The sequence below is a fragment of the Medicago sativa genome, chromosome 6 (assembly GCF_051527215.1).
Source record: "Medicago sativa cultivar Bolivia chromosome 6, Bolivia_mono, whole genome shotgun sequence".
NCBI classification, from domain to species: Eukaryota; Viridiplantae; Streptophyta; class Magnoliopsida; order Fabales; family Fabaceae; genus Medicago; species Medicago sativa.
Genome location: NC_140754.1, coordinates 10973608 through 11028567, shown reverse-complemented (window position 1 = coordinate 11028567; position 54960 = coordinate 10973608). Strand labels below are relative to the sequence as shown.

The following is a 54960-nucleotide window of genomic DNA, read 5'->3' as shown; positions in this document are numbered from 1 at the left end:
TGAATTTCAACATTATTCATAAATCAATTTAAATGCGGTCAAACATGCCCCACATCCATACCAATAAACATGCTCCACATCTCTACAGGTAGCACATCGAATGAACCTATCTTACGAGCAAAATTATTCAAACAATTTTCACTGCTAATACGGAGAAGGCTGCCACATCCCAAAAGATTAACTGAGCTTTTATGCACGTCGTCACAGTTGAATTTAACCCAACCCTCTCGAAGTCTCTTTCAACCAATGTAAATAGTGTCAGTAGGTTGAGGTCATCCAGTCGTGTGTGTTTGTTCGTAGTTATCAATCTCCATAGCCATCTTAAAAATCACATCAAAGGATTCTTACAGAACAACCTTAAGATAAAACAATGAATAAAAAAATAAATCATCACGTATATTTTTCTTATTTTTTTTAAACTGTATGTCTTTTGCTTTTTCTATAAACAAAGCCTCAATGTTTTTTGAAATATCAAAAAAAAAAAAAAAGGTTTAAATGTTGATTGAAATCATAGTAATAGTAACCATTGGCCAATGCACACCATTTTCCAAAGGGTTGCTTGAAAAAGTAGGACTTGTTTAACAGGTATGGGAATCGTATTAAGTTTTACGTCAATAGTTCATAGAAAATGTAAAGAGGAGTCAAATCACTTGAGGAAAATTTAGAAAAACTAAAAAAATAAATATTAAAAATGATATAAAGATTAATGAGTTGAAGAAATACATAGTTTTTCTATAGAATATTATGGTATTGTTTGACTTCTGTAGCCGACCCAATTTGGTGGGATAATAGAAATACATAGTTTTTCTATAGAATATTATGGTATTGTTTGACTTATGTAGCCGATCCAATTTGGTGGGATAATGTTTGATTGTTGTTGTATTTTTTTTTTTGTCAAATAGCTTAATTAACAATTAGAATCTCATTAATTAAGAGGAAAAAATTGTAATGTCCTTACAGAATAAATATTGGCACCTCAATATTGGGGACTCTAGGGCATAGTTGTTTTACTAAATTATGTCTTGGCAAAAAAAAGGGTTAATTATGTTTTTGGTCCCTACAAAATTGCGACCTTGTAAGTTTAGTCCTTACTTAATTTTAATAGCATTTTTAATCCCTACAAAAAATTTCTGCACTCAATATTAGTCCTTACTCAATCCAAATTTGTTTAATTTATGCTTAAACTCTTAAGTTTTTCAACAATTTTTTACATGCGTGTTAAGAACGTTGTTAAAAGGTCATCCGAAAAAAATATCGCAAAAATTTGATTTCTACGTCCATATTTTTGTTACTTATATCTTAAACTTTTGTCGTTTTAAAAAATTCAAATTTAATTTATTTCATGTTAAAAAATTATAGATTTTAGTAAATGAACCTTTCATAGTGTTCTAAACTTGTATAAAAAGAATCGTTAAAAAATTTAAGAGTTTAAGGATAATTAAACAAAATTTATTTTAGCAGGGACTAAAATTATAAGTAAATTTTTTTTGTAGGGATTAAAAAAGCTATTAAAATTAAGTAAGGACTAAACTTAGAAGGTCGCAATTTTATATGGACCAAAAACATATTTAACAAAAAAAATGACATTGTTTACTACGCAAGCAATACATTACTGTTCACCAGGAGTACATTACATGATCCATCCATCACCATTACACACCATTTTCCAAAGTGTTATTTACAGATATTTTGTATAAACAAATGAATTCTCCTTATATAATTTTTTGTCACAGACTCAAGTTACGTGTCAATTTATGACAGGCTATGATGCACAGTACCAGGTGACGGATTGATTGAAATCTTTGTACTTCTTTGGAGGACACGTGTCGAGCTTTAACAGCTGAAATAGACAGGGGCCGTTGGATTTGCCTTGTTGACTGTGCATCAGACGCGTGCCATGGAAAGCAAATTTAGGGTTACTGTACAGTGAAATGGGACAGCAAAAACTTGGTTTCAAGCACTGACAAATAATGTCCAATCATTATTATTACAAAGTAAATTACTTGTTAGGAAAATAACGTGTGCTAAACTTAGGGAAAAAAAATGGAAGTCAAGTTAGCACCAAATTGAAGATGCTTTGTAGCTAATTTTATGGATATATGTTCTTTTTTGCCAAAACATTACCCAACTTATGAATTCAACTATTAGAGTATTTAAATAGTGTATGATTGAGTTCAAATGGATATTTCTATGAGAGAATGTATGATTTGATTTGTTTAAGAGAATTAAGAGAGATTTTAAGAAGTTAGATATAGAAAAAAAGTGACATATTTTCCTCAAATAGTTTGCAGAAAAGTAAAAAATGAGAACATAAAATGATTGGCTCTATGCGGTTCACTCCTTTATATAAGAGATGCGGGAGGTCGTCATGTTATTTCTAAAACTATGTGGTTCACTCCTTTATGTTTTGTTGATATTGGGGAAGTTTTGGGACTTTATCATGCAATTTGGTGGATAGACAACCTACATCTCATAAATGTTGATTTTGATGTGGATACGAAAAAAAGTAGTTGATTACTTTAATAAAGGAGGGGGAGATATCAGCGAATTTGGTCTCATTATGGATAGTAGTACCCAATATGGTTCTCATTTAACAAACTCTTATGTTGAGTTTATAGAAGGCAAGCGAATGAAATTGTCCATGAATTAGCTAAGGCAGCCACATCTTTACCTAGCTTCCGTATCTTTAATGAAAGTCCGACATGTATTACTGATTTGATTAATAATGAAATGCTATAAGTTTCGTTTTCTAAAGAAAAAAAACTTAGAGTAGTATATGCAATGAAACTAAACAAAAGAGAGTGACGACCAAGTGAGATGCGTTTTTTTCATTAAAAAACGAGATAAATCTTATATCATGTGCAACTTTTTGTATCATTAAATTGATAAGTTCCATCACGTTCAATGATACAATTTTTACATCGAATTTTTATCTTTTTCATATCAATTATGGTCGAAACAGGTCAAATTGATCAACAAAGACGTACAACCTAGCTTACTTTAGCTACAAACTAGTGCAGATTCTTTTTTTCAAATAAAAAAGTTATTTTTTTAAAAATGTTTATTTAACTAAAATTATCATATTGGTAATTTGGTATTGATAAAAAAAACTTTTTAGACTTATAAGACCAACTTAGTTAAGTAAATATGCATAATTTTATTAGTAATAAATATTATTATATTAGATTGTGTACTTTTTTGTATTAAGTTATAAATTTGCCTATTTAGATGTCTTATTCTAACTAAAATAAAAATATGATATACTCCCATTAGTCTGTTACTCAATTGACCTATTTAAAAATAAGTCATATTACTTATTTAAATAAATTAATATTAAAATAGATTTTTCAATATAACATTCCAGATCGACTATCAAAAAGATCAGACTCATGTTTACAGATACATCTATAACATACTAGACGTCTACCATAACTTTTTTTAATCAGATCAAACTTGAATCTTGCAAAGATTAACTCAGGTCCAGGGCCGTTCCTATGAAATAGGAGGCTCGGTTCTATTTTTAAAATTGGCCCTAGTAAAATCAAAACGCAATTCTTTTTGTGTAGCTAAGCTTCATTAAAAAATCAGAATCAGAAGAACTTTAAACACGAAACAAAAGAAAACAAAATAAAATTAAGTGAAAGAAATGTGAAATTTACCTAACGGTGTCGTTTGGAATGTCACTCCTACATCGTAGGAAAGGGAAAAACGAATGGTTTATGCGAAAAAGAAATAATTGTTGTGATTCTTTCAATGGGGGTGGGTATTATAATTTTTTTTGAGGTCCATAGTTTTTAGAGGTTCGGTTCGGTAGCGCTTCTTGCACTCCCCAAGGTCCGGCCCGGCTCAGGTCAACCTATTTTTACCACTATTTCAAGCCATATTACCCAACACTCTCTTCACCATATTTCCACCACCAGACCAATAATGAAGAGTTCCATTTGGCAACCTATATGCTTATTTTGATCAGATGCTTGTAATCTCCCATAAAGTGCAAGTTTCTATCTTTGCATAGTTGCTACCACACCAGTAGCTAATAGGGAATCACTAGGACTACATATTCTACATCAAACAGCAGCATCTTCTACTCCACCTTACCATTATGGCCTAACAAACTACCACAAAGGTCGGTTTCTTAGGTCCACACCCCATTTTCTAAAATATATTTAGCCAAATTAAATCATACAAAAGCATAATTGTACCACGTGGGGGTCTTGCATTACTTTCCATATTGGACAATCTCTTTAATACATACATGGAGTATGTTTCTATGTGTGACATACAGGACAAATGGTTATTCTCCTTTCCAAATTACCTGTAATATTGAAGTGGTAAATAATTAATCTTTCATGTACAACTTGTCATTTAAGTCAAAAAAATGTACAATTTATCACATAAATATTTGGATTCATTTGTGGAAGATTAAAATAAATTTAACAGTATAAATAATTTCGAAATGTTAAGATGTTTTGGAGAGTTAATCTTATTTTTGTCCATGAATTATGATTTAAAGCTGTGATTTAAAGTTGAATTTAATTCATCACAAATAATCATAACTAGTACTCCAAAAACAAAGGAAAATGTTTTATTTCATAATAACATATAAAGCTAGCCATGATTGGTGGTAATATTTTGATAGTGTAAAACTTCTTATAAGTTATACCAACGATGTGTTGCTGACCTTAATCTCTTTATTTTATGTAAATGTGTCCATATTTACTTTCAAACTAAAAGTAAATTGATAAAATTATTTCACATTATAGTATAGCCGAATAAGTTAATTAGAGTGTTTGTTTAAGACTTTGAAGAGAAAAAACTCAATACCTTATTTTAAAAGTCAAGTTTTTGGCGTTGGTTTGAGACATCAGAATGTGTATCTCAAATTCGACTTTCTTCAACTTTTTTTGATGAAGCCTGCTTTCTTCAACTAACAAAATAAAAAGTAAATTTTCTGATAATTTTTACAAATTGTTTTGAACTGTTTTTTAAAAAAGTTTGTAACTGTATATGCCTTTCAAAATAAAAGTATTTTTTTATAATTGTAACCAGAATTAAAATTAAGTTCAACATTACATAAAATTTCTAAAAAACCAAAGAATTTTGCTTTCCACCCAGCACATTTTGCTCGCACCCTGCAGCCATGCCAAAATTGCCCTTGCGCATGTTAACTCACGCTGCGCAAGTTAACTCACGCTACGCGAGTTAATTCATGCAATGTTCCTGTTTTCAAACAAAACCCATCAGTCCGAACTCCAACCACCATTTTCTTTCCCTCCACCTTCAAAAACCCAAAAAGTGCGATTTTTTGGGTCAAAATCATCATCCCAAATCATTGCAAATCGTCAGGAAGCAAGTTTCTACGCTCATCAAGCATCAAATATCAGGTATTGTACCATCTAAACTCATCTCATTTTGCTAGTTTTTGAGCTTGGTTCGTCTGGTTTTCGTAGGCACTAGGGCTAGGTAATTTGGATATTTGTGGCCAATATGTAACTAATATTATATATATTAAATGAAATGAATTATTTTTTTGGTGGATGGTTATGTCACACCAATTATTGCTTGCACTACTTACTTTGTCTCTAATTATTCAACTATTTATTTTATCTCATATTTGTTTTTCATTATATTTTTGTGAAGTTTGTGAGGTGAAACATGTCTGAAGATGCACAAGATCCGGTTAAACTTGAAGTCCGTTATTTAGATGTGAAAAAGAGGGCTTTGGTTCACTGTAAACCCCACCGACAAGTTGGACGAGTTGAAGGCAAAGCTTGACGACTTCTTTATCCATATTGGTTCAAATCATAGAACACGTGATGTGATAGTAAATGTGTCAGGCCTGGACTTCGGGGGGTGGGGGGGATAAGGAAGAGGACTTCTGGAAGACCGTGTATTATCCACAACTTCTCAAAGATGATAGCGACGTTGATTTCATGTTTAGGGTAATGGTTGAGAATAATACTTTGTATCTTTTTGTCCGATCCGTTGAAGTGTAATCATTATTTAAGTTTAATAGTGTAATGTTTGACCGTTTATGTGAGATTATGTAATTTTATAAATTTATGGACAAATTTGTGTAATTTGGATCGTTTACGTGTCATTAAGTGTGTTTAAATGATTACGGGTCATTACCGGCGAATTTGTGTAATTAGAACCGTTTGGATCGTTATGTGTGATTATGTGATTGTGAAAAAAACGATGTTTTAGTGTAATTTTGATCGATTGTGTCGTATTATCCCATAATATTGTTAAACTGGCGTAAGTAGGTTCAATTACGAGCATATTAAGGTTTGGACCCAAACTGCATTCAATGCACATCAGTACAGCATTTAATGCTGTACTGATATATCAGTAGTCCGTGAGTTAACTCGCGCAAGTGTAATACATTGCGTGGGTTAACTCACGTAGTGTTTTATACTATACGTGACTATGCGTTAGTTAACTAACACATAGTTTTACACTTGCGCATCTTAATTCACGCGGCGTTACTTAACTAACGCATAGTATTACACTTGCGTTAGTTAACTTGCGCAAGGGTAAATTTGGAAAGGCTGCAGGATGCGAGCAAAACGTACTGGGTGGAGAGCAAAATTCAAAACCAAATCATCCTTGTTCTGGAACAAACTTAGGCCCCTCATTTCCAAGGCCCAATAGTACTTGTGAAGGTTTGATCACACTTTGATACTAGTTAGTTTTCTTCTTGTATACTCCCGACAAGCTTTTTTTTTTTTTTTTTTTAAACCACTTATCATTTGCGCGCAACTACGAAGATTAATCACTCGAGGTAAGTTAGAAAAGACCTGTGTCATCTGATTTGTTTTAAATATAAATATACTTTTTGAGTGCTTGTAGAGGATGAAAAAATAAGCTCCCAATTAATACTCATTTCCAGAAAGCTCAATATGTGAGGTAATCTCCTCAGTGACCAGCTGAAAGATTGATATTATGCAATAGAACATCACACCAAACTGTGGAAGTTGTTTGAGTACAATGAGTAATCTCAGATTGATATTATGCAACTCTCATTCATATTAAGTCGACACTAACTTATGCATTTGAGTCTTTACCAAATAAAACCAAACTCCAGGCTTTATTGAAAAGTAAAAATCTGATCTCTCAAATTAAGAAAATTCATATGACAAGTAATTTGCTTTCTTGCAAAACATGTGTAGCTAAGGCAAACCCTTGTATACAAGACATTCATGGTAGGTCAACTAAATTTGTGAAGTTATATGGATAAGCAATCTCAAACATCAAATTATACAAACATTGTGCATGCAAGTCAATTCATCTCACAGCTTCTGTGAAAACCAAAGACACTTGTTATCATATAAACTCGCAAGATGTCGTAATACCACGCAATTTGGAACTTCTTACTTTTGAATATCATGAAAACACAATAATACACACTAAGAATCCTATATCCTTTTCTCCTGAAATACTGCGAATTAAAACCATAAAAATACGGTCAAAAAGCTGGATTTGGACACGAGTAGCAGAAGATAAACTTTTGTTACATATACCACCATGTCTGAGGGGATCATAATAATCACAATGTTACATGTTGAGATTCAATATTGTAAGAAAGGAAATACTTATAAGTGAAGAAGATAAAACCACGCTGATTATAGTTTAGAACATTCAGGACATGGAAAATAACCTTTGGCTTGACATTTATCACAAGCTATCTTCGTCACCTGTGATTCACGATTACCGATTGTTTCATACAAATCATCTACAAGGTTAAAACTAAGTAACCCTCCTTCTTTGATCGTTCCAGTTCCTTTGCATCTAGTGCAAGCCGTTCTTCTTACATTGCCACATCGCTTGCACAACCCCAATGAGCTGCAAGAAAAAGGTTTGTGGTACATATGTCAAAATAGAGAGGAAAAAAAAAAATCTAAAGTGTCACTAAAGTTTTGTTATGTTTTCATAACCAGTTTAATTAAGCGCTAATAGCATAAGCGTTTATCATCTAAGTGCTTATGCATAAACTATATCTATAAAAAAGAATATAAAATAAAGTCAATATTTTTTACAAATATCCTACAGAACTTATATAAATAAGCTGAAAATAGCTTATGGACATGTCGTAAGTTGTTTCCATAAGCTCTCCCAAACAGTGTGACAAGTGTTTATGTCGGTATATAAGCTCAAACACACTGAAATGAAAACTGAATTGAGGAAAATAAATAACTCCTACAACTAGAGGTTGTTACAGATAAACCAAATTATGTATGGAAAAGTATAGAAATTATTGGAGCAATGCTGTTCCTTACAAGATACAAACATGGAAATGAAATGCAAAAGAAAGAAAGATAATCTCAATTCTGAGAGAGAACCAACTTCTCTGCTCAACCGAAACCACCCAAACCAATTCCTAATTCTATTACACACCCTAAAACTCCCTCAGATTCCTGAATCAAGTGGTAATATTTCAATAAACTCATGATTTGCTATGATATGATTTCAAAATCCATATTTCATTTGTTAATCAATAGTCCAAAATAAACAGCCTACAATGTTACTTTCATCATACTTCAACAGAATCAACTCTAATATATTTGTTTTAATATTGTAAACTCTATTGCTATGCTGAACCATTTTATGAAAGGTTTAATACCATAACATAGAGTTTTCGATAGTGAAGAAGTCTACTAATCATGATAACTTGAGGATTTTAATTAAACAAGGAAAGGTTGGTTTTAAACAAGGAAAGATAAAGGATTATGTCTCACAACGACCAACTACGTTCAATGATCTGAGGTGAATATTCAAGGTTGGTTTTAAACTAGAAAATGCAGAAGTTCTAATTAAATACGTTCCCTTCTAGGAAAGCATGCATTTATGCAGTTACTAAGTCAAAACCGTTGGTTGAAGATTGAATGTTTTATATTTTAAGCTCGATAAAGTATCGTATGATCTTCCTCCAACGATTCTGACTTACAGACTGCTACATGCTTTCCAGTTTCCTCAATCCAATGTATGTTTTCGCAAAGCTAGACTAACTTATTTTATTGACTACCATGCATGAATCAAATTCTCCCCTACAAGGGCAGGACAAAGTCTACTAGGTATACTAATACAACAAATACAAAGTTTGGATCGACGGTGAGTTTGAAGAAATCATGATGGCGCCGTGATTTTGATTAAACTCCAAAGTGTATGTATGTTTTTGTAAAAATCAGTGACATATCTCGACTCTGTCAAACTCGCTGTCAATTCAAACATGCCCTCAATAAACTTAACCAAGTAAATACTAATGTTTTGAATCGTGGTTATTGGTTAATTTTCTACTTGCTTTGATTTTGTGAAAAATGTAAGGCTACTTCAAACCAACCAAGTTAGAATCTGCATACTTCATTAGCTAATGTCCTCATAGAACATTGGTCAAATAGGAATAACCGAAAGGAACTGAACAATTCTAAATTCATTGATCTGAGATGAATAGAATGATGGTTTATCTAAGCTAAGTTTTGCAAAGCACACACTTAACTATCATAAGAAAATGACCAACACAATGATTAATAGAGATCCTAATACTAACATGGCTCCTAAATATTAAAGATAGCCTTTCAAAGAATCAAACATATATCCACTTTCCATCAACCTTGTAAAACATGTAAATTGAGTATTAAAACTCAGACATCATAGTTTTAAGAATGTAACACTAACCATACACCAACATAATGAGAATTCATAATGCCTATGAATTTGATTCCATTTGAGTAACATTAGCTCTATATTACCGACACTTCAAATTGAAAGCGTGTTTAGTGTCCGACATTTGACACCAACACGTGTAAAAACATTCAATAACTTAACTTTTCTCAAATTATTAATGGTCTCTACGTTAGTATCAAATTCGGTGTCCGTGTTTATGTACATTTAACATGAACACAGACACAAACACCGATAGTTCGACGCCTATAAAATTTTAAAGAAAATGACATAATTCAATATTATCACATGTCTTTGCATGTTATTATAAGTACATTTAACACGGACACAGACACAAACTCCAACAGTTGGCACCTATAAAATTATAAGAAAATGACATAATTCAATATAATCACATGTCTCGGTGTGTTAGTATTAGACAACATAACACATGTCGGACATTGTGACACAACTTCTATCATAAGTGTCGGTGTTACAGAGCTTAATAGAGCAAAAGAGAAAGTGGGTCATTGAGACAAACTCCGACAGTTGGCACCTATAAAATTTTAAAAAAATGACATAATTCAATATAGTCACATGTCTCGGTGTGTTAGTACCAGACAACACTAACACATGTCAGACATTGTGACAGTCTTCTATCATAAGTGTCGGTGTTAATAGAGCATAAGAGAAAGTGGGTTATTGAAACATAATATGAAAAATAAAAAACATAAACAGAAACTAGATAACAAAGTTAAAATGAATAAAAGTGAGAAAAACCCATCAAATAAAATGAAATGAAAAAGAACCTGCGTTGAGAAGAAGAGAAGAAGGTATCAATTTTGGGAGCAGCAATGGTGGCAGATAGAAGAAGAACACCAACTGCTAAACCAGCTATTTCACTTGCTGTTATATTATCCATTCTTTTTTCTCCTCTCTTCTGTTCTTTCTTTCTTCAACCAATATTTCTATCTTTTAATTTTCACGAAAACAAATAATTGAATAAATATGATAATGTCAAGACTTTACCACAAGTGGCCCATTAGCTCAGCTGGTTAGAGCGTCGTGCTAATAACGCGAAGGTCGCAGGTTCGAAACCTGCATGGGCCAAATTTTTTTCATTTCTTTTGATTTTTTACCAATAGTAATTTTTGGAGGTGTGAATAGTATAAATATAGACTCGATATATACTTCTTCACAGAATTTAGGTCCAAAAAACAGTCACAGATTTAAGCCCAAGTTTAAACTAAAATTGAAAACCATTTGTCATAGCTTTTAATTTTATTTTTTTGACAGAATATAATTATTTTTTTTTCCCTTCAAAAAAATAGTAGTAAGTGAAAAATGTCCTAAAAATTTGGAAAATTTTCTTTTTGAAAAGAAAGTGTTTTAATCTTGACGTTGGTCAATTTTTTTTTTTGGTGAAGTGACGTTGGTCAATTATATGTATACATTATTTCACCCTTTCAAAAAAAAAAAAAAATGATTTCACATTTATTCAAAAAAACAATTATACAAACTTTCAATTTAACGGTGCAAATTATAATATAGTTCTTTGATTTAATCCAATTATGATAACACTGGTCTTTTTGCACACGACCTAAAGACAGTGATGTTGAAGTCGACCTATAGAGGATAATTAAACAAGAACAAGGACAATCCTACAAAAATTTCATAACAAATAGATGCTGCCGGCAGTCATTGTTTGTAACATACACATACAAGTGTATAGGTGAAAACTAGGAAAATTTGAAATGCTTATATCATTTGAAAAAAATGGTTACAAGTTTTATATTGAAACAACTCATCGTTACAAAATCGACATGTGGGATGAGTTTTTAGTCATTGTCCCTTTTCAATATAAGACTTAAATTTTTATTAATACATACCCTCAATACATATTGTTAGGACTTAAGCCATTTGGTGCATTCATAGTTTAGAGGGTGACCCAAACCAAATGGAGAATATTTTATACAACATTAAATTTTACTACTCCGGTCTGAGAAAAAATCAAACAAGGTTGTTGTAATTAAGAAGAAAAAATATAAGCAAAACTATATTGCTTATACCAATTGTTACTCTATTTTATCAATTCAATGTAATTAAGATTTTTGATCTCCTGTGGACGTCCCAATGTATCTTCACAGCTTCAACCAATTGGATATGTTATTATGAGATGAATCCTCTAGTCCACAATGAGTATCTAGTTTGACCTGGTTCTAGAAAAAAAAATTAGGGTGTATAAAATACAAAATATATTCAATTTTTAAAATTTCAAGGCTTTGTATGTTGCACCCTAAGTTGTACATTGATTCAACTCGGACGATGGTATTAGAAAAATTAAACTTCACATACATTATATATATGGCATGACTAGAGTTTATAATGAGTGACACCTCACCATATAAGATAGTTTTACAAGGACGGGTTAGGTTCAGTACAAAATGTAATAGATAAGACGTTGATTGGAATCTGTCAATTTTCACTTTTCTCTACTTAATGTTTTTGAGTTTTACAGTTGTCACATTGAAAAAAAAAGTGTGAATTAAGGAAAATAACTTTACCATTTCAGCATCATTTTGTTTTCTTCTACATTGGGAGGGGGCACCAATTCTATTAAGAAGAAAAGAATATGGTAAGTTTTGCATATGGCACTAACTTACTAACTATACTTTAATCGTCTTATTCATGCAAAGCATATGCACCTACTATACTTGTTTTGAAATAAAATAATAATGTCCTTCTCTAAAGATATATTTGAATGGAGGAGTTTTAAGGAAATTATAAAAAAAATTAAAAACAGATTAAATGCGATTGTAATGTTGATTGATTATATATTATATATGATTTTTATTTTTATTTTTAAAAGCTTACATAAGTATTCTAAAATACAAACTTAACTCTCTAAAACACTCACATCTAAAACCCTCTAATATCTTCATTCCAAACATAGTATAAGTTACCTTTATTTTTATAATTTTAAGAAATATAAATGGATCCTCCGCAAGGTTTCAGGTTCGATTCTCTCCGGTACCAATTTAGGTGGGCTATATAGCTTTTTCATTTTGACATGAAGATGTGTAGCTCAATCAACTGAGCTACACTCATGAGGACGATTGAGCTAAGAGTTTGAATTAAATGTTCATGATTTGTGTTCTGGCAAACAAGAAAATGCTAATATTTGTCATTAAAAAAAGTTGATGTTGCCGGACCAGTCACATTATTTGTAATATGTTCAATTTTCTGATTCCAACTCTTTTATAAAAAGTAATTAAAAAAACGAGTTAAATATTTTAATCAAGAATATCTTGTTCAAGGCTGCTACTACTACTTTCTTTCACGGATGTTCCTTGGAATGGAGAGAGATGCGTGTGAAAATTACTGAACCACTTAAAGTCAATGTGTTAACATGTTAAGAAAAGGTGAAAAAAGAAAAATTGTGCATATTTTGGGTCATAAGAGACGTTCGGATGATCATCTACGTTATGTCAAGAGATATCACATAAGTGAGTCATCTCATTTATATAATATTTAACACTCACTTTTCATATAATATTCAACACTCATTTTTTCATCGAATGTTAGACTTCTAATCCACATTTATCATACCGTTTTTAACGACCACTAAAACAAAAATTACACATTTAGTTATGGAAAAAGATTGGTGAACACCCTTTTGGTGATACACCCTCCTACCACTCTTGAGTTGGCAAAAAAAAATATTAAAAAAAGAGGCCTTGTGACATGGAAACAAACATAAAATTAAAAGAAAAAAGGAAATAGCAGATCTTTCATCTCTCTACTTCATCTCTCTCTATCCTCACGGAGAAGTTTCCCTCTCCCCTCTACCAACACGCGATCTCCTCCCACCGCATGTCCTCTTCTGCAATCTCTTCCAACCGACATGTTTTCTTTACAGCAACCGTCGTCTCACAGCCATTGTCAGCTCACAATCAACAAACGTTTTCTTTCTGCAATCTCTCTGTTCTTAGGTGAGGTTAATCTCAAATTTTCATTTCATTTTCTGACGAAGATTTGTGTTTATGGTTTATTTGTCTGCATTTTGAATGTTTTTCTTCAAAATTGAATTTTTTTTTTTTGAAATGATTTGTTAAACCCTAATGAGATTGTAATTTGTGTTGATTTGAAATTATTTGTGACCAACTTTAAAGGAATTAGAATTTCATGGTGTAGAAATTAATCATATTAGAGTATGATACTAATTTTGTGAGAATTATAGGTTAATTGAAGCCTGATAATATTTAGAAGTTTAGGTCATAATTTTGTTAAAATCTTCTGTTACTTTAGTGTCTTATTGTTGTCTTTTGGGTTGTTGCCTATTAAGATGTTATGTTATTGGTTGCATTTGATGGGATCTACAAATGGGATTGGGATGGTAATTTGTGTGGGTTAAGTTAAGTCATTATTTGGCTAGCTTGTGTCAAAATTCACAAGTTTTCCTCCAATTATTTAGTATATCTTTAGTGATTAAGCGACTAATTTTTAATGAACAGATTTGTGGTCACAATTATGTTAAAAAATGGCTAATTGCGGGAATTTTGGAAGAAAAAAAAAGTGTGGTTAATTATTTGTTATAATATGGTTAAGTGCATTAAACTAATGTTGAGAATATGTGTTTGTATTTGTTATAATTGTTGTGAATATTGTTGCAAAAGAAACATGAAATTCAATGACTCAGTTGCAAGATCTAAGGTGAAATATTGTTATCCGTTAGAATATCTCATTAAAATGTATTCTCTATACATTGTATACGTAATAGTAGAATAAATTAGGTGAAGAAGGAAATGTTTGTGATCCATTTTGTGATTAAATTAAATATATTTAAAATCATTATAACATCTTAAATGGGGTTTGTTAGACTTATATGATGAATTGATGTGTAGTTTCATTTTTCTCGTAGTAGTAGGTCAGTTGATTAGTGAAGAGTTTGATGAATTTGTAAATTTCATGTTTGAAGAGAATTATGCCTATGAATGATTCATGGTGAACAAGCTTGTAGGTTGAGTTGTATGGTTGTGCAGGAGTTGTGATGTTTGTGATGATCAATCTTAAGATTATATTAATGAGTTTGTGGTCATATGAGATGTCTTATGTTAGTTTTGTATTCGTCCGGCGTGCCAAGCAATATATTTGCACATAACATATTTTTTTTGGATTCATTGCTCTGTTGTTTCATTTGATCATGTATATTTGTTTCAACTTCATGGGATTATTGAAGCCCTTTTAATTGTGCAATTAGTTGGACTACTTTGTACTTATAGTTGCAGGGACATTTGGTTTTGGCTTCACATATCTTATCTTGGGTTTCTTTGTTTTGTTGTCATTGCTTTTTTAGCATCATTGGGGTGGTTTTGCATGTTTTTTGTTTAGTTTTGTATGTTAAGTCTCGCTGTTAGTTTATACAGTGATATTTGTTCAAAAAAAAAGTTTATACAGTGATGAATTTATTTGGATGTAGTTTTCTTTACTTGGCATTCCTTATTCAAGCTTTTCAATATGTTCATTTAGCCATGAACCGTGAAACAAAACAAAAAGGTATGTTACTTCCTTCGATCAATGTTCCTTTTTGCGTTAAGATCTTGCATCCTTGTTATATTATGATTAATTAGACTTTCATTTATAGAATAGAGGATCTGTATATATATATATATATATATATATATATATATATATATATATATCTGCATTATTTTGACTTTTGTCAAGGCGAGCAAGGAGACAATGATGAGAGGAAATGCCAAACTCCTCCCTTTTTTGAATGATTGAGACCTTCTAATTCATGTGATTTAATTTTGAATTGGTTCATTTGATTACTATGCAAAAGTTGGACCAAGAACAAATATAGTTGCTCATTAAGCCATTGAACAAATAATGATAAAAAAAAAATGAATTATGCTCATTGCAATAACATGTTTGGTTCTATTGTTATTTTCTTAAGTTCGATATAGAAGCATTAACATTGATGCATTTTCAGGTTGGTCCATTGATTAACAATTTGATTTTGATACAAACAACACATCCATGAAAGTTGTGAAAATGAGAGCTTTGATATTGAATGCAGTGCTTAGATCAATTGAATTCTCTAGGATTGATACTTATCAACAGCAAGTCAACCTAATGACATACCATCATAGCAGATACAGTACGTGGTGAACTCAATCACAAGGAAAAATTCATCCCTTTGTAGGAAATTTGTAAATTAGTGATAGGACTTGATGAGTTGTAGTTCTATTGTAAAATTATAACAAGACATGCTAAGTTGTAGTTCCGCTGGAAGATATTATCATTTTGTTATAAGTTTTTAACTTATTTTTTGTATGTAATATTTGTTAAAAAAAAATAGGTTACTCTTTTGATAAAAAGTGGATACAAGCTTCAACAATTTTTGGTTAGTTTGCGAGTTTCTGTCATATTTTTGAAATTTCTAAAAACTTATCATAGAAATACCACAAGTGTGTCCCTTTTATATGTCTTATAATGTTATGAGATGATAAAAAAAAGTAACAAATGTTAATTTCAAGACTAAAAAAAATTATAGTTACTCCTTTGATAAAAAAGTGGGTACATGCTTCATCAATTTGGTTAGTGCACGAGTTGCTGTCATATTTTTGAAATTACTCAAAACTTATCAGAGAAATATCATGTGTGTTCATTTTATCACGCCTAAAGACGGACAAGTCATAATTTATGACAAAATAGTGGTCACGCACCTGTAAAAATATGGTCACACAAACCATATATTTGGCTAGTTTATCTTTCCCAGGTATAAATAATCCCGTTTTAGGCGAATCGAACATATAATCTAATTTGGTCACTGCACTAAAAGTCTTTCCAACCATAAATAACTTCTTTTACAGTCTGCGAGTTTATCACACCTAAAGACAGATAAGTTCTAATTTCTGAAAAAATAGTGGTCACGCATATTAAAAAATGTGGTCACACATACCATATATTTGGCTAGTTTATCTTTACCAGTATAAATAATCTTGTTTTAGGCAAATCAAACACATAATCTAATTTGATCACTGCACTAAAAGCATTTCCAACCATAAATAACATGTTTTACAATCGGCGAGTTTATCACGCCTAAAGACGGACAAGTTCTAATTTATGAAAAAATAGCGGTCACGCATGTGTAAAAATGTAGTCATACAGACCATATATTTGGCTAGTTATCTTTCCCAGATGTAAATAATTTCGTTTTAGACGAATCGAATGCATGATCTCATTTGATCATTGCACTAAAAGCATTTTCACCCATAAATAACCTGTTTTACAATCGACAAGTTTATCACGCCTAAGGACGGACAAGTTCTAATTTATGAAAAAATAGTGGTCACGCATGTGTAAAAATGTGGTCATACAGACCATATATTTGGCTAGTTATCTTTCCCAATGTAAATAATTTCGTTTTAGGCGAATCGAATGCATGATCTCATTTGATCATTGCACTAAAAGCATTTTCAACCATAAATAACCTGTTTTACAATCGACAAGTTTATCACGCCTAAGGACGGACAAGTTCTAATTTATGAAAAAATAGTGGTCACGCATGTGTAAAAATGTGGTCATACATACCATATATTTGGCTAGTTATCTTTCCCATGAGTAAATAATATTGTTTTAGGCAAAATATATACATGCGAAGATTTCCGATTCCAAGTACACAACAACAAGTAGTGCTTGAAGCACAACTGTGATATCTACTACAAACGGTTGGTGGGTTCACAGGTGAAGGAGGAGATGGTCCAGGATTTGGGGGATTTTGGCCCTTCTTTATGGGATAGGAAGACTGCATTGCAATTCCACATATGCCTCCCACGCTTGTTGCTAGATTACGTTCCATTCTTATATAGTCTGATTCTCCCCAGCTCTTACCCCATGAATTCCTTACCATCCAATAATCGACTCCATTTTCTGTTCCATACCCAACAGAGGTAACACCATGGTCTAATATTGTCCCACATTTTCCTGTGAATATACCCTGCAAAAGTTGTGATAAGTATAATACCTAAAGCCAGAAAACAAAGAAAGCAATTCACATAGATACGTACAAGAGAGTCTAGCAATACTTTCAGAAGGCCTTGTAAATTCTTGTGAATAGCAGAAATAACAATAATAATTCAAGTATCATAGTCCAATAATAAGTTAGTAGTTACGCTGAATCACGAACCTCTGACTTCTAACTTCTTAGGTGTCCCTTACCAGATACTTATGTTGTTAATCATAGTCCAATAAGAATGTGCCAAAATGATTACATATCAATCTAACTTACATTTGAAAGAGATTAGGCCAAATTCACATATGTACTGATTAGATTAAATATAAGGCACAATTCTATGCTTTAGTATGCATTACTAGTGTCGACTCTTTCCCTTCTACTCGTATTGCATGATTAGGAGCTTTTATTTTACTCTGGTGCATCGAGTAAGTTAGAATAAGAAACTTACGGATACATATAACTGGAATTCCCTACCACCAGCTTCAATTGCAACACTGATTGGCTGATTAGCTACAGCCTTTTTCAAGGCCAACTCATCATAGGTAGGAACCTGTTCACAGTCATCAATTGAAACAACTCTAGCATTTTTCTGTGAGACAATACAGCAGAGGAAATTATTAGTAATTATTGGAGTGAGAAATATTACAAGCAGTGGAAAAATGAAGACTAACTAACCTTGTATTGATCACATTTACCATCAACGCCACGATAGGGATAATCCTCATCGCTTTGGACTTTTAATTGCATTAGTTATCTGTTGTGAGGCTGTCAAACTCACTAACGACCAATTTTCTGAGTTTAAACCATTTACTCATATTCGAGCTACGAGTGCAGAGAAAATAGAATTGGGGCAAAGGAAACAATTACAATGCAAAATAACATTGATATTTCCATTGTTCCTTCTTTGTACATTTATAAGTGATTTTACAGTACACACATGAATTCGTGGAACATTACAATCATATCATTTACATGGTGAATAAGTACTTGACACAATAAAACTGAAACTAAATAAGTTAATCATGTGATATACATGGTCGAATAAGTAAATCACATAATAAAACTAAAATTAAAAAATTGAACGAAGTCGTTTGGAGTTGATTCATCTGAGCTTGATTTCCATCAATGATTTGGTTTCAAAAACATGCATCAATCTTACCTGAAAATGAACCATTTATTATACATCAATACCTTTAGTCTGGAACAATTATACACTACATGCATTTCACACAAGAAGCTAATTTTCTCATCCAACAGTCTAACGCATCTCTAATTATAATAACCATTGAAGGGCATTTCAATAATCATAATAATAATAGTAACAATAACATAACAATGTTAGGAAACCCTATCTACGTTATTACGCAGAAAAAAACTAATACAAGTGAAAATATGTGGGAAAGACTTCCCTTTCAAACATTTGTTTCGTAAAAGATTCAGGACCTTGTTTGATGTCCACTTTTTCACCTACTATGTAAAGTCCCAATGGTGGAAAGATGTGAAACAAAAATGACTCAAAAACTTTAATCAAATCTAAATTAAAATATGTCATTAATGGTCCGGCAAACCTCAATGTGTTGAATTTGTGTGCTTCACCATTCGATTGACCTAAAGTATTATTTTGTGTTGGAAAATTACAGTTAACTAAATCGATTATCCATATGACCATAATCTTTCAGATGCGTGACCATTCCAGAATTTTGATATTGTCCGTCTTTAGGCGTGCAAACCTTGAGGATTATAAACCTTGTAAAAAAGTTTAAAGGTACATAGGATTAGGCGAATATATAGAACCACTGGACAACATTGAAGACTAACTACATATCAAAATATTTTGGCATAGAATTATAGACTCGATTAGTATCAAAACCACATAATTATGTTAGCTTAGCTTAGCTCTAACAAAGATCAATATTACTAAATTCGGAATCTATTACTAACTGTCACATGGTACTTACATAATTTTTTTTCGTTATGTATATTTCTATCCATTTATAAACTAGACATAATCAGAATCAATCTAATTCTCACACTATGATACCTCTATAAACTTTAACTATAAACTATTTATATAACAAAAGATAAAATTTAGTCAAAACTATTTTTATTTAAGTTATAAGTTGTTTTCATAAGCTACCTTGGAGGGCTTATTGAAATAAGCTAATAACATATCTTATGTACATGTTATAGGTTGTATCAATAATCTCTCCCAAACAGTTTCAAACATTCTTAGGCTAGCAACAAATTAAAACAGACCTTTGTTAGAACAATAAACATCATAATCAACAAGTTAAATTGAATCTAACAAAGACATTATGAAAACTATTCTTTCAAAAAAAAAAAAGTCATTGTGAAAACTATGAGTTTACAAGAGACTATCCCAAACTTCTGTCAAACAAACTTTATCACTCAATTAACTTAAGATCTTCCAGAATCTAAGATAAATTGCATTTATATTTCTATAAACAAAAAAAACCTTAATTAGATATTACTGTTATGGATGGAGTAAATTGAGGTTTACAATATTCACAAAAATGCTTAAATCTAATTCAAATTAGATTGATATGAGGAACAAAGATCACCCAAAAAATGAAGACCTAATAGAAATCACAAAATGTAACAACAAAATCAACCAAGAGGAATATGAAAGAAAATACCTGAGTTGAAAAAGGAACAGCCAGAAAGAGATATTCGGGAAAGAGATCTTTGACAACGGAGATGAACACACGACGGATTATTAGGGGCGAGTGAGTGAAAAGGGTGGTTCAACAAAGGACACCAGAGATGGAGAGAAAGTAGATGAATAAAAATTGTGACGGCAAACGGCGGCGATGGGAACGGCGCCGTCGACGGCGAGGGTGTGGCGAATGAAGAGGAATGAAGAAAATGGAACAAGGGTGAGAGAGAGAGAGAGAGAGCAGTGGGTGAATGAATTGGAAATTTGGGAGAGGTACGGTTAAAATTGATTTTTTTGTCATTTTTAATTTTTTTGTGTGACATGTAATTTAACTGTTTTTTAATTATTAATGACATTGCCACATAAGAGTGGTAGAAGGTGTATGCCACCTATGGTGGTATACCTATCACTGCTCGTTAGTTATTATGTTGACTTTGAGAGAAGCTGTTTTGACACAAATTTTGATTGTATTTGACACTATAAAATACATCCCAGACTAACATGTTTTTCAACAAAGATGATAGAGAAAAAATGATTAATATATCCCAAACTAATGTGTTAATTATATCTTTTCCTTTCAAAAAAAAGTAATATGAGTATTATTCTTTTCATTTTTTTGGCTTAGCATGTTATAATACAAAGTTTTCATTGACGTTAAGCATGACTAATCTTAGTTGGGAAATCAATTGGACACATAATGTGAGTTCTCTCATTTCAATTAAATTTTTTCTATACACAAAAGTCAGCGATTAAAATCTCTTATCACTTGAATCAATTTATTGTTGGTGTAATATTCTATATTTTTCATTTATATATTTGTATTAATATGTAAAATGATTAAATTGATGGATTGTTGTTGGATGGAGAGACCAAGACTTGTGTTCTCACAAACATAATTTTTTTTTTTTTTTGACAAAAAACATAAATCTAAATTATTTAGGTACACTTACACAAATAGAAAAAAACAGAAAAAGAATAATCAATCTTTTTATTAAAACAATTAATTATTGAATGCAACATTTGTTCCTCTTTGTGGTAAACAAATGCATCAACTTTGACCAAGTCATTTATATTTATGATTGTGATCATCTAAGAATTATCCCCGTGGAGAAAGTATTATTATTATTATTATTATTATTATTATTATTATTATTATTATTATTATTATTATTATTATTATTATCATCATTATTATTATTATTATTATTATTTTATTACGAGTTTGTCTAACATTTTCAATATTACACATGTTAAAGGGACTAAGAGTAACAATTTTTTATTGAAAAATTATAATTTCCAGTCACCACCAAAAAAGATATTGATTCAACAATGTGTTTACGTTGGATTTTCGTAAACAACCGCTGGTTTACACATGGTAACTTGCAAGATCAACCAGTAAATCTTAGGACATATTGTGTTTGTTCTTGTTGTTAGAAATTCTGTGTTTTGGTGTCGAAAATATAAGAAATACAATAAAAACAATCGAATTCAATCCACTTGAACTCAATCGAACTTAACAAAGTAAAGTGCAAGAACACTTAAAGAAAAAAGGGTAAATTGCATTGATTAAATAAGAGTTGGTACACAGATTCATACATTGCAACTTGTGACTCGTTTCTCGCTTCCATACGGATACTTTGAGTGTAAGTTTGTATGATGGAATTGTGACCCGTTTTTCCTATGAAAAACTACTATTTATACTAAGTCTAGAAATAACTACACTTCTTTGAAATTCAAACTACAACTGCCACAAGTCGACAGTTTTACTTATTTGAAAACAAACTTAAAATACAAACTGACTTAAAGAATAACCGTTGATAACCACCTTCGAAAACTGCTTTATCGAAGTCTTCTACCATCTTCGAACCCATATTTGCTTTCAATACAACACTCTGTTCGAATCTTCTTTAAATCTAGGTCAACTATACTTTGACCACATTTATTACAGCTAGTAAAATATATTGGCTAACAAATTGCCCCCCAGAAACGCCATTTTCGATTTCACCGAAGAAGAAAAAGACGTTTTTGAAAAAAAAATAACTAACATTCTCCATCGAAATGAATGATGTCAGTATTTAATTCAAAACTAATTCAAATTTCCTTTAAATACTGACCCCACAATCTTAGTTAGTGGGCCACGTTCTCTAACATTGGAAAAGACAACACTTTAATGGTAAAACTGTCAAAATAAGATCTTGACATGTGTCATGATCAAAGGTCCATATAAAAACAAACTCACCTTTACTCTTCTCACTTTTCACCATTTCATTTTCACTTTCACTGTTCCTCTTCTCCGCCAAAAATTTTCTCGAAGAAAACACTTTGAATTTTCTGCAACTTCTATCTTTAACCACGAAATCTTCACTATTCATCAAATTCTCACAAAAACACTTAAACAATGACGAACGCAGCAGGAACTTCTCATGTGAATCGCGAAGAACCCATTGATTTTACTAAAGAAATCGCCAGTGCTGCTCCTGCTTTTATGAATGAACCAGAGATCAATGAAGCTGAAAAAGCTATCTGGAAAACCCAGGTAATCATCCCTTGTACTGATACTCCACATGCATTCTTAGGCCCCATTTCTCTAGAACCTGAAACTCCAGAGATTAACTCTCTTTTCCCATGCATCGAAACTCAACCTCCTTTAATTTTCACAAAAGGTCCTTTTGACCTAAGTTTTGTAAAATCCAAAATTAGGACTGAACCAAAAACTTATCCAGAATACATTGCTTGGTTAGACAAAGTTCAAAAACAAAAGGGACAATTCTGGAAGGAGAAAGGGATTTTTGATCTCATCCAAATATCTCGATATGGTCCAAAATACCATAATGAATTGATATTTGCTGCTTTACATTTTTGGAACCCATCGAACAACAGCCTTCACTTGAAATGTGGAATGCTCACTCCTACCCTTTTAGATGTGGCTGGCCTTACTAGCTTAAAACCAACTGGATACACCTTTAATCCAGATGTTACCACCTCTCAATACTCAGTAAATTTCGATAGCCCTGCCTATGGTTTGTTTATAGCTAACAACCATGATACCGAATGTGCTGAAGTATCTGCAGATGAACATGTAGCTTTCTTGACCTACTGGTTATCTATGCATGTTTTTTGCTCAAGGTCAGTACAAGTCCCTAAGAAATTCATGTGTCTAGCTAGTCAATTACATGAAGGAACAGATATCTGTTTAAGCAAACTGATTCTAGGTTCTTTGTATGAAACCCTTAACCATACAACTAATAATCTTAGAGATTATCCCCAAACTGGTGGGAATTTAGTTGTATCAGGACCCATATGGTTGTTCCAACTATGGCTTTTAGCCATTTTTGGATCAAAACTTGCTTCGATCCTACCTTCCTCTTACACATCAGCATACTCAGACAAGACCACTGAAGGTATAGGCTTAGCTATGTTTCACCCCGATGGGAATAAGTCTTCACAACAACTTTTTGAGAATGCTTATGAAACCCTGCTTGATTGTCCCATTTTCACCCCTATGATGGCACCATTTACCACTAGGAAATATGGACCTAACTGGTTCAAAGAGGACTTTCCCACTACTTCGAAAGCAGCCAACAAAACAGAAATCAATGCTATATGGGAAGCTTATTTGACCCCTACCTATCTATCTAGCAGACTTACACCTGGTAGTCCTTATGGAGTATATGGTTATCAACCTAACCATGTAGCTAGACAGTTTGGTATGGTTCAATCGAAACCCAGCTCTTTGTTCAAAAGTATAAGTGAATGGAAAATTCCTCTGATCGAACCTGTGTGGAAATCCATAATTCAAGCCAGGAAAACAACTGTGTTCGAGCCTACATATTTCTCAACATCATTTGCATGCTCTGAAGCATTCTTTCGATGGTGGCGAAATTATTACACACGCCAATCCAATCGAGGGAATCCTGATGAATTGCTGCCTCAACTGACCAGTACTTTTCACACTTTGCAGAACAAAGACAAGAAGACTAGAGGTACGCACATTAAAGAAATTCAGCAATTTCAAAGATATTATCAAACAACATATGACCCTTTACATCCAAAGAGGACAGTATATTATGCTGCTCAAACTCTGAGAGATAAAGTTCGAGAAAAAATTCCAGAAACAATTTTTCCCCCTGGAACACCCAATAAATATCTTTATGTTTTAGAAAAGAAAATGAAACTAGCAAAACTTCCATCTTGTAATCTTGCTTTGGCCTTTAGGCCACCATACCCAAAATGGTTACTTTATAATTTCAAATTCCCACAAAATAATTTAGTAACCTATGCTAAATGCCATTTATACCAATATAATGGTGAACTTGGCTATGAATTATCCCAAGTTCGAATCGAAACTCCCAGTATCATGGGTATGATTTTTCTTTTACTAAAATATATTAATACTATTTTTAGAAGAAATAGTACTTATCTGTATAATCACATATTTCAGCTTTGCCTTTAACTCCAGGAGAAGCAAAGCTCGATGATGCCAGCACCCAGAACACTTCGAAAAGCAAGTCTGACAAGAAGAAAAAGAAAGCTTCCCAAACTAAAGAAGTTGAATCGAAGAAATCTGAGACTGCATCAAAGGAACCTTCTAAATCAAAGGAACCCAAAGTGAAAACAACTTCATCAAAAAGATCTTCTAGATCAAAGAACAAGAAAGAACAAGCAACTGTCGATCTCTCTGATGATGATAGCGAGGTGGAGATAACTAAAGAACAGATTGAAGCTTCCAAAGTAACACTTCCCAAAGTCCATACTGAAGGAAGAAGGAAAAGAAAACAAGAACAAATTTCACTTGTCCAAGAAAAGGAAGTCGAAGTGGAAGCTTCTGAAGGTTCTCCCCCCATCTCACCATCTAAACCATTCAAACGTCTTCGAAAGACTTCTCATTCTAGTGCTCATTCACATGTTGGTGATAATGGTTCGAAGGTATTTTATCAAAACCATATTTTATACGCAATGTTTCTAAGTATCTTGTTTTAAGCATTGATCTTATTCTTTTTAGGGTATCGAACAAGAACAAACTAATCCATCACAACATGGGCAAGTTCTTCCTTCTTCGAAGACCACTTCACCAATTGCTGAAGACAAAGAAGATGAGCATGATGATGCTAGCAGTCCAGAAGGTCTTAAAGTGGATCCTCCTCAACAACAACAAACAGAAACACCCACTGATGACTTGGTAAATGATGAATCACTCAACAATGATCAATCTTATTCTGCACCCACCCTTGGAGATAATGTATCAAACTTTGCTACTGAAGATACAAACATAACTACTCGACAAAATGCTCCTGGTGATGCAGAAATGATTGCTCAACAAGATACCCCTATGATCGATCTAGAAGAAATCGATCGATTGGCCAAAGATGATCCTTTCAATGCCTTTGCCTTGATAGCTAAGAGTAATACTCTTTTCTCAACTAGCACTGGCCAAACTTCTGATTCATCCAAGGGAAATCCCTCTGAGACTTCAAAGAACAACCTGCTAGCAGAATTTCAAAAGAAGATCATCGAAGCCAACTTGCTAGAGTTGATTGAAAAAGATGCTGGAGCTCTTGCTGAAATCAGGAGTTTATTTGAAAAACTTGGTGCTCTCCCAACTGGTTGGAAATTTCGAAACCTGTTTAATTATCTTGAACCAATGTTGGAGAGTGCTAATCAAAACTTCCAGAAGAGGAAAACTGATCAAGCTCAAATGGCAGAGAAGAAAGCGCATCATGATCAAATTGTAATCGAACTGTCATCCTTCCAAGAGAAATTTAAAACTCTTCAGCAAGAAAGAAACAATGCGAAGCAGCAAGTGGTTGACATCGATGCCAAAATTAAAGAACTGGAAGCTCAAAAAGCTGAAATTTTGGCTAAGGATGAAGCCAGAAATCGAGAAGCCAATGAAGCTATTAACAAATTCAAGCTCTCCAAGGAACTAGAGTCTACCATTGCTCAACTTGCAAGTGACAACCATGCTCTCGATACTCAACTGGCTGAATACAAGAGCCAAATCGAGAAACTCATCTCATCATTTGAGATTTAGTTCTGTTTCTATTTTATTCTCTAAGACTTTTATTTTATTTCAGCCTTATCGAATATCTTGGTCTGTAATGTCTTTATAACAATTCGTGGACCATTTTCTATTTCGAACGACAATTTCTTTTCAATCATCGAAATTCCTTTCTTATTTTCTTATATCGAATTTAAATTTTATTTAAATCCAAATAAGATTGGAACAATTTCCAAGACATTTTAATGATGAGGAAACAAAAAAGTAACTTTTTTGTTTAACCCAACAAGTTAAACTTGCCTAGGAAGTTGAAAAGAAATAAAACAAATAAATGACCTTTTAACACAGATTAATCCTTTTTTTTTTTTTAAAAAAAAAAAAACCTTTAAAACTTCCCTCAGGTTACGAAGTTAAGTAACCATTGGCCATCGGAATAACTGTTCCCACGTGTCATCATCTTCAAAGCAAGAAGAACCGTTTGATTGAGCCACTTCTTTCAACTTCCCTCCACTATAAATATGATTTTCCTTTTTATAAAAATCACTCTTTTCTTTGTTTCGTCTTCGTCTGAAAAATCCTTCTTACTCAAAGCTTTTTCTTTCTTAAATCATCATGACCACCATTGATAATCTGAGTGATGATCTTTTAGTCAAGATTGCTGCAAAGATTGCTGCTCAAAGCAGGAAAGATCTTTTCGCTTTTCGCCATACCAATAGCAGGCATTGGCGCGTCAGTGAGGATTCTGAAGTTTCTAGGGCTTTTGGAAATGATGTCCTCTACTTCCTCTACGACCCCAATGAATGGTACAACAATGCTATGGTGGCTCATTCTAAGTTTGCTTTTAAACTTAGACTCTGGAATCATGGCAACGCCATGTTCTGTATTCTTCGAAGCACTCAACACATGTTGGATGCTAATCCAAACATTGAAGAACTAAAACGCCTCCTTACTACTGCTATCAACGCCACTGGCTCTCTGAGTGCAAGGTACTACCTTCTTCTCATCAATGCGCTCTCCATGCCTATGCCAGAAAACATCCTCGAAAACTTCGAAGATCTTGCATGGACACATCGATTGGCAGAATTTCGAAGCGACATTTTGGGAGGAACTTCAACTTATCGATTTCGCTGTCCTTGGTGGAATAGGCCCATGCCTATTTGGCTTACTAGGCGTCGTTTTTGCAACAACTACCACAACTGTGCAGGAGATGGGAGAATTGGAGGTTGGTATTCACTTCTACCTGGGCCAGATCATGAATACTACTTGGTCAATGCTTGCTTCAAGTGTCGTCTCGATACAGAAATTCGCTGGTTTCTCGATCGTTTTGGGATTGTAACTGAATGGTGAAAACCATCTTTAAATGCTTTTAGTCTTTAAGTACTTTGTGTTTTCTTTTGTAATGGTTTTTCCATTTTAAGCATTTCGATGTAACCAGCCCATCAGTTGGCATTTTTAAATTAATGCCAAGTTTTTATTTCGAATCAAATTACTCTTGTGTAATTTTAATTTCTTGTAACATCGGTTTATATTTTTTCAAATATTTACCGTTTATGCGTATAATTCTCTGATCTTCTTGTAATTCTTCGATCTCATACGCATTATTCGAAAAAACTCTTAGAATTTTCCATGGTCCTTCCCAACTAGGAGACCATTTTCCTAAACATCGATCCTTTTTATCCATCGGCAAGATAACTTTCCAAACTAAGTCCCCTTGCAGGAATAATTTCGATTTAACTCTTTTGTTATAGGCCTTTGCTATTCTTTCTTTTTGCTTTGTAAGCACTTCTAAAGCCATTAATCTTTCTTCATCAATATCTACTAATTCATCCAACATCATATCCAAATATTGATTTGTTGGAATTTCGATTTGTCTTTGAATTCGAGTAGATTGAAGTAAGATTTCTGTTGGCAATACAACATCATGGCCAAATGTTAATCGAAAAGGAGTAGTATTTATAGATTCTTTAGGAGAAGTTCGAACTGCCCATAAAGCTTCATAAAGAAACTCATGTCATTCTTTGGGTTTTTTCTTTTGGCTAGCTTTTCTTTTGATTATAGTAATCAAATTCTTATTTGCTGCTTCTACCTGACCATTTGCCTGAGCATAATATGGTGTTGAAGTCAACAACTTATATCCTATTTCTTCAGCAAATTTTACCATCTTTCGACCAGTAAATACAGATCCTTGATCCGTAGTAATAGTTTCTGGTATGCCAAATCTATAAATAATAAATTTTTGAATGAAGTTTATAACTTCATCTTGAGTAACATCTTTTAGTGGAACAGCTTCTATCCATTTAGTGAAATAATCTATTCCAACCAAAATATATTTGTAGCCTTTGGATGACTTAGGTTTGATTTCCCCAATTACATCTAAAGCCCATCCTCTGAATGGCCAAGGTTTCACTATTGAATGTAATTCACTAGCTGGTACTTTTTGAATTCCAGCATGTTCTTGACATTCTTTACAACCTTTAGCAAAATTTATGCAATCTTTTAACATGGTTGGCCAATAAACACCTTGTCGAAACAAAAGCCATTTTATTTTATGGCCTGCTTGATGTGTACCACAAGCACCACTATGAGTATTCGATACAGCCAAATATGCTTCTGCTTCACTAAGGCATTTAAGTAAAACTCCTTCTGGAGTCTTTTTAAATAATTCATTGCCTATTATCACATAACTCAAGGCTCTATACTTGACTTTCCTACAAGTTGTGCCATCTGGATCTTCCAAAAAATTGACTATGGGTTTTCGCCAATCATTATCATCCAAATTGTTAATGACCAAAATTTCAGAAAATTTTTCACTCTGAAGGTATCCTTGAGATGCTTCCATGCCCCCAAGTTTTGGTCTTAACAATTTGTTAGGCACAATATCTATCGAATTACGCTTTGTTTTAATTTCAATAACCTCTTGCTCTTGTTCCTTCGAAAGTTTGTACCCAGAAGCCAATTGAGCTAAATCATTAGCTTCTTGATTTTCTGCTCTAGGAACATGTTGAACTTCAATTTGAGCAAAATGTTTAAGTAATGCATTAACTATAGTGTAATACATTATCAAAGTTTCTTTGAGGCATTTATATTCTTTTGTTATTTGCTTTATTACTAATTCAGAATCACCTCTAATAATTAAACATTTCGCCCCCAGTTCGAGCAAAATCTCTAAACCATTTATTAAGGCTTCATATTCTGCCTCATTATTCGAACAATATTGGCTAATTCGAAATTTATATTTGGTTACCTCATTTGTTGGTGAAACAATAACTATACCTATTCCAGAACCATTTTTATGACTAGACCCGTCGAAATATAATGTCCATGGAAATGTTTCGATGCCCCCAGTCACAGGTTCTTCAATGGAATGATCAGCAATAAAGTCAGCCACTATTTGGCCTTTCACAGTTTTCAAAGATTGATAAGTTAAAGAATATTCTGTGAGTGCCAAAGCCCATTTACCAACTCTACTATGCAGAATAGGTTTAGATAACATGTGCTTAATAATATCGAAATGGGAATAAACATAAACATCAAAAGGCTTTATATAATGCTTAAGTTTCATACATGAAAAATATAAACAAAGACATAATTTCTCACTAGGATGATATCTTGTTTCAACATCACTTAAAACTCTACTAAGATAATAAATGGCTCTTTCTACACCATTTTCATCCTCTTGTGCTAACATACTCCCTATAGTTCTTTCAGATGATGCTATGTATAACTTCATCTTTTTGTCTTTCAACAAAGGTGAAAGAATAGGAGGATTAGATAAATATGACTTTATGTCTTCAAATGCCTTTTGGTGTTCAGGCTCCCATCTAAAAATTTCCTCTTTCTTTAATCGAAGTAATGACGAGAATGCTTGCGCTCTGCCACTTAGATTAGATATAAATCTTCTGAGGAAATTTATTTTGCCTAATAAAGACTGCAACTCTTTTTTGGTAGAGGGTGCTTTAGCCTCCATTATAGCTTTAGTCTTATTTTGATTGATTTCGATGCCCTTTTTATGGACAACAAATCCTAAAAAATCACCTGCACAAACACCAAACGCACATTTTAATGGATTCATTTTTAATCCATATTGTCTCATCCTTTCGAATGATAAACGTAAATGTTCTAAGTGTTTGTTTTCAGAAGATGATTTCACAACAATATCATCAATGTAAATTTGCATAAAATCTTCAATAAAATCATGAAACATTGAATTCATTGCTCTTTGATATATAGCACCAGCATTTTTAAGACCAAATGGCATTACTATCCACTCATAACATCCTAATGCCCCTGGGCATCGAAATGCTGTTTTAGAAACATCTTCTTCAGCAATAAATATTTGATTATAACCTGAATAACCATCAAGCATACTCAAATATTCGAAACCTGCTGCAGAATCTACCAACATTTCTGCTACTGGCATATGATATTCATCTTTAGGAGTGGCGAGATTTAAATCTCTAAAATCAATACAAACTCTTATACTTCCATTTTTCTTTTTAACAGGAACTACATTAGCTAACCAATCAACATACCTTGCAGCTCTGATGAAGCCACATTTGAGGAGTCTTTCGATCTCTTCTTTTATTTTTGGTAGAATCTCTGGTGCAAACCTTCTTGGAATTTGCTTCACTGGTTTCTTGTCTGTCCTGATTGGCAATTGCAACTCTACTACCTTTCTACTCAAACCAGGCATTTCATGATAATCCCAAGCAAAGCAATCCTTGTAATTTTTCAACAGCGCCACAATTCGATCTCTGAAGCTCTTAGGAATCTTTGAACTTATGTATGTTGGTCTTTTTACAGAACCATCTCCTATATCCACTTCTTCAAGAGGATCTTGGGCCTTCATTTTTATTGTAGATCCCATTGGATCTTCTTCAAAACCCAAAGGTTCATCATCATAAATACAGTCTAATTTTTTATCATCAATGAGGTCATCAGAATTATTTTCTACTGAAGCATCGAAGACCTCTTCTTCTTTGGCTGTTTCAGCCAAATCGAAGTTTTTCTCGGCTACATAAGCCGTAATCTTTTCCCATATGCTGGGCTCAACCATCGATCAATTATTGATATCCCACCCAGTTGGTGAGATTCCATTTGCTGAATATTCTTGGTCATCAGTAACCCTCTTGTACGAAGTACTTCTTGTCTTCAGCAAATCTTTTTCCTTTACAGGTATCTTCTCATGGCAATCTTCATTGTTCACCACTACGAAGTCATCATCGAATGCAGTTTTCCAACGAAAACCCCATTCTGGTGCAAGTTTTACAAAGAATTTTTCTTCTTTAGTCATAGAACTTGATGCATCATTTTCCATGAATGGTGCAATATATTGAAGCTGTTTGTCAAAGTTCTTTTTGTTGATATCTTGATTATCAACTTCAGCTTTGAAATAATAACTCTGATCAGCCTCAATATTCTCTACCAAACCATCTTTCCTCCAAATCACAACCCTTTGATGCATTGTAGAAGGAACTGCACCTACAGCATGGATCCATTCCCTTCCTAATAATGCATTGAAATTGGCTTTAGAAGGAACTACCAAAAACACAGTTGCTCTGGTTATGCTTCCTACTACCAATTCTAGTTCGATAGCACCAAGAGATTGTCCAGTAGAGCCCTCATAATTAGTGAGCACTACATTATGTGGTTTCAAATCACATTCAGAAATACCAAGTTTCCTTAGAAAAGATTGTGGTAGGAGATTAACAGTAGCACCACCATCTACTAACACTTTGTTAATTCCAACACCATTTAACTTAGCTTGAATAAACAAAGGCACAAGAAATTTGTGAATTTTTTTTCTATAAATTTGAGACATTTTCTTATATATAGCACAAGAAAGAATATTATAGTACAAGGTCAACATCCTTTATATTGTAACAAACAACCCAAAACAACAAAAAGCAAAAACAACAAGAAACTGCATGGTTCACATCGCCACATGTATGTATAACTATAAAATGACGCAATCAACATGTGAAAACTCTTAATTTTTCTTCAAAGGACATTGTTGTTTGTGTCTCTCAAATTCTATAGAGACAACATAGGAGTTATGGAAACAATGGAACAAAGGCTTATCTCAAGTTGGTCTAATGTTAATTCCTCAGTTCCACCTTCCTTTGTGCAACCACTTGAGTGTAGACCTGGTAAGGTCACGAACCCTTCAAGTAAGACAATACCCTTGATTGATCTTGGAGGACATGATCATGCTCATACCATAATGCAAATTTTGAAAGCTTCTGAAGAATATGGTTTTTTTCAGGTTAGAGTCAACAATTTCTTTGATTTTATATAGAATTTATATTCTTCTACTTAATTTATATAATTCCTCTTGAATAAGGAAATGAAGTGTTTAATTGTTTTTTAAAGAATATTCGTAGATATTCATGGCTAGTTAAGCATTTGACATTCAAATCAAAATTTGTATGATGGATCAAATCAAATCAAAATAATTCATGAATATTCATACTTGATTTGTTTCTTTATTAACTTAAAAAATGGATCAAATCAAAATTTGTTTTAGACTTGAAAATTTTATATTATGGAAAGACACCCTAGAAGAATTCAAGATTATGAAGAATTGTCACCTTATTAGAGACTTATAATGAATTTTGTATAACCTGCCAAATGAGAAATTTCTTAAGGGATATACTTTCTCTCAACCTTTCCAAGCTCAATTTGAGAAACAACCTTTTTATCAATTCAACAATATCAAAAAGGGTGTGGGGGTTAGGTAGCCCATCTGAGTTAAGAGATAATGAAATGAAGATCCTGAATTCAAACCTAGAAGAAAAAAAATTTTAATCTAATCACTAATTACTAACATTTGTCATTCAATAGAAATATATTGAAAAGGGTATTACTACAATTCCAAGTGCATATTGATCTTTTATGCTTAGGAATCAAACTCTCATGCAAACAAAGAGATCATCTTTTTATCATGGTATAGGAATCAAGCTCTCGAGGGTGTACAATACTCACACAAACATATTGCGTATCAATCGCTTGTGTTAAACCTCAGAAGTCAAAGATATCAAAATAAAAAATTTAATTTATTCCATTTTGTTTTGTTTACTTGTCAAATTTACCTAAAATCATTGTTTGAGCTTGCTAGATTGACTAATCTAAAAAACTATGAAATAGGTGATCAACCATGGAGTTTCCAAGGATTTAATGGATGAAGCCTTCAATATTTTCAAAGAGTTCCATGCCATGCCTCCAAAGGAAAAGATAAGTGAATGCTCTAAAGATCCAAACGGAATTAATTGTAAGCTCTATGCAAGTAGTGAGAATTACCAAATAGATGCTGTTCAATATTGGAAGGACACATTGACACACCCTTGTCCTCCCTCTGGAGAATTCATGGAGTTTTGGCCTCAGAAACCACCTAAATACCGGTAAATTAATTATTTACTTTCATGATCTCCATATATATATATATATATATATATATATATATATATATATATATATATATATATATATATATATATATATATATTGTTAGTTCTTCCTATATTTTGAAGTCATTTTTTAACTAATATACCATTTGGATATTTTTCCAATATATTATATTTAAGTCGTTGAGGGAAGATGTTTATTTTTGAATTGTTCAATTTTCTTCAGTCAAAACTAATTAATCATCATATATACTAAATTATATCAACTTGAATTAAATATTTCACAAATGAAAGCGATTTGATTTGTACGTGTATCAGTTTGAAACCAAAATCGTGAAATTATTGCATCATCATCACATAACGTTATTGAGGGGAAAACATTGATCAATAAATTGATGTAATGTAACCAAGAAAACCAAAGTCAAATATATCAAAAGAAAGAATTTTATATATAATCATAATCAATCAAAATCAAAAATTGAAATTGTCTTGTATTTCTGCAGTTTTGACATTTGATTTATTGTCAGACTTTCGTTAATGAAATTGTCTTTAACGCAAAAAAAAAAAAAAATTGAAATATATTTAAAAAAGTGTATTGATTATAACTCTTACAAAACATATTTTTGAGGAATTAGAATGATAAACTTAACCAATTCAACTCTAGACCTCTAAAAATAACAATTCAACTATGGACCTCTAAAAAAAACAAGAATTGGTCCCAAAAAAAAAAATGTGTGTAATATTTTAAGATATTTCTAAAAGCTTTAACCCTTAGGCTAAGTAAAGTATTAGACTAATCTTTTAAAGATAACTAAGTGAGTATTCGAAGTTCGAACTTCAACCCCTACATATAATATACTAATGTCTTTATCAACTGAACCAAACTTAAATGTGTGGGAGTTTAATCCCTATATTTTTCATATTAAAAGAAAACAAACGGTCGGTTCTTACTTCCAATGCAATGCCTGCATCAAGTAAAAGTTGTACATGAAACTACAACTTAGAAACTTAGTTAAGCCTATCGTCGAAAAATAAAAAAAGATTCTTAGTTAAGCATAGCTGCCCTTAATATTATCGTTATAAAACTGGAATGCACTATTGGATTCTAGTCCTCAACATAGAGAGAAAGTAGGGGAAACAAGAAGAGAGAGAGAGACAAGAAATAATAAGATAATTTTATATTTGTTAATATGATGAAAGGGAGAACATATATAAGTTTATTTTTTCTCAACTTAAGCATGGGTTTGGTTTGCTATTTGCTACCCTAAACTCACGTTTTCCACGGTTTTTGATGTGTTTCCCAGTAATTTTTTAGAAGCTACAAATGCTAACTTCTGCGTTTACGTGAAAAGTCACAATGTTTTTATCAACGTGATGTTATACCAAATGAGTTCTTAGTAATATAGAAAGAATTCTAATGCTTATAAAGGAAATATTGAAAATGAGAGAAAAATAAAGATGTTTTGATCATTTGACTAGTTTTGGACATAAATACTTTGCATGGGACTCACGTTTCTCTTATTTTTCATTTCTATTTTCTCTATACCAAATTTCACCTCAAGTAAACAAATTTAACTCTCTTTTCTTCTTCAGTGAGGTTGTTGGTAAATATACACAAGAACTGAACAAATTGGGACATGAAATTTTGGAGATGCTTTGTGAAGGGTTAGGGCTTAAACCAGAATATTTCATTGGGGAACTTAGTGAAAATCCAGTAGTACTAGCTCATCATTTTCCTCCTTGCCCTGAACCAAGTTTAACTTTGGGTCTAGCCAAACATAGAGACCCTACAATCATCACTATTCTACTTCAAGATCAAGAGGTACATGGCCTTCAAGTTCTTAAGGATGATGAATGGATTCCAATTGAACCTATTCCCAATGCTTTTGTTGTTAACATTGGTTTAATCTTGCAGGTAAAATTACAAATTCAACTTTATCTTCTCTCATTTTTATTTGGTCTTTACTTTTCCCACCCTGTGAGTTTCTCGTACGCCCTATTCGGATTCTAAAATCTGAAATATTTCAACGTGTTTTTGAAGGTTTTATGAGGTTTTTATGTAGTTCTGATTTTAAAATCCGAACTGCAAAGGGCGTGTGAGAAACTCATAGGACGGGAAAAGAAACAATCTTTTTATTTTGTTCTCATTTAATATATAATTTATCTGATATTAACAATGTTATTAATCTTTTAAATTAATTAAATATTAAGTTTAATGATAAAATTTGATCATTTCAGATAATCACCAATGGAAGGCTTGTTGGTGCTGAACATAGAGTTGTGACAAATTCAAAAAGTGTACGTACATCTGTTGCATATTTCATCTATCCATCATTTTCAAGAATGATAGAACCTGCAGAAGAATTGGTAGATGGAAACAATCCTCCAATATATAAATCCATGTCATTTGGAGAATTTCGTAAGAAGTTCTATGATAAGGGTCCTAAGATTGAACAGGTGTTGCAATCCTAATCATCCAAAAATATTTTCACCATATAATTTAAAACTATGTATGGTTGAGTATATTTAAAATAAATAAAAAATCAGAACAAAGGGACTATAAGAGAGAACTAAGATATTTCTCTTATTTGTCCTCGTGAGCTTAACTCAATTGTTATAGACAATGCATAAAATATGCAAGGTACCGGGTTCGAACCCCGGCCACCACCAAAAAAAAATATTTCTCTTATTTGAAAAAGCATTTAAATGAGGGGAGAAAGAATTTTGTGCGTTGGACTTGGACCATACAATTTTCTTTGTATCTATTATTATGAAGAAATATAGTAGAAATGTAACTTTTGCTATTTATATCCCCTCTTTTATTTCTTTCCTTTTTCAGCATAAGAACTTCAAAAATCAATGTTAGCATCGACCAAAAATGCATGCCAAAAGAATAATGTCACTAACAAATACACCCTCTGTCACTAATATAAGCAAAAATTCAATTTCTAGGTTCATTCAATTAATGATGTATGTAGTCTTTATTATAAGTTACATACATCATCTATTGAATGAACCTAGAAAGTGGATTTTTGCTTATATTAGTGACCGGAGGGTGTACTTAAGTCGGTTTAGAATCGGTTGGGATTGACATTGAAGTGTTTTCATCTAAGCGTTAGCGTCAAGACAAATGAGCTATGCCCACACTAATCAATGGTGGACGCTTACTATCGTCAGTTTGATCACCATAATGAAATAACCTACATACTATTTTCAAGTCAATACTTCACTACATATTTATGGCAATTCCTCACAACCAATAGGTAATAATTATAATTTGGAGAATGCTAAACAATACTCCAGGGGCACAACATTCTTTAATTTATTGCTAGCTTTTATTAATATGTGTGGAGAAAACCGAAGACAATTTTAGAACAAATGAAGTACTAGTTCTTTTGGATTACTGAGCGATTGTTTTTGGTACTATGGAGGTTTTATGGTAAAAATTTAAACAGAAAAGTGATAAAAGATTTGGTCTTGTGTATAAAAGAAAAGAAATATGATTTAATTTTGAGTTGTATATCAAAATATTTCAACCCAAATTGGATTGCCGTAGAATTAGCACAATTTCCAATTTCATATACAACTCAAAATTAAATCATTTTTTTTTGAAGGAACTCAACATTAAATCATATTTCTTTTCTTTTATACACAAGACAAAATCTTTTATCACTTTCCTGTTTAAATTTTTACCAACTAAAATCTCCATAGTACCAAAAAACAATTGCAAACTAGTAAAATAATTTTCTAATCAACAAAAATATCGTCATTCATTTGAGAGTTCCGACCAACGGGTTCTTTATTAGATATATAAGATGTGAATTTCTTTTTCCATCTCCAAACCTACTTTGGATTATGAAATCTAAAAAAAAAAAATGAGGGTGTTAGCATGTTTTTACATTTTTTTCTTCAAATTATATAATCTGAAATTTATAGGGTACGTGAGAAACCATTAAAGTGAAAGGAAAAAACCATCAAATAAAATTATGGAAAAGAAAAAGAAGGGTAACACCATTGCTTATTAAAAGAAAAAGTTATATTCAAACTTTGGCCAATTTCTCTTTTTTGGAATTGTCTACAACTAGTTGATCCCAATTGGCAAGTACTAGTTTTGAATCAAACCACACAGTTCTACTGGATCATTATTTGCTTACATAAACTTATAAGGAAAGAAATACACCAAAACATGGGTCTTGCCTCTAGTTTTCACAATATTTAAATGCTTAACTTTTTCTGAAAGGGCCACTAATGCATGGTACAATAATAAGTTTTATTAGTTGGTAAAAAAATAACAAGTTTTATTAGAGTATCTCTGTTCTGAATTCATAACTTCAAATTACATGAATAAATTAAGATGTATAGAGTAAAATGAAGTAATAATCAAATTATAGTTTCAGGTAACAACAAACGACCTAAATTTAAGTGTGTAACAATAACACAAACATTACCAGAGTAACAAAGATAAGAGAGTAGAGAAAATCAACACACTAATATTTGTTTATCCGGTTCAGACCAATATATCCTACATCCGTCTAGAGGAGAGAGCAGCTCTCAATTCAACTATAAAATTAGTGTTACACAGAGGTTACAATAAAATGTACCCCAAGCCAGGGACGGATTTAGACATTTAGTATAGGTGTGGTTAAATTTTCAAAGAAACAATAATGCAAACTATATTAAAAATAATAAATAACATTGTTTGGTGCAATACAATTACAGTGAAAATTGTCTCCTATCTATTTGATGAAAATGAGCTAAAATAACATCATTGTTATTTGTTATAAGGACATATATATATATATATATATATATATATATATATATATATATATATATATATATATATATATATAAGTTACAAGACTGTCATTTAGTCACATATCACTCATTTTGTTACATAGTTGTCTCTTCACACTTTTCATAGCTGAAAAAACACGTTAAACATGTGCAGTTGCTACTCACAAGAGCAAAACCAACTTCGAAAGCATATAAACATAACAAATGTGTTGCACTTATTTGTTTCGCGCGAGAAAGAAGTGTTTTAATATAGTTGTGTGATTTATTTATATAAATTTAAAAAAAATATGGAAATCGAAGTGTGGCTTTAGCCACACATCTCCCATTATTGGGTTCGTCCTTGCCCCAAAACAAAACCCTAATATATACCTATTTTTCAAGTCACTCAAAAACAAGAGAGAAGGTATGTTTTTATCCTTTTTCTAATGAGATTTCACTATCCAATATGTTTTTGAAGTATTTTCCAACCCAAGAATCTCACCCAAAGACACTCAACTCTTAGCATCTAAGTTCTCTAAAAGTTATCTCCTTTGGTTTGACAATATTCTCTCTCGAAGCCTCCTAAAAAATGATGAATGAAGCCTTATAAAGTGCCCATAGCGGGGTAAAATCACGCCATGATTTTCCTAGACTGCGTCAAGATCTCCAACTAGAACACAATACCATTGCCATCTTGATCTACAATTGCACCACAGTTCCTTTCAATTGCGACACATTTCTGACGAACCAAACCACTCACCCATTACCCAAATCACACCGCAACATTTGATGAATCTTCATCACCAAATTTTGAGCCAATTTTCAACAATCTCCAAATTTTGATGAATACCCAAAGTTATTTTGTAGATCCCATTAAACAACATCAATTTGAAACAACTCATTCACTTTTTAATTCAATGATGCAACTCCTTAAAAACTTATTTATGGTCTCTACATGTTTCACTCACATGTAACAAACAAATATAACATAGTAGATTTATAGTAGATTTTTATTCATGTACAAATTGATCTTAGTACCGTTACTTCAGATATGAACAATGATGATACCAGGGGTGAATGCTTTCATAGGGGAGGGGTAGTCATGGCTACCCGATTTTTTTTTTTTTGGAGTGGGTAGATATATATTTATATTTAGCTACCCCTAATAATATATATTTAACTACCTCAAGTTTTATTTTAAATGGAATAATTCTTTTCTATCCTTAATTAGTTTTCAGTAGAAGTTCGAATTATTTGATCACGTTGTATAGGATTCGGAGTTGTACAAAAATTTAGTAAAATCGAAGAAGTTAAAGCATTATCATTTAATTTATAGATTGATTCGTCTTGTTTTGACACTCTCAGTCTCCACAACAACAACAACAACAACAACAACAACAACAGAGAGAGCCTTCTCATCAATGAAAAATCTCAAGACAAAACAAAGAAACAAAATGAGTGATGATTTTCTTGCAAATAGCTTGGTTATTTACATTGAAAAGGACATTGCAAGTCAGTTTAGCACATATGCGATTATGGATGAATTTGAGTTTTTGAAGGGTCGCCGAGTTTAATTTTCATGAATTGCTACTATTAAATTTATTTCTTTTGTTGTACCTTTTTTTTTGTACAATCAACTATTCTACTGTGGATTTTTTGGTACAATATGTTATTGCCGCATTTTTTATATAATTTGTTCTTGTTGAATCAAGTGTATATTCTATGAAGAACATTTTATATAAGTAATAGTTATTGTGAGTTTTTTTTTTGCATGCCTGGTTAGATTAGTTAAAAAAAAAGCGTAGTAATAGTTTTGATCCCCTAAGTATCACTAACTTGCGATTTTGACCCTTGAAGAAAAATAGTTACAACTCAGCCCCCTATATATATATATATATATATCCTCTTTTGCAGTTTTGGCCTCAGACCAATTTTGATTAATTCAACGCACACATGGACGCCACGTGTGTAATTTTCAATTTAAAAATAAATAAAAATGCCACATGTGCAATGTTTTAATTAAAACAAAAAAAATAACTAAAAAAAACTCATTCTTTCTCTTCTCTTTCATCTCCTCTCTCATCACAGTTGTTTGCTGCTTCTGCAAATATGGTGAACTTAGCTTTGCCTGGTATTCTTGTAAAGGTACTTTTTTCTTTTCTTTTAACACTGTTTTTGTGTGTTGGCATTAATTAGGTTTATGATAACAATAATCTTCGACTTTGTACTTCCTCCGGTCCTATTTACAAGAAACACTTGATTTTTCAGATACATTGAATAACTTATGAATCTGGTCTAGAATTTATACCAAATATATAAATTATTTAATGTATCTAAAAAGTCAAATGTTTATTGTAAAAAGGATCGGATGGAGTATGTATTTGTGACAAATGACTGGGAAGGATAAAGATTACAGATATATGGCCACATATGATATGCTTAATGAATTGACCAAACCAACCTTTAGGGCTGTTGTTGATCTCAAACTTAAGTTGACAAATATAATCATTCAACAACTTGATTATGTTGTTGGTGATATTTCTGGTCTTGTTGTTAAATGTCTTGCTCCATTAGTCAGGAAGATGAATGAGTCTAGGGTTGTTGAAATGACCAGTCAACTCTGTGACAAAATACTTAATGGCAAGGATCAGCATCGCGACACTGCTAGCCAGTGGCGTATCGAGGACCATAAGTCAGGGGGTGCAAATTTTTTTACTCTAATTGTTATTATAAAAAAATGGGTTAATTAAGTTTTTAGTCCCTATAAATATTTACAGTTTTGTTTTTAGTCCCTACAAAATAAAATCACACTTTTTAGTCCCTGTGACATTTTCCTTAAGCATTTTAGGGACCAAAAATGTTTATGGAATTTTTTTACAGGGACTAAAATGCTGATGCAAAAATTTTATAGGGACTAAAAATGTTGATGGAAAATTTTATAGGGACTAAAAAGTGCGATTTTATTTTGTAGGGACTAAAAACAAAATTCTGAATATTTATAGGGACTAAAAACTTAATTAACCCTAAAAAAATTGAGCTGTTATGATATATAAATGTGTACAAGTAAATTAGTCTTGCATCAAATACAATTTTGTTTTCTGCCATTTGATTAATCAGTCTCATCACACCACATTTGACCAGACACTAAGACATTTGTATGATTTTATCTAATGGTGAAAATAAGTTTGTGTGATACAATAATAAATATGATATATATATGCAAGTATTATAACATCCCAACCGTAGCTCGTGGCTATGTTATTTAGCTATACATCGATAACTTGACACTATACTCTTAATTTCGCACTTATACCAAAGTAGAGTTTATGATGAATCACCACATACACTAAATGATAAAAATAAACAAATTTAAAAAGTAAAAGCCTATCGCCCATTTGTAACATCAATAAATATAAGTCCTCTAAGAGAAGTTCAATAAGGTGCGTTTGTTTTGGATTTTTTCTAAAAAAAATCTATTTTTTCCTTTAAAAAAATCACTTTTTTCATTTTTAAGTGTTTGTTTTGGATTTTTAGAAAATCATTTTATCAAAAAAATCTATTTTGATCGTAAAATGAAAAGCTATTAGGATTAGCTTTTTTCGAAATCTATTTTTTTCAACAACAAGGAGGTAACACATGTACAGGTTAAAACTCATTTTTTTTAGAAAAAATGGATTTTTATGGGTAGTAGACAAACAAAAATAACTTCAGATTTTTTTTTAAAATCTCTAAAAAAAAATCTCTAGATTCTTTTAACATAAAATCTATTTTTTTTTAAAGCTGAAACAAGCACACCCTAATTTTCCTTTTTCTTTTCCGGTAAAATCAATCCTTTCACACATAGACTCATCATAGATTTTGACATCAAAGCTAAATTTGTTAATGCAATTGAATACCAACACATCTTCAATTTCAAGTTCATGAGCCGATGAGAAATCATCCCATCCTTCCTTAAAAGCAAAAGAACAATCAGCCATTGATTCTGTTACAACTCATTTCTTACCAGTTGAGGTTGAATACTTGAGATTGATTTTCTTATCAACCTACAATGACATGGTAGAATTTAACTTATGAGAAAGATCTTGCAGTTTAAAAAGATGTTAAAAATATGCAGCATCATAAATACAAAGACAAAAACATATTCACATTTCACAAACATGAATCGAAAGAGACAATAAAAATTAAATGAACGAATTTAATATAGATCAACCTTAAGAAAATAAATATTCACTTTAATCACAACAACAACAACAAAAAAGCCAAGAGAAACATAATCAAACCATGTGAACAGTTTGGTATCAAATAAATACTTTGCAGGTTTTACAAGATCCGTAAGAACCATGTTCTTAACATTTTGTCTCAACGCTGAAAAGAAAAGTAAAATATTGAGGAAGATGTTGAAGTATCAAAACTTTTGTGAAATCTAGTTGATGAAGCATGAAGTTGTAGAAAATGTTGGGCGAGGTTGATGATGATCGTTGAGAGTGATCTAAGGATCTACAGTTGAAAGTACAAGAACTACATACTTGTAGACTGCGACCCATTGCACTATTCTTCTCTCTCAATTTTCTGAATGAAAGATGAAAAGGAACCCTAGGTTGGAGAATATAACCTTTTCTATCTTTGGTACAACCGGGTGGACATCAGCCTGATGAATTTAGTTTTGCATCAAAAACAAGATAAGTATTTGTATCGTCTCCACAGGGATTAGTGCGACATCACGGATATTTCAACATCAAATATCATTCTAAGTAAAAAGGGTGATTGTTTGTTTGAATTTACAACTATGTTAACTAAATGCAAAAAGTAAAAGATGAGATTAATAAGGATTGAAACTTGTTAGGAGTAGCGTTCCTTAACCAAGCGTCACACGTAAACTAATGATCCATACGAATTCTAGCTTTATAAACAACATTATCACAATCAATTCTAAACTATCCTTCGTGTCCAAAGCGATATAATTAATTCTAAGGTATCGTTTAAACATTCGTGTCCAAATCCCTTAAACGATAACAAAGTCGATCGAATAACCTAATCGACCGTGTCCAGCCTGATTAAGTATCCGAAAGCATTTAACTCTTGATTATGGTGATTATCACAAGATTAACAAACTTGTCAAGAATGATATAACCTAAGATATATTGCTACTCTAGCTCTAGATTCAAGAGTTTGTGTCCAAATCATCTTGAATCTCATTGAAAGCATTAACACAAGAATAACAACAATATTGAATATAAATTGCTAGAATCATATTTTGCAAGATCAAAAGATTACATGTTAGCAAGAATCAAGTACCTCTCATCCCAACAAAGAGTGTTTAGCTACACATCATCATGGAAGCCTTGCAAGGATGGATTGAAAAGGAAGGAACCATTACACTTGTGATGTCTCAACAAAGGAATAAGGATCCAACTTCAAAAATCACTCTTACTTCATATGATCTACCCTATTTTCTCTCTAAGATATTGCAATGAAAACTAAGAGAAAAGCTATGAAAAACTCACTAAGTTACTAAGACTAATATGAACTATATATCTCTCTAATGAAATTCTAATAATATATAATATATCAAGCCCCAAAATATCTAAATAATATCTAACATAATATCTAAATAATATCTAACATAATATCTAAATAATATCTAACATAATATCTTCCAAGAATAGTAAGTGGGCCACTTGAATTGAGCAAACCGCCTAACTTACGCTAATAGCGCCAAAATCGCTAATAGCGAAATTTCTTTAAGCTCCAGATACGCCAATAGCGTATCTCTCTGGACTTTGACACTTCTTTGAACACGCTAATAGCGTAGAACACGCTATTAGCGCCATTTCTTCAAGCTTGCTGGACAGCTTTTACCATTTTGCACTTTTTCATGATGAATTGGACTTTGATCAGTGTCTTGAGGCTAATTACTGCACAAAAGGATAGAGTAATGATAAGTAAAGCGTAATAAGGCATTTAACGCTTATTTCTCGGCTTTTCCTTCAATTACTTGCAAAGCAAGCAACAAAAAGTGCTTAAAATATAACATGAATTTAACACTTTTATGACACTTATCACAGCCCGCGAACTGTAGAAAACCGAGCAATTCGACCGGTAAAATGAATTTCAGATGGGTATTTTCGGGTCAAACAGGCCATGGGTCGCTTTTAACGAATTCAAACTGGTAATATTGGGCGGGCCCAAGGGAGGAATTTGGACCCAACGCAAAATGAATTTCAGCTTTAATATCACGGGGCGGTTTCAAGTTCCGTTGGGTTCAAATTCCTCACTCGGGCCCGCCTGATATTACCCGTTTGAATTTGTTAAGAACGACCCATGACCCGTTTACCCGAAAATCCATTTTGTGGGTCAGATTGCTTGGCTTTTAACAGTTCGCGAGTTGATGTCAACCCCGTTGTACCAAAGATGGAAAATGTTATATTCTCTAGCCTAGGATTCCTTTTCATCTTCCATTCAGAACATTGAGAGAGAAGAATAGTGTAATGGGTCGCAGTCCATAAGTATGTAGTTCTTGTAATGTCAACCGTAGATCGTTAGATCACTCTCAACGATCATCATCAATCTCGTCCAACACTTTCTACAGCTTCATGCTTCATCAACGAGATTTCAAAAAGTTTTGGTACTTCAACATCTTCCTCAATATTTTACTTTTCTTTTTAGCATTGAGAGAAAATGTTAAGAACATGCTTGTTACAGATCTTGCAAAACCTGCAAAGTAAAATCACTGTGATTTACAATGATTTTCACAAACCTACTTTGATACCAAATCGTTCACTTGGTTTGATTATGTTTCTTTTTTTTTTTGTCGATGTGATTAAAGTGAATATTTATTTTCTTAAGATTGATATATATTAAATTCATTCATTTAATTTTTATTGTCTCTTTCGATTCATGTTTGTGAAATGTGAATTTGTTTCTTTGTTTTGTCCTGAGATTTTTCACTGATGAGAAAGTTCTCTCCGTTGTTGTTGTGGAGATTGGGAGTGTCAAAACAAGACGAATCAATCTATAAATTAAATGATAATACTTTAACTTCCCTGATTTTACTAATTTTTTGTACAACTCCGAATTCTATACGACGTGATGAAATAATTCGAAGTTCTACCAAAAACTAATTAAGGATAGAAAAAAATTATTCCACTTAAAATAAAATTTGAGGTAGTTAAATATATATTATCGTAGCTAAATATAAATATATATCTACTCACTAAAAAAATAAAAAAATTGGGTAGCCATGACTACCCCTCCTCTATGAAAGCATCCGCCCCTGGTGTCATCACCGTTCCTATCTGAAGTAATGGTACTAAGATCCATTTGTTCATGAATCGAAACAATAATAAAAATATGTAGCTGATCCTGTTGAAAAATATATATAGCTAACTTGTATTAAAAAAATTAAAAGTGAATAACTGATGATAGATCATCTTACGTTATTCTTAACATGTTTTTCAGTCATTTTCAGTATGTTTTAGCAGCAAAAAGGAGGAGTATTAGAACGATTACATGTGATTTCGGGATTTTGTAATTTTTCCATATTTGAGTCTGTAATTCTAGTTTTCCTAAAACATAGCAATTTTAGGGGGGTTTTAAAGTAATTCACGAAGAAATCATGCAAATCGGAAAATCAAGAACATCTGAAGAATTGTGAAGACTTCGGAAAGACCAAGAATGAAGATTCAATAGGCCTAGGGACCAACCTTCCACATTCAAAAATTCTCATTCAGAATTATGGCAATTCAAAAGGAAGGAAACTTTGGAGCTTCAGGAGGTTTTCTATCTTCTCCTTGATTTTCTAGGGTATATTTTAATCTTTAGTAATTTGTTTAGTTACCATGTGTAACTAAATCTTTTTAGGTTAGAGTTCTAAGATGAACCTCTGTTTATTTTTTTATATATTTATTTAATTTAATGTCGATATATATTATTTATCTTTTGTTCGCTATTTAGTTTTATATGATTTATTTCAAATGAGTGTAACCTTAGATTAGGTACTTAGGTTATGACAGGGCTTAATATTGTTAATACTAACTTGCTGCTTATATCTTGATATTTATAGCATTATAACTGGCGAAAGTTACCAAAAGAGAGTTGACCCTAGTAGTAAGTACTTAAGAGGTTAAATTACTAAGACTAAGTAGTAACTCTGCTGAACCTATGATGTAACTGGTTATTAATTGAGGAAACAAGCGACTCCGGGGAATAAACCTAGAAAAAAAACCATTCTCTTAAACCCTTAGTAAGGTAGACGTAGATTAGGGCTGCCCATTTGTAGAACTATTAAGTAAGTGAGAGAGAGTGTGCTATGAGTGTCTTAAGATTCATAGATGGGCTGAACTAATGGAACCTTGGCCTTCATTGCCTTGTGAAAACCTGGAACACCAATTTAAGTTTATGTTTTCAATTACCTTAGAGACGGTAAGGCCCCACACGTAAGGATCACTGTGTGATCAGCAGGTGCAACCAGACTTAGGAGGGATATACCTAGTTAACCGAGATTTATAGACCCCACACGTAAGGATCTCCATGTGATCAGCAGGTCCAACTTCCAACCTTCTAGGTAGGTCACGTCCCAACGACCTTATCACTTGTATAATCTATCTAAGACAAATACGCGACATTACTGTTATTTAATATCCAACAGTATAAATAAGGGGGATTCGAAGAAGCATAACCGCTGCTTACTTTTATGCAACCAAAAACAAGTAAACTGCTCTGTTACAGACAGATAAAAATTGCAACCTTTCTAATCCTTAACTTTTATATCGTCAAACAACCAAAAATAAGTAACGCGTATTGTTTGTACGAAACGACAATCCATGTGGATACGATACTCTAATTATCACTTTATTACTTGGTAAATGATTTGGTACACTTGCCTAATCCGCACATCAATAACATGTACTGAAACAATCATGTTCTATCTTTCTATTTCTCTAGTATTTTTCCATCTTTGTTGTCTTGTACATTATATTTCTTTGGTTTTTTGTTCTTTATATCGGCTTCCACCCACTAGCTATTTGTTTATCTTTGACTTGTTGTTGCACTACCAAAATACCAGCTCTGCTCCCAAGATCTGGTGAAGCAAGCAAATCACCAATGACACCTAACTCTGAAAATTCAGTCCATTTTGTTAGTCCTTCTATCAGAGGCAAGTCTGATTCATGTGTTCTTCCAACAATAAAAAAGTCATGTTCATTCGCTATATCGCGAAGAACAGTTGATGTCCCTGGACTATCATTTACAATCAATTTTTGATAACAAAGATTATTCGAGCCATAATGTGGTAGTTTCTTTACTTCTTCGAGTGCCTCATTATCAAGTAGATACTCCAAGTTTGACCTGTGATCATCCTCAGATGTAAGGTGGTACACAACCAAGTTGATCCCCGGGTTCCTTATCGCTCTTTTAGCTAAGCACAAAGCTTCTCTGTCGTCTCTTCCACCAAGATAAATCATGGCTAGCTTAATGGATGAATTGTTTTTTAAGGAAGATCGACTCACGAGAATTCCTATTGAGCATGGAGCTATTTCCAGTACCTTGCAGTTTAAGGACCTTATGTTCTTGTCATCAGATTCAATGGCACCATCAATAGTCCATCTTCTATGAAATGGAAGAATTATGATAGACGCAACTTTGTCCAATGCAAGTTGGCAAACATCTTCATACATAAGGGTCGGTGGAGATATGGCGGTGTAAGTGTGTGCGGTTACTCCACCATAGTTGTCATGCTCATAGAGATCTAAAGCAAGAATGACATCATCTGAGTAAGACTTGTGAGAACCTGAAACTGTTTTTTGAAGTCGATGGGAGATGAAAATTGGAGATGACCTTCCAACTAGCTCAATAAGATGCAATGCATCCACAATGATAGGTTTTTCTGTTGTTGGAGAAAAAACGTCAAGGGCGTCTGTTATAGCTGATATGTTGTATTGTTTGTGAATGCAAGCAAGTAGTCTCAGTTCTGCGTCGGGTTTTAAACTCACGATGTTCCTTTTTTGGTAGCCGGCATATTTTCTTGATGGATCATACAATATCTTCACTGACCATTTTACTACGCAAGCTACGACCATTATGCTGATTACATTCACTGAATAAATTTGGCCAGCAAAAGGCTGCATTCCATGCATATACACAAATGAAATTTTTAAATATGATTATAGTTATTATAGACTAATAGTTTAAGCAGAAAAGATTATGGTTTTATAGTTTCTTTGGATTAACTTATTTTAGTTTATGTACTTGCATAACCACTTATGAGAATGCTTGAGATAGGTTATTAAAACGGTTTATGACATGTTCTTAAACTATTTTCAGCTAATTTTCGTAGGCTCACCATGATAGCTTATGAAAACAACTTATAGTTTATATGAAAACTATTTGGCTTTATTTTATCTTTTGTTACTGAAATAGCTTATACATAAGCACTTATATGATAAATGATTATGCTATAAATGCTTAGTTAAGTTGTTTGCCGAACCTTATTGAAAGGAAATTAAGGGGTAAGTAATTATAGTAGTACCTGGTCATCATATGAAAATGAAAGTTTTGCAAGATCCACTTCTCCTTTGGCATTCAAAATGAGGGCAAGAGTCAAGGCATCTTTGAAGGGGATTTTGCAAATGAGGCAAGGTATAAGGTATGCTATTACTTTGACAATGTGTGTAAAGCAAATGAAGATACCAAAACCAACAGATGCATTTAATGTATATGGCAAAGACAAATCTGCCTTCATCACACAACAAGTCATAAATATTGGCAGAAACAAACTTGTCCCAAAGAATTCAAGCTTCCTAACCAATGCAGATCCTAATGGAGGTCCTTCTGGCACAGCAAACCCCAAAACATATGCACCTACTGCAAACTCTTGGTTTATGTAACCTGCAAACCAACCTAAACCTAATACCATTACAATGATACCGTAGATGTAACCATCATCCACAGGTCTTCCTTCTTTAGTATGTCTGATGATCCAAAACATTAATTGCCGAACAATTAATGGAGCAAAGATAAATAAAGCAAGCAATGACATCCCATGGATTATCCTTATGTGTAAGTCTTGTTGGTCCAGGACATTACCAATACATTGAAGAGACAGTCCTAGGACGGAAGTCACCATTGCTGATGATAATGCCAATCTTCCGAGTTCGGAGTTAAGAATTTTAAGTTCATTGAGGAGCGTAGCAGTGACTGCGAATGCAACCGAGCTATGTATTCTTGCCACCCTATAAATATCTATAATCAAATGTTCTTTATTCACATCTCCGACTCCATAATTTTTTTCTACTAACACCACCAATTGAGGCACAAAACTAAACAATATAGGCACGACAAATCCCATGATTGCAATGGTCCAAACCTTGTGTCCTGTTCTGGTTACCATGCTCAAATCCATTTGCACACCAATGGTAAAGATGTAAAGCACATAACCAATTAATGATATTGTTGCAAGTATGTCTTGACTTCCATATGGAAACAACAACTTCTTGTATTCGTCAAATTCCGCATGTTGAATTGAAGGGCCTAGAATTAGGCCAACCTGCAGATGGATACAATTTTGTCAGGCATATTACAACCTATATGAATCTATTAAAGACATGTCATTGGTGTATCTTAAGAAAAAAGTCATAATTAACAAGATTTATTTTTTGCTAAGCAGGGAGAAAGGACAGACATCAAGAGGAAACACCGACATCCCAACTAGGTTGGCACCCTGGGAAACCTCCAGCATGAGAAAGAACACATGTATGCAAAAAAAAAAAATCAAGTAAAAGAATAGCACTTACCAGCATTGGTGCAATAAATGCAGGGAAATGCAAACGTTTTAGGAAGAAATTGCAGATTTGTGTCATAGTAAAAATCACAAGAAGCTGCATCTCAAACACAGGAAGTGCAGACTTCATTGGATTCCTTCTACTTGGGCCACCCCATATTCCATCTGAAACAATATTTGGTGGAGCCACAGAACAAACATTGAAGGTTGTTTTATCTATCTGTGTAACTGAGACATATAAGCCTGGTTCTCTTGTTATATTACTATTCATTTTCCTTCACAACACTAAGTTCTCAAAGATATTTATATATGAGAATTCAAATTCAAAGATATAGGAAGGAAAATGATTCAATAGTCGTATAAGTATAATAATGATTTGAGTTTCTTATCTTATATACTTAAATGTTGTTATGAGTCAAATACAAAAACAACTAAACGGTTATATTTTTAGTTTAGCCAGAGAGGTAACAACAACATTCAATCCTATAAATAAACTATGTTTAGACTTTTATAGTTTTATTCTTAAGACAACATTTGTATCAGAAGTTGAGACCATAACGGTATATATTTATATAAATACACAGTTGTATTCAAATTTCAACTATATACTATAATTAGATGTCTTATTATATTACAATCATAGTTTTATGATTTGAGAAAGAAAGAAAAAATAGACATATTATGAAGTGTCTTTTCACTTGTGTACTAAAATAAGAGATTTCAAAAATAGCTAGCTATTCATGCATGCATGCTTCATTTTGTGCACTAGATTTTTTGTTGGTATAGGCTTTAAGCCCATTTTGTGTAATCGAATTAGTAGCCCAATGACAAATTAATTCTTGCAGTTTCATTTTAATTACATTAATGACCATATCATTTTTATTTTTCATTGAAAAACATTTTTTTTTGCATTTTTGAAAGAGTAATTTTTAGAGAGGATAAATTAATACTTATGATTAATATCTTCTTAAAAAAAATACTTATGATTAATATATTTTTTATTTTAAGAATATTATAATAACATATATTAAATTTGAAGAAATCATATAAACTCTCCAAACCCTCAAAAACCCTCCTCCAATACAATTTTTTTGTTCCCCAAATGAGGAGGGTTTTATATTTTGAAGAAAAATGGTTAGCAGGCAACACTCGGTGGATTTAGACCTCCATCGAATAGATAGGATTCTTGAAAAGAGTTTATAAGGAGGAGACAATCCTCACCGTACAAGCCGGTTTTGTAAGGATGAGTTAGACCCAATAATTTTTGACAAAAATAAACCCCTCAAAGCCTCTCCTCCAAATGTCTTGTATTTCTTCCACTTACTCCTTCCTTTTTTTCTAGAAACCATCCCCCCTTTCCCTCCAAACTTGTAAACAAAACCTTAGGTTCAAAAACACTTACAATTGTATTTTCATTTACCTCACTTATTGGTTCATCGAAGAATTGATGCTTAATTCATACCGAGAATCATATATTTTAATTTTTGTCTCTCAGTAGCAATTTTCTTTAGGTGAATATCTTTCAATAGACAATTAATAGATTGAAATTACATAGATTTAAATTACTTTGAATTGAGGCTTAAGGTTGCTTGCGATTAAGGTATTGCTTCCTTTTTCGTGGAGTATGATTCTCACGTTGTCATTTAGATTGTTTGGTACACATCAACTCAAAATGTAGCTCTTCAGTCTCTCTTACCCGACATTCTTCGTCTCATCCATCTTTCAAGTTTGAAATGTTTCATTTGAAGCATATTTAAAGGGAGGTTAATTCTTATGTTGGTTACTTTGATCACCACAGTTCTTTCTCTTAGATGATTCTTCAATCTTCATGTTTATTTTTAACTCTCAAGCTTCGGTTTGATGTAATTTGTGTATTACCCACAAATTTGTTCCTTAATCTTTTGTAATTTCCTTCTCTCATAAAACCCCTTATGAAGGGCTTCAAGGGCACGTAATATAGATAAAAAAAAACTGAGAATTATAAAAAAAAAAAAAAAAAAAGTTACTATCAAATAAAGGGCACATCACACTTGATAGAAATAATATTTTTAAAACCAACATATATCGATTTAGAGCTGGAAGTTTGCTTTTTCATTGTTGGAAAGACAATTAATTAAAATCATGAAAGTATGTCAATATGACAATTAAAAATACCATGAAAATTTTCAGTGTGTTTAGTATGGTTATGAACTTATGATTAATCATGGCATAAGATATACTATACTAGTACCATAATGCTCCTCCCATGTTTTCCTGTATGATCAGCAGGTTGCAAGTAAAGAATGATACAAGGAAAGTAGTAGTAATAATAACATTTATACATAGTATCAATTAATATTCCATTTTTCTTCGACACCATTTGCTGGCAATAGGCACTCATTTGGCTACCTTTGATCCGACAGAGAGGCCTATTTAGGTTTTTTATATAGAAAATTCATAAAGGTTTTGTTGTTTTATGATTTGTTAAACTTGGATAATGATCAAATTTGTTAAAAAAAAAGTTTTTAAAATATTTAGATATGATTCATAGTTTCTTTTTAAAATAATTCAAGCTTTTTATGTTTTGAGCATAAGACTAATTTGATATATTGGAAGTGTCATTTTATTTTCATTTTTGGGCATAAGACTAATTTATCTATCAACTCTCCAACACAGATTCAGTAGAATCTAAAAGAGGCACATATGTTTTTTGAGTGTAACCAACGAGGGGGATCAAGTCAACCTGAGCATGTGAACACACAAGATTTTCTCCTCATTCAAACACAAACTTCGATGGATTTGATGAAATTATTTTGCAACAATCATTTTATGTTCTATAAGTAACCTCACACATAATAATATTTGTTATAAACCATGTGATTAGGTAGGTTAGGAAGTATCTTACACATGCTTGCAATCTTAATATAAACACAAGATACTAATATTATTCAAACTTCTTATAATGTACTATTGATTTTTTGTAGCATACTAGATATGATTACTAACATAATATTCCTTTTTCTCATTAATTATGATTCCTTTCCATTGTGCAATTAGTGGGGTTCATGTTATGTCGATTAATGCACTTTTAGTCTATGATTAGTTGTTACACCCAAGCTAGACTTTTCTTGCCAATGTAAAATTACTTAACTAAACCTAATTTAGTCATATAGCTCCAACATCTAGAAATGTTATAGGATAATGAGTAGCCCTTTTTATGTGTACCCTTAAAATTTATTTAATAAAATGCATAGTTCTCAAGATGTCTTTGAATTACAATCATTCATTACTGATTGTCAAGATAGAAAAACTACACAAATCACAACTATAGTTGTTTCTTCAAGAACATTTCTAAACAAAATACAAATGATATACAATAAAGTGCACTACATAAAACAGGATCTAATCCTTTATGTAGAGTGATGATTAACAAGAAACATTATATATGGATAGAGTTAGTGATGTCAATTCAAGGCTTGAACCAATTTTTAATAGAATAAGAAACATTGAACAATGAAATACTCGAGTCACGGTTAAATTACTTCAATCAATTCAACCACGATTGAACTGGATGATAAATAAATTAAATAAGTGTTAAAAAGCAAACAAAAAAAAAGTTGAATCAACAATGGTTCAATCTAGTTCCATTCTGATTCAACTAAATTATGGTACAATCAAGATCAAACCAATCAGCGAATTGATTGGATCCTGGTATTCAACCGGTTGAACCGGTCAGTTCATTTTTTAAAACAATGGTTTAAACTTAAAATGGCAAGACTCAAAGTAGAGAATTGCAGGGACAATAAGTGTATGTGTACTATTTTTTAAGAGGTGGGGAGAAGGTGCTAAAAAATTGCTCAATATGGCTTGCAAACTAATTAATGAATAGTACATATCAATGGTTTGTTTTCATACCAAGGACCATTAAGATATTCTCACGAGGGGGGTAACATGCAATAGGCCGGGCACAAATTTCTCCTCTTGTACTTTGTGGCACACAAGATAAGAGTTTTTGAAGGGTAGCCCCACAAGCTCTTAAGCTTGATCCTCAATGTAGCCAAACAATCACAAGATCACATGGGCTTTTAGTACTCTTGCGATATAACATAAGGTTACTTAATATGGATTGAAAGCAATATAATGATTTTTGTAAATTAAAAAAAAGTTGCATGAATGGAAATGAAAGAAAAATACTCTCAAAGTATCAAACAAACTCAAATGGGGACCTTATACACATGGGGTGGGGGTGTATGATCTTGTGAAGTGGAGCCGGCCACTAAAAAGCTAAGAATCTTTTGCTAACACACTTGGATCAGATGGAGAAAAAGGCCTACATTTATGTGTATTATATACATCATTCCAAAAAGTAAAGGATTGCTACTTTTTAATCATCCTTATTTTATAATCATGCCATTAATCATGTAGTACACTTATTTTAAGATTTGTATGAGCTAGCATGCATATTCTATGATTCATGAATCGAAATCCACAGTTTTTTGTTTGTTGTTTGGACTTCCAATTGCACCTTGCATTATACTCTCTCCGTTCCTTTATAACTGTCACTTTTACAGAAATTTTTTGTTTCTTATTAACTGTCACTTTCAAAGTTCAATGTAATATTAAATGTTGTTTTTTCTATAATGCCCTTAGTAATTTATTGCAGAGAGA

General features: G+C 32.4%; 5 protein-coding genes, 1 long non-coding RNA gene and 1 other non-coding gene across 12 annotated transcripts; 4 read left to right on the top strand and 3 right to left on the bottom strand.

Annotated features, from left to right (window-relative positions):
• Positions 1-7493: 7493 nt before the first annotated feature.
• Positions 7494-10625, bottom strand: LOC146912787 (chaperone). The gene is made up of 2 exons (XM_085722271.1): positions 10470-10625; positions 7494-7845 (listed from the first exon to the last, which is right to left on the bottom strand). Exons 1-2 carry the CDS (start codon positions 10580-10582, stop codon positions 7626-7628), a joined length of 333 nt encoding a protein of 110 aa, XP_085578397.1. The 5' UTR covers positions 10583-10625; the 3' UTR covers positions 7494-7625.
• Positions 10626-10696: 71 nt separating this feature from the next.
• TRNAI-AAU (transfer RNA isoleucine (anticodon AAU)) lies at positions 10697-10770 on the top strand. Its single transcript has one exon. It is a non-coding gene; the product is annotated as a tRNA-Ile (tRNA).
• A 2544-nt stretch (positions 10771-13314) lies between these two features.
• On the top strand, positions 13315-16063 carry LOC146912785 (uncharacterized). The gene is made up of 3 exons (XR_015016890.1): positions 13315-13652; positions 15140-15216; positions 15656-16063. It is a non-coding gene; the product is annotated as an uncharacterized LOC146912785 (long non-coding RNA).
• Positions 16064-17086: 1023 nt separating this feature from the next.
• On the bottom strand, positions 17087-20751 carry LOC146912784 (cysteine proteinase mucunain-like). Of its 6 annotated transcripts, none has more exons than XM_085722265.1 (5): positions 20341-20751; positions 19252-19429; positions 18359-18842; positions 18132-18272; positions 17087-17665 (listed from the first exon to the last, which is right to left on the bottom strand). In XM_085722265.1, exons 3-5 carry the CDS (start codon positions 18428-18430, stop codon positions 17228-17230), a joined length of 651 nt encoding a protein of 216 aa, XP_085578391.1. In that variant the 5' UTR covers positions 18431-18842; positions 19252-19429; positions 20341-20751; the 3' UTR covers positions 17087-17227. The 6 variants fall into 6 exon arrangements, with proteins under 6 accessions (XP_085578391.1, XP_085578395.1, XP_085578393.1 ...); XM_085722269.1 differs by having other exon boundaries at positions 19322-19429; XM_085722267.1 differs by lacking the exon at positions 20341-20751 and adding an exon at positions 19821-20334.
• A 2007-nt stretch (positions 20752-22758) lies between these two features.
• On the top strand, positions 22759-27705 carry LOC146912783 (uncharacterized). Its single transcript, XM_085722264.1, has 2 exons — positions 22759-23486; positions 27345-27705. Exons 1-2 carry the CDS (start codon positions 22759-22761, stop codon positions 27703-27705), a joined length of 1089 nt encoding a protein of 362 aa, XP_085578390.1.
• A 4491-nt stretch (positions 27706-32196) lies between these two features.
• On the top strand, positions 32197-36569 carry LOC146912782 (hyoscyamine 6-beta-hydroxylase-like). The gene is made up of 4 exons (XM_085722263.1): positions 32197-32623; positions 33505-33758; positions 35355-35676; positions 36000-36569. Exons 1-4 carry the CDS (start codon positions 32414-32416, stop codon positions 36231-36233), a joined length of 1020 nt encoding a protein of 339 aa, XP_085578389.1. The 5' UTR covers positions 32197-32413; the 3' UTR covers positions 36234-36569.
• Positions 36570-47362: 10793 nt separating this feature from the next.
• LOC146912781 (cation/H(+) antiporter 4-like) lies at positions 47363-50584 on the bottom strand. The gene is made up of 3 exons (XM_085722262.1): positions 50327-50584; positions 49063-50079; positions 47363-48655 (listed from the first exon to the last, which is right to left on the bottom strand). The coding sequence occupies exons 1-3, from the start codon at positions 50582-50584 to the stop codon at positions 47534-47536; spliced, it is 2397 nt and encodes a 798-aa protein (XP_085578388.1). The 3' UTR covers positions 47363-47533.
• Between the last annotated feature and the right edge of the window lie 4376 nt (positions 50585-54960).

Coding starts and splice junctions, on each gene's coding strand:
- LOC146912781 (XM_085722262.1), bottom strand. CDS start 50,584: ATGAATAGTAATATAACAAGAGAACCAGGCTTATATGTCTCAGTTACA. Junction 50,080..50,326: donor CATTTATTGCACCAATGCTG/GTAAGTGCTATT, acceptor ATCCATCTGCAG/GTTGGCCTAATTCTAGGCCC. Junction 48,656..49,062: donor CATTTTCATATGATGACCAG/GTACTACTATAA, acceptor CATGGAATGCAG/CCTTTTGCTGGCCAAATTTA.
- LOC146912784 (XM_085722268.1), bottom strand. CDS start 18,430: ATGCAATTAAAAGTCCAAAGCGATGAGGATTATCCCTATCGTGGCGTT. Junction 18,273..18,358: donor GTAAATGTGATCAATACAAG/GTTAGTTAGTCT, acceptor ATTGTCTCACAG/AAAAATGCTAGAGTTGTTTC. Junction 17,666..18,131: donor AATTCCAGTTATATGTATCC/GTAAGTTTCTTA, acceptor CAACTTTTGCAG/GGTATATTCACAGGAAAATG.
- LOC146912782 (XM_085722263.1), top strand. CDS start 32,414: ATGGAAACAATGGAACAAAGGCTTATCTCAAGTTGGTCTAATGTTAAT. Junction 32,624..33,504: donor AAGAATATGGTTTTTTTCAG/GTTAGAGTCAAC, acceptor ACTATGAAATAG/GTGATCAACCATGGAGTTTC. Junction 33,759..35,354: donor CAGAAACCACCTAAATACCG/GTAAATTAATTA, acceptor TTTCTTCTTCAG/TGAGGTTGTTGGTAAATATA.
- LOC146912787 (XM_085722271.1), bottom strand. CDS start 10,582: ATGGATAATATAACAGCAAGTGAAATAGCTGGTTTAGCAGTTGGTGTT. Junction 7,846..10,469: donor TTCTCTTCTTCTCAACGCAG/GTTCTTTTTCAT, acceptor TTTTTCTTGCAG/CTCATTGGGGTTGTGCAAGC.
- LOC146912783 (XM_085722264.1), top strand. CDS start 22,759: ATGACGAACGCAGCAGGAACTTCTCATGTGAATCGCGAAGAACCCATT. Junction 23,487..27,344: donor ATGCATGTTTTTTGCTCAAG/GTCAGTACAAGT, acceptor TCTGAGTGCAAG/GTACTACCTTCTTCTCATCA.